The sequence below is a fragment of the Equus przewalskii genome, chromosome 16 (assembly GCF_037783145.1).
Source record: "Equus przewalskii isolate Varuska chromosome 16, EquPr2, whole genome shotgun sequence".
Classification (NCBI taxonomy): Eukaryota; Metazoa; Chordata; class Mammalia; order Perissodactyla; family Equidae; genus Equus; species Equus przewalskii.
Window position 1 is genome coordinate 2,354,369 of NC_091846.1, and position 72,089 is coordinate 2,426,457.

Sequence of the window (72,089 nt, forward strand, 5' to 3'; positions counted from 1 at the left end):
CCCTGGACTAGAGTCTGGGTGCTGCCCTGCCCTCCTCGTGGAGCTCTGGGCGAGACTGTTTCCTAGCCTCTCCCAGTTCCAGAGACGCCTGCGCTCCGTGGTTCGCGGCCTCCGTCCACCTCAGACGCCAGCGATGGCCAGAAGAGTCTTTTTCGTATAGCATTACTCTGATTCTGACTCTTCTGTCTTCCTCTTCCTTTTTTTTATTGAGGGGAAAAACAATATAAAATGTACCATCTGAAGCATTTTTAAGTATACACTTGAGTACTGTTAAGTATATTCATGTTGTTGTGAAACAGATCTCCAGAACTTTTTCGTCTTGTAAAACTGAAACTCTATATCCGTTAAACAGCTCCCTTCCCCCACTTCCTCCAGCCCCTGATAATCACTATTCTACTTTCTATTTCTATGAATTTGGCTACTTTAAATACCTCATATAAGTGGAATTACACAGTGTCTTTTTGTGACTGGCTTATTTCACCTAGCACAATGTCCTCAAAGTTCATCCATGTTGTAGCATGTGCCAGGATTTGCTTCCTTTTTAAGGTGGAATAATACTTCATCGTATGTATACACCACATTTTGTTTACCCATTCATCTGTTGGACATTTGGGTTGTTTCCACTCCTTGGCTCTTGTGAATAGTGCTGCTGTGAACATGGGTGGGCAAATATCTCTTTGGGTCCTGCTTTCAATTCTTTTGGATATATACCCAGAAGTAGGATTGCTGGATCATAAGGTTGTCCTATTTTAAATTTTTTGAGGAACTTCCATACTGTATTCCATAGTGGTTGCACCATTTTACAATCCCAGCAACAGTGCACAAGGGTTCCAGTTTCTCCACATCCTCACCAACAGTTATTATTTTCTAGTTTTTTTTGATAGTAACCATCCTAATGGGTGTGAAGTGGTATCTCATTGTGGTTTTGATTTGCATTTCTCCAATGATGTTGAATGTATTTTCATATACTTGTTGGCCATTTGTATATCATCTTTGGAGTAATGTCTGTTCAAGTCCTTTTCTCACTTTTTAATCAGGTTATTTGATTTTTTGTCATTGAGTTATAGGTGTTCTTTATATATGCTGGATATTAACCCCTGTTGTATATATGATTTGCAAATATATTCTCACATTCTGTTGGTTGCCTTTTCACTCTGTTGATTGGATCCTTTGAAACACAAAAGTTTTTAAGTTTGATGTAGTCCCATTTGTCTATTTTTGCTTTTGTTGCCTGTGCTTTTGGTGTCATATCCAAGAAATTATTGCCAATATGATTTCCCTTTTGACTTGTTTTTTGACCTATGGGTTGTTTAGAAATGTGTTCTTTGTTTCCAAAACTTGGGAATTTTTCAGCTATTCTTCTGTTATTGATTTCTAGTTTAATTCAATATTATATAGAGAACATACTTTGCATGACTTGCATCCTTTAATTTGAAAGGATTTAAACATCTGAACACACTTTCATGTACACTTGAAAAGAATGTGTATTCTGATACATTGATACATTGTAGCTTGTTCAAATCTATATCTATATCCATATTGATTTTCTGTTCATTTGTTCCATCAGTTATTGAGATAGGATGTTGAATCTGCAAATGTAATTGTGGATTTGACTATTTCTCTTTTGCAGTTCTATCACTTTTAATTCATGTGTTTTGAAGCTTTGTTTCCTAGGTACATACAAATTTTGGATTTTTATGCTCTCTTCATGAACTGAACCTTTTATTACTATGAAATGACCCTCTTGATTCTTGGTAATATTCTTTGCCTGAAATCTACTTTGTCTGATATTAATATAGTCAATCTGTCTTTTTGATTAGTAGAACCTTGGTAAATCTTTTTCTTCCTTTTATTTTTAACAAACCTGTGTCTTTACATTTAAAATGTGTTTCCTGTAGGCAGTGTATAGTTGGGTCTTTCTTTCTTTCTTTTTTTCTTTTAATCCAATCTCTGCCTTTTAATTAGGGCACTTAAAACACTTATATTTAATGTGACTATTGATATGGCAATATTTAGGTCTACAATCTAGCTATTTGTTTTTGTATTTGTTCCATCTGTTTTTTTGTTCCTTTTTCCCTCTTTTTTGGTCTTCTTTTGGATTGACTTTCTTTTATGATTCCACTTATCATCTTTGTTGGCTTAATAGCTATATTTTTAATTTATTATTTTGTGATTGTTTTAGTGTATACAATATACTTTAGCTTATCATAGTCAACTTTTAAGTAATATACCATTTCATGTGTAGTAGAAGAACTTTACAACAGTGTATGTTCATTCCTCCCTTTCTGGTCTTTGCGCTATTGTCATACATTTTACTTATGTTATAAACTCCAGGGCTGGCCCAGTGGCACAGTGGTTAAGTTTGCATGCTCCACTTCGTTGGCCCTGGGATTGTGGGTTTGGATCCTGGGTATGAACCTACACACTGCTCATCAAGCCATGCTGTGGTGGTGTCTTGTATACAAAATAGAGGAAGATTGGCACAGATGTTAGCACAGGGACAATCTTTCTCAAGCAAGAAGAGGAAGATTGACAACAGATGCTAGCTCAGGCACAATCTTCCTCACCGAAAGAACACCCACTAAACTCCATAATGCATTATTATTATTTTTGTTTTAAACAGTTAATTATTTTTAAAAGAGATGTTAAAAATGAGAAAAATGTCTTTTATGTTTACTTGCATGTCATTTTTGGTGTTCTTTATTTCTTTGTTTAGATTCAGATTTCCATCTTGTATCATTTTCTTTCTGCTTGAAGGACTTCCTTTAATATTGCTTATAGTGCAGGTCTGCCGGTGATGAATTAGTTCAGCTTTTGTATGTCTGAAGAAGTCTTTATTTCTCCTAATTTTTGAAGCTTATTTTTGTTTGGTACGGGATTCTGGTTTGGCAGTTTTCTTTTTTCTAAAGATGTTGGTCCACTGTCTCCTGGTTTGCATTGTTTCCAATGAGAAGTCCACTGACATTCTTATCTTTGTTTTTCTATATATAATATATATTTTTTTCTGATTTTTTAAAATGTTTTTCTTCTCATCATTGATTTTGAGCATTTTGGTTGCTCAGATTGACTGCTTTGTTATAGTTTTCCTTTTATTTCTCATGTTTGGGGTTTGTCATGTATCTTGGGTCTGTTTATGGCTTTGGCCATTATTTATTCAAATATTTTTTCTATCCCCCTTTCTCTCTCTGCTATTTTGGAGATTCCAATAAACATATTAGGCCACCATCTGAAGTCATCCTGCAGCTCACTGATGATCTGTTGTCCTTATTGTTTTTAGTCTTTTTTCTCTTTGTGCTTCATGTTGCATAATTTCTATTGCTATGTTTTCCAGTTCATTAGTCTTTTTTTCCTGCAGTGACCATCTGCTGTTAATCCAACCCAGTGTGTTTTTCATTTCACACATTGTATTTTCACCTCTAGAGGTTTGATTAGGATCTTCCTAAAAATCTCCCATTTTGCTGTTTAACATGCTTAATCTTTCTTATCTCTTCTTGAATGTATAGAATACAGTTGTCACTGTTTTAATGTCTTTATTAATTTTATCATTTCTAAGTTTGTTTCTGTTGATTGTTTTCTCTTCTAATTATGAGTTCTTTGCATGCCTGGTAATTTTTGATTAGATGTCAGGCATTGTAAATATTTTCCGTTTGGATGATTAATATATTTGTATTCCCATAAATATTCTTGAGATTTGTTCTGGGATGCAGAACAATTATGTGTAAATGTTTTGATGCTTTTAAGGCTTACTTTAAAGCTTTTTAAGGTGTGACTGGAGCAGCCTTCAATCTAGGGTTAACTTTTCTCCACTGCTGAGGCAATATGCCACTGAGTACACTACCTGATGCCCCATGAATTATAAGGTTTTCCACTCTGGCTAATGGGAACAAGAACTATTTATGATTCCGTGTAAGCTCCAGGAATTGTTCCCTCTGCTCCTTCTGGGTCATTCTTTTCTTAGCCTTAGGTAGTTTCCTAATATGCATGTTCTTATCAGAGCTTAGTTGAATGAAGAAGTCTTCAGATATCTCTCTCTGTTCAGCCCTCTCCTCTCTGGTACTTTGCTTTGCAAACTCTACCTGCCTTGGTTCCCCCAGACTTACAGCTCCATTTCCTTAGCTCAGGGAGACTGCTGGTGCCGCCTGCATTGTCACTGCACAGTGGCCTGGAAACTCTCTAGGCAATAAGCTAGAGCAATCCATAAAACTCACTTCACTTTTTTGTCTCTCTTGAGAATCACTGCCTCGTGTTGCCTGATGTTTAATTTGTGAAAAGTCTTTTTCATTTATTTTGAATAGTTTTTAGTAGTTTCTGGTGGGAGGGTTAACTTGGTACCTGTTAGTACATCTTAGCCAGTAATGGGGGATGTCATTAGCATATATTATTATTTTTTTAAAATTTCAGTTTTATTGAGGTTTAATCGACACATAAGATTGTGTATTTAAAGTGTACATTGTGGTGGTTTGATATATGTATACATTGTGAAAGGATTCCTCCATCTAGTTAATTAACACATCCATCACCTCATGTATTTATCTTTTTTTTGTGAGTACATTTAAGTTCTACTGTCTTAGCATGTTTCAATTATATAATACAGTGTTATCAACTATAGTCACCATGTTTTACATGAAATCCTCAGATCTTATTCATCTCATAGCTGAAAATTACATAGCTCTTTTACCAATCTCTCCCTATTTCTCCTACTCCCTGGCAACCACTTCTCTACTCTCTGTTTCTATGAGTTTGATTTTGTTTTTTAGATTCCACGTATAAGTGATACCATGTAGTATTTGTCTTTCTCTGACTGGCTCATTTTACTTAGCATAATGCCCTCAAGGTACATCCAAGTTGTAGTAAATGGAAGGATTTCATTCTTTCCCATGGATGAATAATATTCCATTGTGTGAATATACTACATCATCTTTATCTATGCATCCATCAGTGCATGCTTAGGTTGTTTCCATATATTGGCTGTTGTGAATAATGCTACAATGAACATGGGAGTGCAGAGATCTCTTTGATATCTTGTTTTCATTTCCTTTGGATATATACCCACGAGTGGGATTGCTGGATTATATGGTAGTTCTATTTTTAGTTTTTTGAGGAAGTTCCATATTGTTTTCCATAGTAGCTACACCAATTTACATTCCCACTGATAGTGTACAAGGGTTCACTTTTCTCCACATTTCTCCAACATTTATCTCTTGTCTTTGTGATGATAGCCGTTCTGACAGATGTGAGGTGCTACCTCAGTGTAGATTTGATTTGGATTTCCCTGATGATTACTAATATTGAACACCTTTTCCTGTACTTCTTGGCCATTTGTAAGTCTTCTTTGGAAAAATGTCTATTCAGTTCCTTTGCCCATTTTTCAATTGGATTTTTTCCTATTGAATTCTATGAATACTTTATATATTTTGGATATTAACTCCATATCAGATATATGATTTGTAAATATTTTTACTCATTTTCTTTTTCATCTTGTTGATCATTTCCTTTGCTGCACAGAAGCATTTTAGTTTGACATAGTCACACTTATTTACTTTTGCTTTTGTTGCCTTTGCTTTCAAAAAATTATTGCCAAGGCTGATGTCAAGGCACTTACCCTCTATATTTTCTTCTAGAAGTTTTATGGTTTTATGTCTTAATTTCAAGTCTTTAATTCATTTGGAGTTAATTTTTGTGTATGGTGTAAGACAGCGGTCCAGTTTCATTCTTTTGCATGTGTCTGTCCAGTTTTCCCAACACCGTTTATTGAAGAGACTATCTTTTCCCCATTAAGGATAAGAAACATTGATAAGTTTCATTTGTTGAATGCTCATGCTGTGTCAGACTCCATATTAAGTGTTTTACATGCATTTTTTCCTTTGATCTTCATAGCAACTCTTTTTGAAGCTTAATTATTTTTAGTCCCATTTTATGGCTGAAGAAATTGAAGCTCAGAGATTTAAGCAATATGCTTAGCTAAGAAGTGACACAGCTGGGATCAAAACTCAGGTTTATCCGTTAAGTTATATGATTAGGTCACCTCTAAGTTTCTTTCTATTTGTAATATTCCATGAATATACTAGATTGTAGAAATCTATAGCAACCTCTCAGCTCTTGTGGTTAAGAGAGCTTGAGCTTCAGAGTTATGTAAACATAAGAACTAAAAACAAAAGCATGCTGTTTGTTGGGGGCCTAAAATGTGTTAGGCACCTTTGCTACCTCATTTTCAGACAGTGTCATTTTTAAGACCAGTCTCCATTTCTTCTGGAATTCCAGTTGTATAGTTGTTGGACATTTTCATTTTATCCTCCTTGTATTTTAATCTCTTTTTCTCTTCCTGTGCTGCATTCTGTGTAATATCCTCAGATTTATCTTCAGTTTACTAATTCTTTCTTCAGCTTTGTCTAATAGTCTGTTAAACTCATCCACTGAGATGTTTTAAATTTATTGATTACACTTTTTATTACTATAAGCTCTATCTGTTTTTTAAGTCTGTCAGTTCTTTTTTATTTATTTATTTTTCTAAAAGTTTTTGGTGAGGAAGATTAGTCCCGAGCTAACATTGACTGCCAATCCTCCTCTTTTTGCTGAGGAAGACTGGCCCTGGGCTAACATCTGTGCCCATCTTCCTCTGCTTTACATGTGGGACACCTAGCACAGCATGGCTTGATAAGTGGTGCGTGGGTCTGTACCTGGGATCCAAACCTGTGATCCCCGGGCTGCTGAAGCAGAGTGTGTGAACCTAACCACCATGCCACTGGGCTGGCCTCTGTCAATTCCTTTTTTAAATACCATCTTATTTGTTTCTTATATATTTTTTATTATTTTTGTCTTAAATCATTTAAAATTTTATTTTTCAGTCTGTATACAATAGTTCTATTATCAGAAATTCTTAAGAATTGGATCCTGCTGTTTATTCCGTCTGCCAGCTCTCATTGATGGTGGTTTCTTTCTTAATATGCTATGTGTGAACTTGGGTTTGAGAAGAATCACGTTGCTCCAGAGAGGTCTGCACTGGTTTTGTAAGCGATCCAAGACTTCATCTTGGGTAGCATGATCTCTCCAAACTTCTCTGAGATCTGGCCTGGGGTTTTGAATTCCAAGAGGGGACTTTTTAAAAATCCAGTCAGAGATAGAAAGTCTTTCTCTTTCTCTATCTGTGCAGGGGGTGAATTTTTCCCTAGTTGTTTCTTCCCCTGCGTTGTCTTTGACAGCTGTGTCTTTATAGGGGGGTTTGTGTCACCCCCGGCTCCTCTGGGAGCTTGCTGAGATCGATCCTCCCTCCCCCCCTCCCCTGTGTTGTCACAGTGTGGGCTCACACGTTCTCACTCTGGTTTTAGGTTTCCTCTTCATTTCTGGCCTTTGGGATGTTCCCTTTTTTTGAGATCCCAGCTGGGAATTTAAAAGGAATCTCATATTATATTTAGTATTTTAAGTTGTATTATAGTGGGAAAGTTTCCAGGTTATTAAGTCCTTAATATGGTTGGAAATGGAAGTTCTGTCTTTATTAACGATACAAATCATGGTAGTTCTTCAGGGCAAGCATGGTTATCTCCAGTTTGCAAATAATTAAGTGCTTAGGAGAGGTTTAATACCTCGCTTAGCATCACACCCCTGGTAAATGAAGGAGGCCAGACTTGTCTTACTCAAGCCAGTGCTCTTCCCAGAACACGGGCCGGGAGCTTGGGGCAAGGAGTGAGCCCTGAGTGGGAAGAAAACGTCCCAAAAGAAGAATGGCCTCTTGCCTATGGCCTACTCTCCCTTCTTCACAAATTTCCTAGGACCATATCTGAAGACCTAATCATTTCAGAGCCATAGGGTTGGGGCACCAAAAATGTGTCATCAAGTGATAGACACAGATGTGCCTGGGAAGAGAAGTTGGATCATAGAGGCACAGACAGATGGTTCTGCATCAGCTTTTAATTAGTTAAACCCCTTGTCTCTAGAGAAAGAAGACACAGGGCGATGTAGCGGTATCCTGAAGAATGACACAGCACAGGGAAGTCTGACTGAAGGTCACCTCAGAGGACAAGTGGTGGCCAAGCGCAAAGCTGCAGAGTCTGTGCTGCGGGAGGCGGATGCTCGTGTCTCCTGCGGGCGTGGCTTGCTTCCTCAGGCGAGGCTCACTCACACAAGACCCTCCAGATCAATCCATCGCTCAGGTCAGGAAATTTAAAACCATGGGTGTTGAAAATGAATCTCTCATTTCTATTTTCAGCAACATCTCCTCCTCCTTGCATTTCAGTTTCCCAAGGGCTTCAACCCCGATGAAGCTGTCAGTGGGTAAAGATATTAGGTTTAAGCAGCATTAACTAATTCTGGACTTCTAGGCAGGGATGGCAGAGTGCACCCCACTTTCGGCTCTCCTCCCTCTTGTAGCACTGCTAAATGGGCAATAAAACTGTGATGGTAAAAAGGTGTGTACCTACCAGGTCAACAAAAACAAAAAGGAGGGAAGTGAGCCTGTGTCTGTATTTGAACGCATTCTGAGGAGGGTCACAGAACTGGAGGAGGATTTAGAATTGAATTAATAAGAACATAGAAATGTAAGTAAAGGAAGAACAGGTAAGTACTGACTTCAGGGAAAGCAAATTATTGTGTCAGCAACGAAAAGTAACTACTGTATAACATAATAACCCGTGGACAGCACTTACGCAGATATAATAATGCAACCCCTGAAGTTGGTCAAATGTAAAATACAATATAACTAAGTCAGAAAGATGATGGAAGGGAAAAGTGCGTGTGTGTATGTGTGTATGTGCGGTTGGGATGAGAGTCAACAGATAGTCCTTAACATGGAAACATTCAGAAGCAGCAGTATGTGTAAGTTATTTAGAGACATAGATACAAATATGAAAGTAATTAGCTAAAAGGTTTGAGAGCTTGTTTGCAGATTCCAGCAGCGGAGCTCAGTAACGCACACACCCTTGACCCAAGACGCTCCTCCTCTGTTGGGGAAGGTCGTGCTCTTCCAGTGAGCCTGCAGCTCTGGGAGGGATCCACACAGGACCACGAGGGAGGAAGGGAACACCCACCTAGCCAGCCAGATCGGCTGAATCAGCCCTGGAGATCAACGGAGTGGCAGATGTCACGGACAGATCACTCTCACATCCTAAAAAATTTAAAAGTGGTTGGATTTGGGGAACGAAAAATGGGGCAGGAGCTGTTACTCTTGTTTTCCTTGAAAAGTCTTGCAGAACGATTTGACTTTGAACTAACCATGTGTAATTTTAATAAAAATCAAACAAAATAAAAATCAATATGCAATTTCATAATAGAAAGTATTTTATTTTAAAAAGAGATTAAAAAAAATTAAGTGACTTGAGTCTTACCTGAAATCAGAGTGTCTAGTTGAAATCCCAGTGGATAGCCCCACGGGAGTGTGGGCACAGGCTGCTCATCTCAGCCCGTCCCCCCCAGCCCGCCTGCTGGCCACCCGCCTGTTGGTGCCTGTGCCCCGCAGGCTGCCTCTGTCCTGACATTGCTTTCTGACCAGGCCTGGTTTGTGCTCCTTGAGCTGCTTTGTTTTCTCTGTCCTGCCCCTTGCTTCTGGGGTCCTCCAAGGTTCTGGACCAGCTGCCTGGTCTTTTCACTCTGGGCTTTTTCTTGCTTTTCAGCAATCGGGTCCTTTTGTTGTATACTTGTCTGCTTTGTTCTTAATCCAGCTCTCGCTGACCATCTAAACTGGAGGTGACAGAGGGCTGCCAGAGGGTCACATTCTGCCTAGAGACGTTTTGTGGGCCAGCAGAGTGTTTTTAAAACTCTGAATGCGCTGGGCCAGGCCTGTGCTGCCCAGCTTCCTCCCAAGTGTCCTCTCTGGCATCTCTCTTCCCTGACAAACTGCACACCTGGCCCTTCTGGCCCGCAAAGGCCTTAGAGCAGGTGATCTCACTTCTGGATCCTTATGCACGAGCTGCTGCAGACTGACTTTGGCTCATCTCTGCCTTTCCTGGGGCTGGCTTCCCATCCTGTTTGTTTTATTCCATTGTCGATGGCTACAGTTAAGACGCAAATGCAAATGATTTCCTCATTTTCTGTTATTTTTCATGGCCCATCGAAAAATATATATACCAATTCTCCAAAATCTGAACGTCAGCTAGTATTTTCATCAGGTAAATCACAAAGAAGGTGAGAGTTAGACTTACTCCTACTAAGAACTCATCCCAGCGGTGTGGTCTGGTGGAAACGCTCCTGCCTTCTCTTGTGTGCGGTCCCGGCTAGCCGAGTCTCCTCCCGGTTTACAGCGCTGTGGTGTTTATTACACTTCCTTGCTTGACCGTTAGCGTAACTTCAAAGGCGTTTTGCGTCTGCCTGTTTCACGGAGATCTCCTGGGAAATTCACCTCCTCGAGACTCAGCGAAAACCTCTTCTCCGTAGGGAAGGGCCCCCGTACAGGTACTTCCTTACATACTATCCTAATATTACTCTCTGGTTGGGTCAAACATATCAGCATGTTTTGTTTTTCCAGTGTGATGGCAAAATCTCTAGAACAGACATTTTTTTCTCCATTGAGTTTTTCTTTCTTCTTCGTGGAATATAGCCCTGTTTAGGTGCATGGTGGGCTCTGGGGAAAAATGGACACTTTACAATAGATTTTCATTTTTACTAAAAACTCAAGAAAATAACGATGATAAGAACTTTTAGCACGATGAATTTCCAATCTGGACGCTTACTTAAAGGTGCAAAATGAGAGAATTGTTATATGTCAACCCTCATCACCATTTAGCATTCAGTGATGTTGTAATGTAAGCTGGAATTTGTTTTTTGCAGGCCAGAGACCCTGAGAGAATCTCATTTATTCTTAACTCCATCTGGTGAAAAAATGAAACAGTAAGAAGAATAACCCAGATTTGGAATCCAGAACTGGAAGCTCGAAGACGATGAATTATTTTCCCTCTTTATGATAGTTTTAAACTTAACCATCATCGTGGAAAAAAAAAGACTTTGTCTTTATGACTTACAGTATAAGTATTGGATGGCCTTGCCAATTCAAAAGACTTCATGCCTATTGTCTGTTTTTAGGCAAATATTCCAGTTATATTCATTTATAGCTACTATCAAAAGTCAATACTTATTTAATAATTGTTTTATGTTTCTTTGTATGGATTTTTACCATGTTTTGTGTTCCTAACTAGTTGCTGATTTCCTTAATGGCTGGAGATGGTGTGTGACCAGTGGTGGCACTTGGTTTTTTCTTTTTCTTTTCTCTCTTTATTTATCAAACACTTCTCTGGATCCCCTTTAAAAGCTTTACAAATGATCATTTATTTACTCTTCATAGCTTCTATGAGGTAGGTATCCTGTAATGTCCCCATTTTACAGATGAGGAAACTGAGGCACAGAGCTATTAAGTAATTTGCACAAGGTCACACAATTATTAAGTGATATGGCCAGGGTTCTGAACCAGGAGGTCTGGTCTCAGAATCTGTACTCTTAATCAATATATTACATTGCATCTCAAAAAATCTTTTCTGTTGATGATTTAAATTGAACAGAATTTTAACATGTTGAGGGGAAGGGGGAAGAAGAAAGTGTTCTTTTCTTTCGCACTCTCAAATCAGGGCTGGAATATATGTAGTACATTACACGATGTATAATTAGGACACTCGTGGAAGTTAGCTTGCAGTAAACACGTATTTGATTTCCAGCTTTTCGTGAAATGCAAACAAGCTTTGTACTTGTTTGTCTTAGGGTTATGTCTTGGCATACTCTCCCAGATGGGCAGATGAAAACTTAGAAGTTGCAGAAGTAATAGTTTAATTGAATGGCTATAAAATGAATAGAGTCTTTCTTCAGTGCCTTCTATCTTTCTTTCCATCTTTCTGTGGTTGAGTGGGGATTAGAAATTGGACTAATATGAGAAAAACAGGAGTCTGTGAAGAGTCATATCTGATGCTGGCAGCATCCTGCTCTGAATGGGGTCGCACAGATCGCATAACCAACAGAGACAGGGCTCAGCATAGGAAAAGGTGGATTAAAAAGAAATGCTAAGTCGAGTTTTTATGTGGAGGGTAGGGTTCTAAATTTAGAAATATTCACGGAGATCTGTAAATATTATTCTCCTCTAGCACCTAAGAACCAGAATTACAGTATCAAAACTTAAGTGAAAAAACTGTGATGTTTTTAGTAAAATGGACCCTGAGAATATATGTAATTTTTCTTGCTTTTGTCTGAATGTTTAGTTGTAGAGATAGTAAACGTGCTAAAATACTAAATAAAAGGGGACACTTTGAAATAACTAATTGTTAACATGTTGTTTAATTATGAGGATTACATCCTTGAAAGTAGAAAAAAACACATTTTCTAACTTCAGATATTCCTCTTTATTATAGTCATATAAGCAATTGTTTACAATTTTCTTTGGTTAAGGCATTAGAACTGGAGAACTGCCAGACAACTTTAGGATGGAACTAATGAACTCTTTGTGAAAAACCTAAATGTATTTTAGTTTAGACTGTCTGATATGGGGCCAGAGGCTAAAGAGTCAGATTCTAATAACCTGCAGTGGGACGTGGCCCAAGCGTCTGGCCCAAGTATCCACGCCAAAGAGAGAAGGGCCCAGAGCAGCGAGATCTTCATTTAGATCTCATCAAAGAGAAGAGTTTTTAAAATTAACTTGCAGTTCCCTTTCTGGTTGGGCAGCAGGGAGATGCCACTGACATGAGTCACAGAGTCTCACTCCACATATTATATGAATTTGTGGAGGACTTTGGAGCTATTCAACATGTCACTCGATCCTAGGCGATCCAGAGATTTAGCGATGTGACCAGGTGCCAAGGACTTGAAATAGAAAAGCCATAGACTGTCTTGGGAGGTGCTTTAACTATGACGAGCAATAGGGACATACCGTCCTTATAGATCCAGCAAGAGGCAAACAGTCTAGTCTCAGGAAAGCTACAGCGCCATAATGGGGCAGTCATCATTAAGCTAATATTCTTTCTGATCCCTGAGGTTTTCCTGGATCACTTCCGTCCTCCTAGGCCACGTCTTGGTCTTGAGGAAAGCTTCAGTGAGATGAAAGAGCATGAAGTTTGGAGTCAAGCAGATCTGAATCCAAAGCTTGTCACCATCACCATTAGCTGTGTGATTTGGGGCAAATTTTTCTTTCTGGGCATTGATATCTTCCTCTGTAAAATACACTCAGAAAACTAACACACAGGGTTAAGGAGAAGCTGAGTTAGCCAACATGTGCCTGAAGCCTGGTGCTTCATGGTACTCAGGAGCTCCTTCCCTGCTCACCCATTGGCGTCCCACTGCTCTCCTGTGGCTGTGAGTGCCCTAGCATTCAACTCCAAGGGCGAGCCAGAAATGGAGGAACTGGCTTTCCTCCTTTGGGGTGGGTCTCATCTCACAGAGATGAAGAATGGCTGATCAGAGGTATCAAGGGACCACTCCAGGATTGGTGCAAGAGCATTTCTCTCCTTTTCAAATTGTTGTCTCTTTCTCCTCATTCGTTTCACTTAGCTTTTAAATATAATCTCTTTATCCTTCTAAAATCATTGTGTTAAAGACTGGGAACATATTTTAAGATATAACGGAGATAAAGACATGGGAAGAACCAGACCTTTCTCGTGTCTCCAAGCCAGGACCTTCCTGGCACTGTATTTGATGCGAAGCAAGGACTGCAGTTGGCGTGTGGGCTATAGTTCACCCCAGGATTTAGATGTGACAGGGGTTGCCTGGAAGGCTGGTGTGGTGAGTCTGTTGGGGGCTCTTCTCAGGAAGGACCAAGAATTCATCTGGAAAGCGTGCATGGCCAGGGTGGAGTGGGGCTAACTTCAAACCATGTAAGGGTCTCTTATACACGATGTGCACTAGCCTGTCCCCAGATCTGTGTCTGAGTCCTAGAGCAATAGGACAGGGCTGAACACAGGAGGAGCTGCCTTGCTAAAGTCTCTACAACCCTGGGCTGCAACGGGCACTCAGTGAGGAGCTCCACAACAAACATAGTGCAGGATGAAGGAGGGGGAGAGGGATGGTCCTCTCTTGGCACGGACAGAAGCCGGGAGGTCCAGCAGCTATTTTTTTTTTTTTTTTTAAGGAAGATTAGCCCTGAGCTAACATCTGCTGCCAATCTTCCTCTTTTTGCTGAGGAAGACTGGCCCTGAGCTAGCATCTCTGCTCATCTTCCTCTCCTTTATATGTGGGATGCCTGCCACAGCATGGCTTGCCAAGCGGTGCCATGCTTGCACCCCGGGATCTGAACTGGCGAACCCTGGGCCACCTAAGCAGAGCATGTGCACTTAACAGCTGCACCACTGGCCGGCCCCTCAGCAGCTTTTATTGCCACAGGAAAGGATGCCTATAGTTTGGTAGCCATTGGGGTGGGGGGGGGGGGGCCTTGGCACTGACTTCTCTGCTGTCCACAGGGACAACTTTTGTCCAGACAACTGGGAACATCTCCCTAGTGGCACAGTCTGCAGTGGCCCGGGCAGGGGCAGTGTCCCTGTGAGCTCGCACAGCACTGGCTCCTTCCTGAGCTTCAGAGCTCTCAGTAGCAGCTCTCAGTAGGGCTAAGAGCAGAGGAAGGGAAAGGAAGGGACAAGCCTCGTGGAGTCACTGAGGAGGACTATGGTCCTGAACACTCCTTGGGACTTTTTGAAAGGGGACAAGTTTGAAGAGAAATTGGGATTCTGAGATGGTGGGTGTAGGCAAAGCTTAAGAACTGTTGTGTGTGAATATTTTTGAGACCTCAGACCTACCTGTTGGCTGGGATGACCTAGGAAACCCAGGTTACATTTATAAATTATTGTGCATTAATTTATATTGAAGAAACCACTGACAAAAGGAGACTGACAGGCAGTTGACTAAAACGGTGGATGTGAATATATAACTGAAGAACTCAGAAAACTGAAAAAAAAAAAAACGAAGACGGGAATGATGTATTTAGTAGAAAAATGCCAGCCAGGCTTCAGAGCTGCAAATCAACTTAGACCTGTGTCTTGAGGCAGAGGGCATCTCTGGAGACAAGGTGGGGTGCAGTTGGGAATAACTGAGTAGATTGGGACCTGTGAAAGTTGCAGAAATAAGTGCCAACTGGGTGTACTGTTTTATGTCACTGGCCAGAGAAACTTAGGGAAGCTCTGGGAATGCTGGGCCTGGAAGTTGAAGCGTGTGTCCGGGTATGTGTGCGTGTGCTTGCACACACGTGCACTTTTGGGCATATCCGTGGTGGAGGATATGGTACTAAAACTGGAAGATAAGATCATTTTCTTATGAAACCAGGGAAAGGAGGATCTGGATCGACAATTCACTTGATGTGCTTGCTTGTATAGAAGCATTCAGAGCTAAAGGTTTCAAAATAAGATAGCTTTTAGTTGGATAAAAATCAGATTTTTGGGGACCTCCTGCCCCGTCTGTGCTTGTCCGTGGACACATAATTGATCCTAGGACAACTGCTTATCCCTCACATCAGGGAGGAAGAGGGGGCCTTACACATTCAACCTTTTGCAGCTTGTTCTGTGGATAGAATGTCTTGAGTTCAATGAAAAGAGGTGACCCCAGCTGCATTTGCATGACTTCAAATATCTAGTCCATTGATTTAGTTAAAATTGAAATAAACTATTAGAATGTTTGACTTTATCCTGATATTCTAAATATTTGACTGATTTGGCAAGATGGCTTGGAGGTATGCAGACAGACATGACCCTTCTAAGATGGGCTATGTGTGCTTCCCTGCGTGGGATATTAGCAGGCAAAGTGAAGAGCCTTGAAACTTAGCCAGAAAAAATGTATGCAGCTAGCTAATCCTAAACAATGGCTGTCCTTCTTATAGATGGTTGGTTGATTGCTTTTTCAAGATAAACCACAAACATGTATCCTTCATATTCCCAAATATCTTAATGTCTCCTCAAAGCATACTGGAGGGAAGCAGAGTGAGGAGAGGGAGTAAGGGAGGGAGAGAAAAGGGAAGGTGAGAGTGTGCATGGAGAAAGGGTCTCGGAAATGGAGTCTGAGCAACCTCAGCCATCAGATAAGCAGTGTTGGGTTATAAATTTCAATTTTACTTATCCCTTCATCTGGATTTTTATTTGCTGCTGAATTTTTATCCACAGCATATTGATAACATTCTCGGTTAGACTGTGGGGCTTTCCCGGACTTCACACCAAGCTCGTAAACTCCCTCTTAAAATGTCTTTCTTTCTTTCTTTTTTTAAATAAATGTGGAAACAAAGCAACACACCTAGATAAACAGAGAAGTACAAATGCCGCAACAGAACAGCCCACAAGCAGGCTGATGAAGCAGTTTTCTCAATGAATACGTTATGTATTAAAACCCAGTACTTAAAGTGAAGAAAATAGATCGAAAGATGATGGTGACACTTTAAGAGTTCACAACCCCCTCTGATAACATAGCAGAATTTAAAAAGCAATTTTAAACATAGGAGGAAAGAAAAATATGCAAGGGATATTTGAAACAGAGTCAAACTTGCAGTTTCTCATGCCAAGAATAATTCGTCGCCCCCCCAAGGCATGTACCCTAAAGCATGCCAATTGAGTGCCGGCAAATGCCAGGGAAGACTTTTGCAAAACTGGCCATTAGTTGGTTCTGAAAGTGTATTCTTGGCATTTCCCTAGGATGCACTTTGAAGTGGGTGGGTACACAGAGCTTTGAGAGGTATGGTTATGGCCGTCTCTCTCACTGTCTGTTGTTCTGCTGTATGTTATGCTACCTAACATCAGCAGAGTGCCTAAAGTTCAAGCCTCCAGAATAGCTTGAAAGAAAACCGTACTAGAAAAATGTTTCCCAATTTACTTCCCAAACAGTAAACTTTAAAGAGAACATCCTTGTACTGAGTTCTCTGATCTCTCATATGATGAGTGAGTAAAGATTTGAACCTCCAGAAGATGTCTTCCTTCCTCCCGCCTTGCTTTTGTCGCTGGTCTCAGCTCACGTTGATCCTGTTTCTCCAGACCTACACGTGGCAGCAGGGAGCGGGTGTCTGGTTGCCAGTGCAGGACCGAAAGGCGGCCCTCGGGGCTGTCGAGCACGGTGAGGGACCCCTGCCAGCTTCCTCTGGGCTTTCACACGTGTCTTTCATTCCAGCAACGAAACTGTTTTTTACTCCAATTGATCTGCAACCCATCCGAAATTATGTCAGTAAGGGTTCCTTGGTCTTTTTATTTGAAACATTTTGAGTTTCTGACATGGGGTGAGAGGAAGGTAAATGCCACCTTCTAGAACCTTTGTCAAATCAGTCCAGCACATCTCTATGCTTTTCATAAGTTAATTGCTAACTTCCAAGGAAAAAATACCATTTCTTACTTTCTGGTCTCTTATCAAACATGCTAAGCACGGCTTGGTTAAGCAGTAACTCTCGCTATGCGAGTAAACAGAATTCTCCCCCCACCTCCTCTTTGCCATACTAATCTAAATGAGTGACACGTGAGGACTGGGAGAAAATAATCAGCAGCTATAATAGCACGCTGGACTGAAAGTGATTCGGTTTCTTTAATACACCTTGAGAGTATTTACATCCACGGAGGACAGAGTGTTTACAAGGGCCCAGCGCTTATTTATCTGAGAACACTTTTATGGAAGTGCAGCTTTATGGGCTCTGGGGACATTCTCCCGCCAGCACATCGACCTTCAGCAGCAGCCGGGTATTACTTGAGTAAAAACTTTAAGGTTGCCCTGAAGTTGGCCCTTCTTTGGACTTTGCAGTGGTTTATAGATGGCTAGCGCCTCAAGAGCCAGAAGTGGTTCTGCGACTCAGTATCGGGGTGAGGTTTGAATGCCGTCCAGGCCTCGGACGCCGAGAGAGTTGAGAAGTCATGGCCACTCCATATCTTTGTCCACACAAGCAGGCGAGGAACCGGGCCACCTAGGTAGCATGACTTGGAAGTTGCCAGAAAAGCAGCCCCCTGACTAAGAAGTAGGCCTCTCTTCTCAAAGACCTACCTCAGAGTCTGAAATTTAGACCAGGAGATTTCTGCATTTTGGTTTGGGCATGGTTTCCAAAGCAGATCCTTTAAAATGCAAAAATTCTACTTAAAAGAGGAACCTATAAACATATCAGCACCCAGACCACATACTATGAATTCAAGAGTCAACTGAACAGACGTCACCTGCAGGGTCCCTAAACTGTGAGGACGTCAGGAAGTGCCACCATCACTCACCCGGCTTCTGATCGGGGCCTCAGTCCTCCTCGCCTCCTCAGACTCCCCTTCCCTGCAGGTCCCCACGAGCGTCCGTGGGGAGAGCCACCACTTCTGTTTTCTGGAGCTCGTATTTCTCATGGTGGCTTTGAGATCACTGTGGCAGTGTGTACGTGCAGGGCTGGATTAAGATCTTTGGGGGCCCTCAAAACTGACAACATTATGGTGGTCTTCCCCTTCCTGACCTGAGAAATTCAAATTCGAATTCCTTCTAAATTGCAAAATAGAGATAAAGAAGGCTTAGCTAAGGCTGATTTTCTCCATGAGGACTAGTGTCTTGCATTTTTTGAAATAGAAAATGTGAAATCCTTTCAGTATCTTTTCTTTTTTTGTTTCTGTTTTGCTAATATCTTTAGGGCGCGTTTACTCTGCCGACTGGGAAACCTGGCCCCTTCTTCACTCCCAGGTTCCAACTGCCATCTGTGAGCCAACAAAACCAGATGTATTTCTTTCCCAGACCTTGTCTCTAGGTGCCACCATATGTCCCATGGGAACCTCCATATTACCAGGTCCAAAACAGAACTCATCATCTTTTCCTTCAAATTTGCTCCTTTTCTGGTTTTCCCTATCTCAAAAAATTCACCCAGTTGTTCAAGTCAGAAATCTGAGAGTCATCCTTAACATTTCTTCTTCGTCATGCCTGTATCCAAAACCTCCCTAATTTTCCTCTGAGTATCTCTCAATTTCATCTGTGGTGACTTTTACCTGCACAGCCACCACCCTGTTGAAGCCAGTCCGCCTGCCTCTACTCTGTTCCTTTTACAGACCCATTCTCCTTGTGGCCTGAGTGATTGTTCTAATCTGGTCGCATCCTCGTCCCTCTGCTTGAACAGCCCAAAGGATATCCCAAGGCTCCTTTATGAGATCTACCAGGCCCCTCAGGATCTGGCTGTGCTTCTGTTCCAGCCCACCTCTGGTCACTTTCCACCTACTGTTCTACACTCCTGTGATAGTAGCGTCTATAAATTCCCATAAACACAGCAATCTGCTACACTTTGGGACTTTGCACGTTCTGTTCCATCTATCCTTTCCACTTTGCATTTGCCTGACCAATTCCTACACATCCTTCAGCCTGTTGGTGGGTGTGTGTTTGGTGTCCTTTGCCAGGTAGAGAAAACAAGGGAGTGGGACCTCAGTGGGTGGCTAATGGAGAAAGTGGTTTGCTATTTTGAATTACTTGGCCTCTTTTTCTAAAGGATTACCTCAGAAAAAATCAATGACAGTTCATTTCTTCACCAGATGTTTATTAAATAGGATGCAAGATGTTGTTCCATACTCTGGGTGAAAGAAGAAGAAAAGTATCAGTTGGCCTCAATCTAGCAGGGAGAGAGGAGACAAGCCACCCTTCACCAACACAAAGCAGGACAAGCTGGTGCCACATCCATGGGACTGGAAAGTGCGAGGTGTCCCGAGTGGAACGCCATTTCCTGCTGTGGTGACTGGAGAAGGCAGCATGTGGCCTGGCTGCTGGCAGTGGTGTCATACAAGCGTTATTCGACACTAACACATCAATGCGCCTGTCGTCTTCTACGGGGCTTAGAAAGCTAAGGACGGCAGGTGCTCCATTGGTGTTTGCTGGTCTGGTTTTGCATGTCCGTCTCAGGTACAGCATGCGGTCATCACACCTGAATAGGGGCATTGTGTTCATTGCCTAGCCTACTACCGGGTATCTGGTTAGTACAATCATGATTAAAAACAACTTATACATTATTTGCTTCACTTCTAAAATGCTTAGTAATCTTCATTATAAGTCCAGGGTTCTTAACCTGGCGCTCCCAGACGTACCTAATCTTTGGACCCAGATATTGGATGCAAAAATTTGCATGTATGTGTAAATATTTATTTTTCTGCCTACAACTTCCATGAGATTCTTCAGGGGAAATGTGGCAATTTTATTGTTGGAAGACATATATTTTATAAAAAGATAAAGCTGACCTTGTTCATTTCTTACATAAAATCAACATATTCTTCTTTTTTAATAATAAGTATTAACAGTGCAATGATTTACATGTTGTAGCTTTTTTAGTGTTGTAATTTGTAATAGCCAATGGGTCGAGAATATACTATCATGGCTCATAATATGAGGAAAGTTCAAGCGTTTAAGAAAAAATTTGAAAGTAAGTTAGGTACCATCTAAAGTGAATGATCAAGGCACACCAAACGCCTTAACTCGAAACCCTTCCTGTGCCAGACACAGAAAATCAACGATGGGCCGACCAGACTCTAGTCATTGGATTCTAGTGACTGAACAAATACTTGGGGCAAGGTTTGAGATCCTGTGAGTGGCCGTGCAGCTGGCAGTGGCGTGTGTCTTATTTAGGAAAGATGGCAGAATGAGGTAATTAATCCGGCAGCCAGTTTGAATGGGAAGTTGTGTAGGGTTGGGTGCTGTTTTAGTTTGGTTCCTCCCGAAGCAGATTCTGAGGAAAGGATTCCAGTGTAAGTAATTTATTTGGGAGGTGATCCTGGGAAATCCAGGAGGGGGAGTGAGACAGGGAAGTAAAGAGAGTCAATAAACAGAGCGTCCTCAAGCAAGCCTGGGCATCTGGGTCTTATCCCTGACGGGGACTCTGGGGGCCACTGTGGATCGTGTGCCTCCAGGTGACACAGCCCTGGGGGCAGGAAAGCAGGGCGTGTCCCCCCCACCTCCTCTCTGTCCCTGGCTGAGAACAGCTTCAGGGAGAAAAGGCTAATCCCCCAGCACACTCGCCAGCCTGACGAGGGAGAGGAGCGGATCTGGGTGGGAGGACGCCCCCAGGGAAAGAGTTGCAGGGGTTGGTAGTTGGGAGGTTGGGCCAGCCTGTAGGAAAATGGTAAGTGCTGAGGATACAGCGCAGGGGCACCCGTAGTTTCTGCTACAGACACCTTCCACTATGCTGGCCAGGCTACGGGACAGTGCTCAGGGCCGGCAGACCCCCTGACGGTCTCCACTGTCGACCCCCTTCGCACACTGTAAGAGGTGTGGGTTATCACCCAAAGAGACATAAACAGATGCCACCCCGCCTTCTGGAGCAGTCATTTCCTGAAGTTGTAGGAAGTGCTTCCCGTGGGTGTGGTACCTGAAGAGGTTACGATGTTAATACTGGTTTGATATTAGAAATGATTAAGGAAAGAAGTGTACTTTTTCCTCTGCTTTGAAGTGCTTTAGACTAGCAGTTGGCTTATCAAAGTGTTAGGAGCTATGGTAATATATCACACAGATAGACATTTCCCTCCCTGCCTCCCTCTCTTCCTTCTTTCTGTCATTCGTTCTTTTTCTTTACAAGAATTTTCACTCAGAAGACCCTCTCTTCGTTAAATGTACTATTTTCCTCATCCTGTCCTTTATGTTCTGAACCTTTGAGGACAGGAACTTTATTTTATTGATCTTTGTATTACTGACGCTAAGCAGAGTGCCTGGCATATGACAGGTCCTCAGTAAATGTTTGTTGAATGAATCTTTGATGTACTGAAATAAAGTGGTGCAGGGGACTGTCTGGGGTTCTTGGTGGTGGCCAGAGCAACTCCCTCTGTGAGGCAGCCTCCTCCTGCACCTTGTGGCTACTCGACTGTGAATGCCACATGTGTGGGACCCTCCTCTCTGCTGCAAAGGGGGACAGATTTCCAGAGTACAGAGGAAGCTGATGTTTCTTGGGGTCCAACAGGTAAAACAGTCTTTCAAATTGAAAACTTTTCTTCTGAGAATTGGCAGAAAACACTGGTAAGTACAAAACTGGTAAGTTATTCTATAGTTGCTGTTGTTTTTTTCTTTTGTATCTTATTTTATTTTTTTAATTGCTGTAACATTGGATTATAACATTATATAGCTTTTGGATGTACATCGTAATGTATTTCGAATTCTGTGTGGATTACATCGTGTTCACCATCCAAAAACTGATTATAGTTCATCCCCTCACATGTGAGCCTAATACCCCCTTTTGCCCTCCCCCCTCCCCCCTTCCCCTATGGTAACCACCAATCCAATCTCCATTGCTATGTGTTTGTTTGTCATTGCTTTTATCTTCTACTTATGAGTGAGATCATACGGTATTTGACTTTCTCCCTCTGACTAATTTCACTCAGCATAATACCCTCAAGGTCCATCCATGTTGTCACAAATGGCCAGATTTCATCATTTCATATGGCTGAGTAGTATCCCATTGTGTATAAATACCACATCTTCTTTACCCATTTGTCCCTTGATGGGCACCTAGGTTGCCTCCAAGTCTTGGCTCTTGTGTATAACGCTGCAATGAACATAGGGGTGCAGGCATCTTTATGCCTTTGCATTTTCAAGTTCTTTGGGTAAATACCCAGCAGTGGGATAGCTGGATCATACGGCAGTTCTATTCTTAATTTTCTGAGGATACTCCATCCTGCTTTCCATAGTGGCTGCACCAGTTTGCACTCCCACCAGCAGTGTACAAGTGTTCCCTTCTCTCCACATCCTCTCCAACACCTGTTGTTTCCTGTCTTGTTAATTATAGCCATTCTGACCGGAGTGAGGTGATACCTCATTGTAGTTTTGATTTGCATTTCCCTGACAGCTAATGATGTTGAGCAGAAATAGAACAAAGAATCCTAAAATTTATATGGAAAAACAAAAGACCCCTAATAACCAAAGGATTCCTGAGAAAAAAGAACAAAGCTGGAGGTATAACACTCCCTGATTTCAAAATATACTACAAAGCTATAGTAACCAAAACAGCATGATATTGGCACAAAAACAGACACAGAGATCAACGGAACAGAATTGAGAGCCCAGAAATAAACCCACACATTTTTGGACAGCTAATATTCGACAAGGGAGCCAAGAGTATACGATGGAGAAAGGAGAGTCTCTTTAATAAATGGTGTTGGTAAAACTGGACAGCCACATGCAAAAGAATGAAAGTAGACCATTCCCTTACACCATGGACAAAAATCAACTCAAAATGGATTAAAGACTTGAATGTAAGACCTGAAACCATGAAACTTCTAGAAGAAAACATAGGCAGTACGCTCTTTGACATCGGTCTGAGCAGCATATTTTCAAGTACCATGTCTGACTGGGCAAGGGAAACAAAAGAAAAAATGAACAAATGAGACTACATCAAACTAAAAAGCCTCTGCACAGCAAAGGAAGCCATTGACAAAACGAAAAGACAACCTAACAATTGGGAGAAGATATTTGCAAACCATATAACAGATAAGGGGTTAATATCCAAAATATACAAAGAACTCATACAGCTCAACAACAAAGAAACCAACAACCCAATTAAAAAATGGGCAAAAGATCTGAACAGAGATTTCTCCAAACAAGATATATGGTTGGCCAACAGGCATATAGTTGCTGTTTAAAGAAATTTCATCTCTTTCCAATTGTTTAAGTTCAGCTGCGGAACATCTTACTGACTTTGTAATTAGACGCCATTTTCCTACTACCATCCTGGAACCCCCAGCAGGGTCGCCTGGTAGGCTCCCAGCTGCTGTGAACAGGACCAGTACTTTTCTCTTCCCATTGTCTGTCAACTCATGATTATTATTATCTTCTGAGTCTCTGACAAAAATAATATATGTACCTTGTAGAGAATTTAGGACCAAAAGATATGAGAATAGGAAAATAACGTCATCATTCAGTGAAAAAGTTTATTAACATATTGGTAGAAAATCTTTTACGGGTCTAAAACAGATACCATTTGATCTTATAACAACTGAGAATGCTTATTTCGGTTTCCGTTTCCTTCCCGGGCAGCATGTCTGAGAGGGGCTCTGTCTAGAGCCACTGCCCGCCAAAGCCTCTCTCCAGTTTCATTTACTGTCCTAAATGGGGAGAAGATTTCAGAAATTAAAGTGGCAGGAGATACAATTAGTTAAGCAAAATTTATACAATACTTAAAAAATTCACTGTGTAGAATAAATATTTTCTTTCTTTTCTGCCACCTAGCTGCTCAGAGGTGGACTGACGGCACCTCTTCAGCGGCAGAGCAGGCACGCAACAGGAGTGTGCTCCCCCCGGGAGCTTGTGCTGATTTCGTTTACTTCCCCCGAATTATTTTTACCGGAGTATGCTAAAATAACATGTCAGTGAGCATTTAGGTTTCTGCGGTGAGCTGCAGCCAATGAAAGCACGAGCCAGAATGCAGCTGCATTTGCAGGCTGACATAGAAAGGATTGGAAAGAATCTGTGAGTGGTTTGAAAGAGGGAACATGCACTCAAACAGCAGGCTTAGTCCATCTGCAGGGGACAGTGCTTTGAGCCACCTGAGCCACACGGCTGTCTGGTGGATTCCGTGATTACACGAACACTTACTACATGAAAGCTGCAACTGCCCTTGTTGGGTTACGGTGTCCTTGCCAAAAAGTGGAAGGACAGGAAGAAACAATTTGGGTTCGTTTACTTTTGTTGACAAATGTAGAGGCTAAATGAACTGTCAGAGAGGTGGCCAATTGCAGCTCGACTGCAGGCATTTATGCCAGGGACACGGGGCAGTTCAGAACAACGTGGGTTTCAGAACAGCAGCGACCACCACGACCTCAACCACAACCATCAGAACAACTTCTATTTGAAAATAAAAATAGGGAAAGTATCAATAACATTTCCCTGGACTTGCTAAAACATAACTTAGATATCATTTGAACAGTTAGAAACTCCTTCCGCAAAGCTCCCTCCTGGAGGAAGGAATGAGTGCGTCGCCGCAAGAAGCTGCTGATGTTTGCGCACACCGTATGTTTAGATCTTCGTTTCTAAATATTATGCCCCACTAAAACAAAACAACACTCCTTAGAGAATCAGCTGATCTCAGAGCTGGGAGGAGAAAGTACAAGAGAGTCCGGGACATCTCATTATGTCAGAAAGTAAGGAAGTGCTCACAAAATGATAGGGACACCTCAAAAGGGCCCAGGGGCAGGGCTGAGGAGCCCCCACTGGCTAAAGGAGGGACAATGTGAGCATTGAAATGAATGACGACAGTAATGGGTTGTGATTCTTTGAACTGTATAAGAATCCCAAAGTCCATAGTGATAATAAATAGAGCAAAAAGGAAAGTTCTTCCTTAAAATAGAATGCCATTGAGGCTGGCCCCCTTGGCCGAGTTGTTAAGTCTGTAATCTGCTTTAGCCCAGAGTTTCGCCAATTTGAATCCTGGGTGTGGACCTAACACCTCTCATCAGGCCATGCCGAGGCGCTGTCCCACAGAACACAACTAGAATGACCTGCAACTAGAATGTACAACCATGTACTGGGGGGCTTTGGGGAGAAGAAGGAAAAAAAAAAGATTGGCAACAGATGTTAGCTCAGATGCCAATCAAAAAAAAAAAAACGAAAATAGAATGCCATCTGATAAATGTGGAAAGAATAGAGTTAGAAAATCACCATTTTGTAACCATCAGAGTAAAGATTGATTCAGGCCAGAATTGTCAATAGATGCTAAAACTGTTGGATGAAAGTTTGGAGAGGAACAGGATGTTTACATTGTCTCAAAGTCTTCCCCACAGGCTACTTACCAATTACGAAGGTAAAAACGGTAAAAACTTTATGGTAAAGAAACCTGGGGGACCCCATATTAACCACGCAATCAAAGTTTACGTCATCCATTGTGGGACAAACCACGTCATGCAGCTCCTGCTGTGATACACTTAAAGCATCTTTTACCTAGCATTTTTGCCCCAAATGTGCAACATGAATCTAATTCTAATTGAGGGACAACTGGCCTGAAATCTTCAAAAGTGCAATGTCAGGAAAGGCCGGGAAAGGTGGAGGAACTGTTCCAGATTAAGGGAGATTAAAGAGACGTGACAACTGAATGCAATGCATGATCCTGGATTGAATTCTGGATCAGGGGAAAATCGATGTAAAACACATTATTGGGACTACTGGTGAAATCTGAATATGGACAGTAGATTAGACAATCCTATCAACTCAAAGTTAATTTTTCTGAATCTTTTGTTTATTGTAATGGAAGAGAATGTTCTCTTCCTTGGAAAATGCACAATGAAGGATTTTGGGGTGAAGAGGCAGGAGATTGTCAGACAAGTCTCAATAAGCTCAGAAAAAATATAACCATATATTGTATTGTATATAATATATAAAATATATTAAAATGTGATATATATAGAGAGAATGACAAAGCAAATGTGGCAAAGTGTTAAAATTGTGAATCTGAATAAAGGGTGTATGGGAGTTCTTTTGCACTATTTTTGCAAGTCTTGTGAGATTAATTCAAAATGAAAAGTGAAAAGAAGAAGTCACTACTGTTGCCACAGTCAGGGGTGGACGTAAGTGAGAAAGTCAGATTCACGCCTCCATCCACTTCCTCTGTTCTGTGGGGCCGCACGTGTTGTCCCTAGCCTGCCCGCTGCTGCCGGGCTCCACTTTCCTCCTGTGGCCAGGCTCAGACTCCTGGCAGGTGGTGGCAGCCACCACGCCCTGCTGCCTGGGCAGACCAGCCATCTATTGTCCCCTTGTCCTGGCATGTCTCCCTTTATTTTGGTTCTTTCTACTGCAGTTGCTTTGGTGGCCCCTTCCTCCTACCTAGCCAGTGACCCTGCTTCTTCGGACGCCAGGTGAGAACCTCAGGGCCTGCTGGCCCTCCTGCCCCACTTGCTTTTGGCCCTGTTGTTTCCCACCAGTGGCTTGTCACCTTTGTCCCTGTGCTGGGGCGTCTGGGATTGGCTGTGCCGTATTGCGTAGCTGGTCCAGCTCTCAGGCTGTGCGCCATCTCTTCCTGATCCCTGCTTGAGGGGCCAGGAAAATACACGTATTTCCCCGGGGAAAGACTGCCATTTAGGTGGGACAGGGTGGGCTTCTTCAGGAATCACTGGACCATCTTAGTGTGATTTTCCTCTTCCTCAAACTTAGGTCCTCAAAAAATGTCCTTTACGTTGAGCTACATGGCAGGGCTTAAGAACTGCAAAGGCCCCGGGGTCCGGCAGAGAGTTTGCTTTGCTTTCTTGCTTTCACCTCCTCCCTTCGTCCCTTCCATAGGCCCGATTGTAGACCTTGACAGTGATGTATCGCTCTATCCTTAGCTGGATAGGAGACCAAGGAGGTTGACGAAACATCGAAAGATTACCATGTGTTGGTAATGATACCTCTTTCACATTAAGGGAGTTTGATCATCTTGGCATTAAGACAACTTATGAAAATACTATAACTAAGCAAGACCTGGAAAATGCCGTTTTGGTTTATGCATCTAATGGGCTATGGCTCGGGCTAGGATTTCCTTGTCCTTTTGTTTTTTTAAAAAAACTTGTGCTGGGAAGGGGAATTTGTGGGAGCTTGTAGAGCTTTTAAGACTTGGTTCAACTGTGTAAGTATTGTCTCAGTTACTCTTTCCTCTAAGGCCAAAGAGTCCAGACTGGATGGTTGTGCAGTGCCCCCTACGATTTCCGTTCACGCCACGGGCTGCGAGCAGCATTACCAGATCCTCCTGCTTCCAGATGCCTGGGTTTGCTATTTTGGAGCTACATCAGCAAACTGGCAGTAGTGACCCACTTGTGGAAGAGGCTTCCCCCGGTCCTGCTGGAAATGAAGCCCTGTTGTGCTCCGTCAGGCCATGGGGAGCCGCGGAGGCATCAGAGTCCTCTCTGGGTTCCTCACACCTCCCACTGCCCCCTTTTTATTTGGAAAACTAGCAAGTAAGTAGTCGTTTTTCAGGAGATAAGAGTTCTACTTCTTTTGTCCTTAACCAAAATAGGGATCGGTTCCTGAAAATTACATTGGTATTTGCAAATGCCTAGCTCATGAAAACAATGTTTTGGTTAAGAAAATGGGACAAACAGCTCTTTAAAGCAAACTCAACCACTGTAAACTACTCAGCTTTGATGATTTCTTCCTTCTCCATGTAGCCTTGATCCTGGTCAGTTGAGACACGGGATTTAGAGCAGGAATGAGTGTTCAGAGGGCAGACACTACGTCATACGTGTTCCGAGCTTGCCGCTTTCTGTTTTAAGATATAAATCATATAAGATTTGTATTAAATAAATTCAAAAGTTTATGTATATGATTAGTTTCTTTATGGAATTGTTTTATAGAATATGTTTGTAGAATATATTTTTGCTATATTTTGATTTTTTAATTATCTTTTAAAAGTTAATTTAAACAGGAAAATAATGCATGTACCGGTTTAAAAAATTAAAACAAAGCATGTTAGGACCTATAGTGAGAAGCAGTGGTCCCTGGGCCCAGACTTCCTCATCCCTAGTCCCTTTTCTCGGGGAAAACTACTTTCATTTCTTAGTTGTTTCTTCTGCTAGTTACTGCCAATCCCTAAATATTGTCTTTATATTCTTATTTCTTTGTTCTGGTGGGACAGATGAGGATTTCCTCGATCCACACATCCTTATCACCTGCCCTCCCAATATCTCGATATAGTCAGACCACATTTTGAGTACCTTCAATTGCTGGATTACTTCGTAACTTTAAGAAGTGTAAGTAGACCTTGATTTCTTGTTGTCTTATAAGTATCAAGAGTATGTCAGCTTCCAATTTTGCACTCAGCCTAGTGGAAAATGAAAATGCAGGGCCTCTTATTTAAATGTTATTATGAGGGGCTGGTGCAGTGGTTAGTTCACGTGCCCTGTTTTAGTGGCCTGGGATTCGCAGGATTGGATCCCGGGTGTGGATCTAGACACTGCTCATCACGCCATGCTGTGGCAGCATCCCACATACAAAAAATAGAGGAAGACTGGCACAGATGTTAGCTCAGGGACAATCTTCCTCAAGCAAAAAGAGGAAGATTGGCAAAAGATGTTAGCTCGGGGCCAAACTTCCTCATCGAAAAAAAAGTTATTATGAATATCAAGATGATGACAAAAGAACATTAAACCAAGCCTGTGACCCTTCTCGGTGTGGGCTCTGTGGGACTGCGCAGGGTGCACATCCTGGAGCTGCCCCTCTTTGCACCCATCTCATCCTTCGGCTCTCTTTCTTCTCTTTCGTCTCTTAGCTTCTGTCATTTCTTTCTTACTTTTAAAATATCAAGATTAATGATTTAAATTTTGTTCTGTAACCATAAATGTCTCATTCATTCATTTTCTATAAGTTAAGTATCTAAGTTGAAAATGAATATATAGTTCATCATTATGAGTATACAAATATTGTTCACTGCAGAAGCAAGTGAAGCCCTACATTTTCTTCTTTGTACATCTTTTTGATTTTCCTGGAGTTTCTTATTGCTTTTACTTTCATCTTGTCCTTTTGTTTTTATCACATTTTCAGTTACAACCAACTCTACCCAATCTATCTAATCATCTGCTCAATCTAATTTTCCCCAGAGGCCTCCCCCAACCCCAGTGAAGGGTCCTTCCTCCTCCTCTCCCAGCCTGGACTTGATTCTCCCCAGGCCTGCTGCCTGCTTGCTAACCTTGGACTTTTCTTTATTGCTTCCCCGGTTTGGTGTCACTGCTTCCTTGATCCTGAGATTTTATTCGTCTTGGTTTATCCTTTGTATGCATCTTCTTAAATAACTTTTTGATATAGTGAATCTGGGAAGAAATTTCTGAGTCTTTCCATTTCTGAAGATATCTATATTTTATTCTCACTCTTGATTTGTAGTTATGAATAGAATTCTAGGTTGAAGGCAATTTTCTCTCAGAATTTTGAGAATATTGCTCATTGTCCCTGGCACCCACTGTTATTAATGAGAAGGCCACCTTGGTGCCTTTTATTTTACACTATGCCTGATTTTTCTCCCTGAAGACAGTTTCATTCTTCATTCTTGATGCTCTGAATTTCACAATGTTGCACCCAGGTGTGGGTCCTTGCTCACTTATTATTCTAGGTATGTGGGAGCATTTTAAATCTAGAGGCTGCTATCTTTTAATCTTTCAAAAATTGTTTTGAATATATTGTTTGATAATTTTCCTCCCTTGGATTTTCCCTGTTCTCTTTTTGAAACTCTTATTAATTGGATCCTGGACTAACTCTATATGCCTATTATCTATTACCTCAACTTCATCTCTCTTTTAGTTCTTGTTTTTGGGAGGTTTTCTCAATTTATCTTCCACTGTTTCTATTACTTTGCCATGCTTTTTAATCTCTAAAAATTTCATTTTTCTCTAATTTTTCTACTCACAGTATTCTGTTCTTGCTTAATGAATACAATAACCTCTCTAAAAGTACACAAATTGGAGTATTCAAATTATTCCTGAATACTCTGTAGCATTTTTAAAAAATTTATTTACCCTGGTCTTTTTCTTTCCCCCATAGTGGAGGCTTATATGTTGGTGATCCTTGACTGACCTTTTAATTTTAAGGCAAGGCACTAAAGCCTGATGGTAAGGTCTACAGACGTGAATGGGCTTTGTGAATTGGTAGAGTTTGCTTTACGGTGAGAGATGCTGACAGGATGTTTTTGCTGGGGGCCTTCTATGTACGAGAATGTGTAGTTTTTTCTTCATAGTGGTCAGATGATTTAGCGTGAAGTTCTAGATTTTTTTGTCTGGAGGTATTTTCCAGGTTGGAAATTAAAGTATGTGGAATTGATTCCTTCGCTTTTTTTTTTTCTCCCCTTGCTGATGAAGATTTGCCCTGAGCTAACATCTGTTGTCAATCTTCCTCTATTTTGTATGTGAGCTGCTGGCACAGCATGGCCACTGATAGATGAGTGGTATAGGTCCATGCCTGGGAACTGAACCTGGGCTGCTGAAGCAGAGCGCACCAAACTTAACCACTAGGCCACCGGGGGTGGCCTGCTTTCAATTATTCCCTCATTTTCTTCTGCTGCTTCCCTGGCTTGGTTGTACTGTTTCCTGGGCATGTCCTTCCTGGTCCTGATCTTTCCAGGTGCTGAGCCTCTGGAGTCCTCCCTGGAGCACTGCACCCCCGAGCGTGATCGCTCCACGTGCTCACTCTAATTTGTGATCCCTCTTTGCTGTTCCATTAGCCCCATCATCTCTGCAGCTTCTCACTCCTGGAAGTTTGCTGAACTCTCTTCTCCCTCCCTCTCCTTTTCTGCATCATCTTTGGTTTATAATTCCTTCATTTCTTTACCGTCATTTAGGTGAAGTCTTGAAGGAGGAGGCAGCCAACTATTATGTTTTTGAGGACGTCCTTAATCTTTCTTTAAACTGCTCCTGGCATCTGAATGTGTGAAGATGGTGTTGTCTAATATGTACCAACTGCTTTCATGCAAGTACTATTTCTTTCTCATCACACTCTTGCTCAGTATAATTGGAAAAAATCAATATAAAATTATACAGGAAAAACATAGTTTATATCATATCTATCCATGTATCTATCTATCTGTCTATTGTTATATAAGAAAACCACTTCGGCTGGATGTGGAGAGGGGAAATGGTTTAAATGGACCATTTAACCATTTTGTATGTGAGCTGCTGGCACAGCATGGCCACTGATAGATGAGTGGTATAGGTCCATAATGGTTTTAATGGACCATAACAGAGCCTGTTAATGGAGTTTCAGAGAAAAGGTGAATTCCACTGTTGGAATGGATAGGAGGAGTTTTTCTTCTTCTTCTTTATCAGCAGAGACTTAAAAATTTTTTAAAATTTAAAAAAGTAGCTTTAGGCTAGTAGATATTCTCCAAGTCACGAGGCCTCCTATCATTTTATTTTAAAACCTATTTATGAGCTAATTGAGATATACGTTCATTCAAGCATATAAGTAGATTACTTAGTAAAGTACATATTTTTTCCATCCACAGTTTGGGGTGAATACTGCAAAAGTAAAGTGAAATAAGGGACTGAGCTGAACTGCCAGCACGTGCTTACCGTGTTCCTTCCTTTATGACTGGCTGCTGTTCACTGCTGACCGACACCTGCCGAACCACAGCGCCTTCTTCTCACGGGAGAGTCTTCTGATGTGTGAGTTCAGACATCAGCCCAGAAGGCATCTCTGAACTCTCAGAGACTGTTAACACCTCGCATACATTTCATTTTTTTTTTTTTTAAGATTGGCACCTGAGCTAAACATCTGTTGCCAATCTTCTTCTTTTTTTTCCTCTCCCCAAAGCCCCCCAGTGCACAGTTGTAGATTCTAGCTGTGAGTGCCTCTGGCTGTGCTATGTGGGACGTCACCTCAGCATGGCCTGACGAGTGGTGCCACGTCCACGCCCAGGATCCGACCCAGCAAAACGCTGGGCCACTGAAACCGAGCGTGCGAACTTAACCACTGGGCCACAGGGCCGGCCCCTACATTTCCGTCTGTTGTGTCTCAGTAATCTTCACGCAGAGATTTTTACTTCCAAGGAGAGCAAAGTGCCCTGCAGCTCTTAAAGACCTCTCTCTGCCTCTCTTCTGATTGCCCAGCAGATAGTGGAGATTGGCAAATATCTTTTAGCATTTAGTACATGTGTTGGGACATTAGCACACTAGCCTCATTGTGAGACTTTGAGGGAAATGGCTGTGAAATTTGGAAAAGTGCGAATCATAATAATGTTTGTGGGCACTTGATCTGAATATTGCAGATGGAGAATAAATAAGTCTATTGAATACTGAATGGGAGAAAATGAAATTGTCAGAGGAATTTAATTTGGCTAATTAAGAAAGCTGTTGAATAGTACTGTGGTTTATTTATTTATTTTTAGTAACTTTTAAACCAGACATAGAGCACTCACCAGGTGTCAGGCAGTATACAAACATCTCATTGAACCCTCATCATTTGACACAGGTATTATCATCTACATTTTACAAATAGGGAAACTGAGGCTCAGAGAGCTATAGAACGAACTTTCTGTGATTAACACAAGGCAGAGCTGCCATCTGAGTCTGTGGCACTTGAAAGCCCAGGGTCTTTTCACGACATCTTGCCTGCCTCACTCTCTGTCTCCTTCTCCAAGCTTCGCGTGATTTGCTCTTTTGCCTGGGATGCCCTCTTTACTCCCTGAAATTCAAATTCTCTTTTAAGTGCTAACATAGGTACTGGCCAGCACAATGTCTGTGTCCATAGTGGAATCTTGATTAATGTTAGTTTCCTACCCTTTATTTTCCATGAGAACTTCCTGGCTCCCAACTTGGCATTAACCTTTCTCTTTTTTCTTTTTGCAGGGGAAGATTTTGCCCTAAGCTGGCATCTGTTGCCAATCTTCCTCCCCCTTCTTTTCTTCTTTTTCCCCCCAAAGGCCCAGTACATCGTTGTGTATAGTTGGAAGTTCTTCTGTGTGAGCTGCTGCCACAGCATGGCTACTGACAGACGGGTGGTGTGGGTCTGCGCCCGGGAACTGAACTCTGGCCACCAAAGTGGAGTGCGCTGAACTTTCACTGCTAGGCCATCGGGGCTGGCCCAACCTTTCTCTTTAGAGTTTCTGTTCTACTTTGTTTATATCTGCTCGTCGTTCACCACCGTTCACATGCAGGTCTGCGTCCTCCACTAGAGTGCAAGCTGTCTGAGGTTGGCAGACGTGGCTGCCTCTGTCTCCGTTTACTCCCCACGGGCTGACGTAGTGTCTTCTACATATTTGATTTGACCGTGTGATTTTGAGGTGACTCAAAGGAGCAGGGCTGGACCATCCTAAGTGTGGGGTTGATTTTCATGACAATGTAGGATCACTTCTGCTTGTTTTTTAAAAAAATCACTCAGTTTTCTGGGAAAGATAGAAAACTCCATAAAAGCTGCAAGATTGCTCAGAGAAAGAAAATGATGTTTCTAGATTATAAGTATTTGAAGGCAGGCACCGTGTGCTGTTCACCTTAAGCGTCCCACTCAGCAGCTGCAGCGCCTGTGCGTGCAGTTTGGATGGTTTGAGAGCGTGTTGACAGTAAGGCAAGGGCGAAGTTGTGCTCCAGAGCAGGGCTGAGCGGCGTGGTGGGGACCCACCTGGAAGGAGTTCGTGCTGCTGACCCCACCACAGGCTGCCTTCCTGATAGGCTGGGCTCCCTCAGAGACCTGAACTACGGGTCTTTTTCTTTTTTTAATCATGTTTGAGTGAATTCTCTCCAGTCTTTCATTTTTGCTTCCTGCAGTGATTTGCATCCTTCCCTTTTGTTATAATTGCCAAGGAGTCAAAGACTGTGTGAATGTGTATGAAACAAAATTGTATTGTATGAATATTCCTATCTGAGGGTTTTTTTTTCTGTGATGCTGTGAGAAACCTCTTTTTGTTTTACGTTTCAAGTCTTTAAAGGGATTTTTTTCAACTAATTTGAGATAATAAAGGCATTCTTAGAGTAATGCACTTATTCTTTTTAGGAATATATATATTTCAGTAGCTTCTATTTAAATTTGCCTAAACTGAATGAAATTTCCCACACAATGGTTTTTAAAGACTTAATGCATTTGCATGCCTCTTCACAGTTCGGTTCCCTACCCACTCATTTTCTAAAATACCCTACGACTCAGCCTTGACCTCAATCACAAAACGGTTCCTCAAGCACCCTCTGGTTTTATGCATTATGATAAAAATTAAAGAGACTGAAAAATTAGAGGTCAAAACATCGTCATGGAAAATATAAAGTTGCTTGGCTTGAAGGTCATCTTCTTTTTGACTGAAAGTGAAACAGGCAATGGAAAATGGAAGGTTAAAATCCATGTTTCCCTTTGATAATGCTTTGCTTGGCCAATTGAAATAAATACCCATTAAATGTAGGCAATACGTCTTGTTGACCTCCTAGACTCTAAGAAATTTATTGACACCATCGACTTCCCATCGTTGCTTCCTTTATAAAGGAAGCACATGCACTTACTATGAAATATCTTCTCCCTTCCGCTCTTCACCTGCATTTGCTTCTTTCTCTGTCTCCAGGTACACTCCCACTCCCAGGGATCTCCCTTCCTTCTTAGGTCATTTTCTTTTTAAAGAAAATGGCTCTTTCCTAATGTGATGGTTAATTCTTTGTGTCAACTTGCTTAGACTTTGGTGCCCAGTTGCTTGGCCAAAAAACTAGTCCAGATATTGCTGTGAAGGTATTTTGTAGATGAGATTAACATCTACAATTAGTTGACTTTAAGTAAAGGAAATTATCCTTGATAATGTGGGTGGGCTTTATCCAATTGGTTGAAAGCCTTAAGAGCAAAATCTGTGGTTTGCTGCAGAAGAAGGAATGCTGCCTCAAGACTGCAGCACTGACTCTTGCCTGAGTTTCTGGCTGCTGGGCTGCCCTATGAATCTCCAACTTGCCCCATAATCGAGTTTTGGCAGAGCCAGTTCTTTAAACGAAATCTCTCTCTTCCTCTCTCCCTGTCTCTATCTCTATCTATATCCATATCTATAATCTCCTATATGTTCTGTTTCTCTAGAGAACCCTAACTGATACACCATATTTCCAATGCCTTTACACGGAGCCACGCATTTTGATAATGTAGCAAGAAAGTGTTCCTCATTAGTTTTGGTTATACTGATTATTGAAGAATAATTTTTAAAACTTTTAGTCACCAGTGTATCCACTGCCCAAGCTGATCAGATAACTTCTCCCACCGGTTGCTTCCCTGTTCACGTCGCCATGCCCGGCTCTCTTATTCCTCAGTGATGGTTCTGAGGCCTACCACGTGCGTGATACTCTCAATTTACTGTTCACTTTTTCTTGGCTCTGTTACGGAGACGAGAAAACAGGTGATCCTACAATTAGGGGATGAGGAAGGGGACTCATAAGAACCATTGCTACTTTCTTGTTGCTTCTACTTTTTGCCTGAAGGTTGTTTGTTGAACTAAATGATTTTGCAGAGCGATGATTTGAAAAGCATGGGGACATGCTCTCCAGGAGTCCTTCCTTTTGAATGAATATGTTTTAATAAAATAGGAACCTTGCAGAATTTATAAGGCAGAACATATATTATTATTCATCAGATTGGCAGTCATGAGTGGAATATATCATGAGAGGTAGTTTTTGCTCATTATCAAGGGCTATGATGCAGCTAAACTTGATGAGGGGCACTCTGTACAAACATACAAAAGGGATCAGAAGAGAACCAAGTGACTAGAACTGTGAGTGTGACGTTGGGGTTCAGAGGTGACGTGAAGGATGGTCAAATGGAGACTCCAGATTCAAAAGGGGCTTCCTGGGAGGAGCCTGCCTCTCAGGGCCTGGCTACTCTCCCTGGGAGAGATGAAGGCAGAGCCTGAGAGTTCTTCCCATCTGAGCAACCTCTCTCCCGATGGGAACACAGGCTCATCAGTGTTTCCACTGAACATCAAAGGAGATTTGTGGGAAAATAGCTATACTTTTAAAGTAAAGTTAATGAAAAATAGGATTTTATTTCAAGAAACTTTCTTGTCAGCTTCTCTGGCATACACCTAGTCTATAAAGTAAGAGATGCTTTTAGCACAGGCCAAGAATTCTAGGCTTATTGTTTATACTTTACTGTCATGTCACCTTTTAGTTATCTTCTTGGCCTGCTGTGTATACTTTTGAGCTCTGAACTTCACCATTTTTTTCTCTAAACTCTTTCACTTGCTTACATTTCCTGGCAATTGTGTGACTGAGTCGTTTGGAATTCCTGTCTGGAGAATGGGAGGTGAGTTCATGTCTTCACTTCATTTGGTCCTGAAGCTCTTCCAACTTCTGTTAGGTTGAACGAGCGTGGACTTGGCTGATACCGTTTAGTAAACGGAATACCTCTCTGGCCCAGTAGGAGTTTCGGAGTCAGATGGCCTTGTCTTTGAATCCCAGCCCCACCTCTTACTAGCTTTGTGACCTTAGACAAACCAATTGCTCAGCTCCTCAGTTTTCTTACTTGTGAAACAGGACAAGTAATGTCTATAGCAAAGATTGAAGAGGAGAACAGCCCTAAAAGAGTAGATGTTTAATTATTGGGCATTGTTATTATCAAAAACCATTTGTTCTCCAGTCAAGAAAAACAAATCCATACTATATCTGTTCGAAAGAATTTTTACCTTTTCCTCCTTTCCTTTCCCTTTGATTTCATAAGAACGAAAGGTGATAGAAAGCTAATATTGTTATAATGTTGTTATATTATTTAGTCTAAGGAGAAAAAAATCTTTTGAAACTTTAAATAAAATTAAATTTAAGGGTCTTTACCATTTGTGAGTGTCACCATGGAGACAACAAGGCGTGGTCACCATGGCGACCTGTATCGACTCTCTCCATCAGAAATTATTACCATATAAAATTAGATACGGCTGTTGCCATGAAAAGACAGCATATAAATAAGTTGGACTACCTTGATGACAATGCCTGCTGAATTTGGTATCGTGGTGTAGTTCTAAAAGCATTGTTAGAAGGTAAGTTGACACCCTGCTAAATTCTCGCGTAACCAACTTTTGGCTTTGCCCTGTTATTTCTGAACTGGCAGATCATTCTTAGATGGGGTTGTTCCTTGTTTCCTCTTTTATCTCCTGCTTCATTCAAGGCAATTTTACTGTGTCTTTGCTCTTTATGTCTGCCTTTGGTGCTACCTATTTTCTTCCCTGAAGATAACTTTACAACTTCTGATGCATTTGTAGAAAAAATAAATCAAATGACTTTATAAAATTCCCATATATAGTTAATAGTAGTAATTTTATTTTAGATAGTTGTTTTTGAAAAGAGATAATCATTCTTCTATAATGTGCTAAGATTCATCTCATAATCCACCGCAAATTTTGGATCTAAAATGAACCTACATTTAGAAATAAAGGATTCCCAAATGTGTGATAGGCCATTAGTTCATTCAGATTGTATAAATGATATCCACAGTGTGTATTAAAGTGGAAGCACCCAAATTCATCAACTGTTGGATTCCCTGGTGCAGGGCAGTCTCTTGGGGGTGGCGATGCCTTCAGGCTCAGGGAGAACTAGCTGTGTTGATGGGAGTGGGCCAGGGCGGAAGAGCGAGTGATAGCTGGAGTTAAAAGATACAGGGAGGGCAGAGACAGCAAGGGCTATGCAGGGACACTGAACGCTTTTGGAAAGCTCTGAGAAATATAACTTGTTTTCAGATTTTCCCTGGTTTCAGAATAATACCCAAATTTTGAGTTAGAAAGGAACTTCAGAACACTCTTAAGTAAAAACATTTTGTAATCGGGTTTAAAATTTCAAAACAGGATGGGCATTTCTTCAAGTACATCTTTTCATACATTATCTGGCAATACTCTGAAGATGCTGTGTTTGAATGGAAGAATGAACTCTAGGTTATTGGTCTTGTGAGCAAAATGACTTCCAAAACCCAGTACTCCGCAAAGGAATGAATGTGAACTCTGTGTGGCGCCCCTAAAGGCGATGGCACACTCCCCCTCCTGGCGTGCTGATTGGATTTCTGGGATTCTTCTGGTGGATGTGACATCTAGTTTGCTGAGTGGAATGCCTTCTGCAAATTCAAGGACTTGAGATCTTGAGCCAAACCTGGTCCTTAGGGTCCGGGGGTTGTTTTCCCTGGGTAAAATGTTGACCTCTATTTCTAAGAAAAAAGTCTTTTGAAAAACTCTTTGGACGTTGAAATAGCTCTACAAAATAACATTTTGTTTCTTTAAAGTATAAACTAACCAGAAACACATGATTTTAGTTTCCCATAAATCACAGAGGGTTTTGCCTAAGAGAAAAATGCACAAGAAAACACATCATGGATAAACAGTTTAAGGCAGTAATCTGGTTGCACAAATAGGTCAATGGTTGGGGAAGGTGACGTGCAAATTTGCCTTCAGGTGGAGCATGTAGCGGCATACTAGCGTCAGCCCACAGCTGGTGAGAGATGGGACGCCAGCAATGTCATTGTGTTAAGGTGAGAGAGTGGTCCTCGGTTTCTTTCTCCTTTAGCTGAAGCCCGAGCTATCTAATATGAACTTTATTTGGAATACTTGTACAGAAAATAAGACGAAGTTATTAAAAATTCCAATTATAGGATTTGTTATGGAAATGAATTTTTACTGCTCTTCAAATAATCTGGCTTGCTCGTTAACCCATTGCTCCCTTGTCATCATCTGCATTAATGGATTGATAAGAGAGATTTACAATCAGCATAGGAGAGCAGAGCTTCTGGACTACGTAAAGATATTGGAGAACACTGCCAGGATTTTAAAATATCCTATATTTGATACTCTTGGCAGTGTAATTTGTATTATTTGTGAAGCAAGTTTCTTCTAAGGAAGGTCCTTTGATGACACCATCACAGCGTGTGAATTAATAGCATCAAATCAATTTGGCTTTACTCTAGGTATGAAAACACTCTCTTGACTTGCATTTACGTTGTGAGATTTGTTGGGAATTTTTTGGAATCTTCTTGGCTGCTAGGTAAAGCTCTTTTGAGAAGCTGGCAGTGGTGGGGTAAAGGAGTGAGGGGAAAATATTGAGTATCTGCTTTGTGTCACACTGTGTGCTTTTAAATATGTCCTCTTTTAAAATTAAAAGGACTTAAAGGACTTACAGAAGTCCTTTAAGAACGCTTATTATCTTGATTTTACGGGCAAGGAAACTGAGCCTGGAGAGATTAAGGTTATTTAACCAAGATCAACAGTCATTGTCATTTCCCCATTCGGTATCGAGCAGTATCGTCCGGGACTGGAAAATGCTTTGGCTGGATCAATTTGAGCTTTATCAGATTGCAAGATTCCCTTACTCTGTTCTCCCAGGCTGACAGCTGGGACAGGAACTGAAGATGCATAAATTAGAAACCCAAAGACCAGTCCTCTTTTTTAATTAAAAAACAAATCAGAGAAACCCAGAGACTTTAAAAAAAAAATTCCCTTCACCATGCGAGCCCGGGTGGTGGCGAACAGCGTGAAGAGCGTCAGGAAGGCTGACCGCTGATCGGCGCCCGCTGCGCCGCAGCACAGACGCGGAAGGGTTGCTCGTTTGTGGGATTAGGAATCCAGATAAGGTCCGTTGCAGTGACAACAGAATAAGTAACATCCTAACAAATAATAACAGAACAGGGAACAATAAAATAAATAAATTAATAAAAGTAAATTGAAACTTCAACAAAGGACAGAAGTTTCTGTACATTTTGACACTAGGGATAAATATTTATGAGGATAATCTATTACTGGGTAATTAGTTTCTGTTGGTAATCAGCAAATGGTATCCTAAGTTCACAAAACTTTTTAAATGTCCTAACACTCAGGGGAAGCTGGTCCGGTTGTCCTTCTGGCGCCCTGGTGGTGAGCCTGGTGAGTGCGTCGTCAGAATCTGGCAGGAATGGCAGTGCAATCTGTGCTCAGTGATGGAAATTTCTCCAGTGCAGTTTCTAAGAGTCGCGGTGAATTCATCCATTTGGTATGTGGCTATTTGGGCAACAAGTAATGTCTCTTCTCGCGTGATGAAAGCTACAGCACTAGTTGGCTAATATTAACGACCCTCTCTAACCAAATGGGATTTGATAGCTGGGGTTTAGAAACTCGTGCAAAATTTCTAGTCAAAAGCGTGGCCTTCATACACGTTAGGAATCACTGACAACCAGTCCTCTCCTTGATGTGGCAACAAGAGAGAGGAGGAGATGAAAGTTCTGCGGCATCGCCAGCTGCTTTCATGCTCTGTTATAATATGTGCTGCATCATATGCTGAGAATGATGCTTCAGGGTATCACCTCTTTTAACTTTGAAATATTTGAGTACTAATATTTTTTTAGGTGCATAGCTTAGGTTCTTAAGGCTAATTCTGTTGATTTTTTTCAGAGGAAACAATGCTGTTAAATTATGTGCGAGACCAAAATAATTTGGGAAGAACGTTTTTCACTATTCAGACTGCTTTTCAGAGCCTAAATTCAAACCTGGGCCTTCTGTACTGGTTCCAATAGGCAGTGGTACAGGGAGCAAAACATAATGGTTTCTGGACAGTGATGGCATCTTTGGTTCATTTGGCAACATTGTTCTTACAGTCTGTTAGACTGTGACAAATCTTTTTTGACCTAATATTTAAGAGTACTTTGGTGGCCTGAAGGGGAGCAAAATTGTGGAGAGGACTTTACTTGAAAATGTATCCTTCCAAGATGTATATTTAAGAAGTCCTGTCATAATGTCATAAACGTCATAGCTCATATGTATTTAGTTTATTCTCTCAGAGATGGGGCTTTTTAGTTTCTCTCTCTGCCCCTCCCTGCGTCCCTCTCTTCCTCTCTCTCCCCCTGCTCCCCCTCCTCCACAGCAGGGTACCTTCACAGTGGTTTGAATCCTATCAGGCGGCAGAGTTCAGGGAGACCTTTCCAACGCCTCTCATCTGAAATGATCCCTCTGCCATTTTCATTGTCAATTCTGACCGCTCGTTTGCATGTGGGGTATCCTGTCTTGAGAGAGTGTGAATTATTTCACTCGACAGTTGTTAACTGAACATCTGCTATGTGCCGCGCCTGGTACAAGGCACCTTTGGTCCTGAGGTTAGAGGGCTGGACGAAGCCGAGTTACCCTCCATGGCGAAAGGCAGACATTGAACATACAGTGAAAACTGTGCTGACTGTTGGGATGGGGAGGGCAGGGTGCTAAAGGAGCCGTCACAGGCCTAGCCAGAGGGTTTCTGAGGAAGAGATGATTATCTGAGGCCCAGGAAGCTATTGGGTGAGGGGCGGGGTGGGGCCCAGGAGCAGTGCGGAGGCTCTGGGACCGGAGAGAGAGAATTTGCTGTCTAACTGGGGAAAATCAGAGCCAGGTGGAGCAGAGAGAGGGGTAGGGAGAGGGTTCCAGGCGAGGCTGTGGAGCCGGGCAGGCAGCAGGCGCGTCGGGGGACACGCGCTCACCGACCTCTCTCTTTAGAGGGTCCGTTTCTAAGAGCAGAGGGGCACTGTGTCTGCTTTGATGCGGATGAGTTCCGTAGTTCATGGAACAACCACCTTCCAAAGACAATTCCAATCCAGGCACCAGAAAATTGGATCCGAATTCTGTGTCATGATAAATCCCTGCCATGGCAGCCCTTCGAATCAGACAATCCCTGGTTTTGGGAAGGACAGTTGAATGTCTAGACTCAAAGTCTCAAGCTTTGAAAAGAGAACCTCAAAAGTCACTTTAGCCCTCTCTCCATCTGATAGCAGATTATAATTTAGCACTTTTTGGGGACATAGCATTTATGAGAAATTGCAAATGAGGGCAAATACTTAGGGAAAATTGTCGATCGGATGGCAAGTCGTGGGAAAATTCCTGACTCTCTTGCCTTCTTTCTCCAATCTCTTTCATATCACAAACCCTCCATCAAACTCCGTATCTTATAAATTGTTAGGAGAGAAAGCCACACATCAGAGTGAACCTCATGGAACAGAGAGTTCCTTCTATCATCTATCTATCATCATCTACTATCTATCTATCTATCTATCTATCTATCTATCTATCTATCTTTCTATCTATCAATCATCATCATCATTGATATCATCTATCAATATATGAAACTGGAATATAAAAACAGTACGGGACAGCTAATAAGTCTCTAAGAAAATTGTCTTCTGAAAAGAAAATCTCTAAGAGGCAAAGCAGCCCAAGAGTCTTTCAAGTTAATCTGCAAAAGTTCTTAAAGATTTCTCTTTAAATTTAATCTTTTTGTGGATCTCAACAGGAAATGGGGAAAGAATCATATAAGGAGAGATTTCCCCACAATCACCCACATATTGTGTAGATTCGCATTCTGTATTAGGTTTTTAATACTTATACATATATATGACAAATTATATTAAACAAAACAATAAGAATTTCTCTTTTCAATTGAATTTGACTATAAAATATTGAAAGCATACAGAGAAGTGCAGGAGTGCAGGCAGAAACATAGCATTTTGCCATATCTGTTTTTAAAGGAAATGAAAATAGAAGTATAGTTGAATGCCCACCACAGTCCTGGCCCACCTCTCTGGCAGCCTAATTTCTCATCCTCCTTACAGGCGTTATCATTAGCCTGAAGCAGGTATGTATTATTTACGTCTGTGTTTTGATACCTTCACTACAAACCACATTTTTCTATGTATCTCTACTATATAAGTATGTATAATATTAAAATAGTATACGTGGTCTGATTTTGAGTATTTAAAAAATTACACAAATAGTATCCTACTGTACAGTCTATATGTTTTCATACTATTTTTGTCTCTCATCATTATATTTTTGGGATCTAACCATGTAAGTACCTGTAGATCTAGTTAATTCATTTTCAATGTTCTTCATTATGTCAGTGTATGAATGTGACAGAATTTGTCCATTCACAATTGATTTTCAAATGTATCAAGACGTATTTAAGCTGTTTCCAACACTTTCCCTATTAAAACACCCATCAACCTATAAACAACATGTAGAGTTCTCACTGCCCCACACTCCAGCTCTCACTTGGTATTTCCAGACTTTAGATGTTTGCTTATCTTATGAGTGTGAAATTGTGTTTTGCTTTATTTTTCGTTTTCCTGGTTGCTTGTGTGGTGGACTCTTTTTTCATATATGTTTCAATGATTTAGATTTCCTGTTCTGTGCATTGCCTGTTGCCTTTCTTTGCCTATTTTTATTTTCTCTTTTGACTTTTTTTCTTATTTTCTCCTGGGGGATACTTCCATGTTCTGGATACTAAGCGGTTCTTGGCAATTTGTATTGTAAGTATCGTCTCTCAGCGTGATTTTCTAATAGAGGACAAATACAGCAGAGGCTGTGGAAAGCAGATGCTTGGGCTCAGCAGGAGACCTGAGCTTTGTTCTAGGTTTGCTACTAGCTTTCTACGTGACCTTGGACAGATCATTTAATTTTCCCGGACCTTGGCTTCCTTAGCTTTAAAGGGGCATGATTTGATCCCAGAATCTCACATAATTTGACCCTAGTCTCTTGTAGGTATACAATTCTGTCAGAGTCAAACAAAATTAATTGGAGAGAAAGTTCTATCCAAATTAGGGGGAAAGTCTGATTGCTAGAATATTTGAAAGCAGACTAGACTTTTGCTGCTTTAGGAAACTAGGTAACTCGGAATATATGAATAAAGTTGGCTAACATTTGAATAACATTTTACGGTTTTCCAAAATACTTCCATACACATGATTTATTTCATAAATTTGACTTGTAGGCTCTTGTTTTAGTAGTCAAATCTGATTTCTTGTTTTAGCATCAAATATGTTATCACATTTCCAATTCCTAGAGGTGGGGCTGGCCCTATGGCTGTGCGATTCAGTGCCTTGAACCCTGGCTGCACATGGAACACTTTCAAGATGAGTGATTAACTGAATGACTGAAAGATCAGTCATCAGCTTATTAGTCACATGATCAATAACTTGGCACTTACCTATCTGGGGTAGTACTTAGGAATGTTTTATATTTCCCATCTTAGGTGTTTTAACATTCTCCCCCAATCTTGTTGATTAATAAAAGAATAATGTTGATGTTCTTTAAGTGGTTATAAGCTTTGGACTAGTAGAGTCTGAATTAATGAATTTTTATTGTGATTCAAAGTGAGACCTATTTTAATTTGTTGGTAGTTTTATATTTTCCAGAGGGCATGAAAATGACCATAATAATTAAAACTATTGATCATTTTTCTTCCAGTTGACCCAAAAAAGCAACTATGGACACACGCACTCTAACTTTTTAATGACAATATCTATCTTGTATCATGGCTGTGACGATCAGGATCAGTTTAGGAAAATGCATTTGAGTTTATCTCCTACGGCTACTCTGGCTTTTGAATTGGAATAAAGGTGGCTGCACTCGCTGTGACTCACAGAGCACTCTGTGCCGTGTCAACTTCTTTGGTTCTTTAGGGAGTGCCGAGTTATGATTTCTTAGCACTGGCCAACTCTGCCTACATGTGGCTGAGAACACGTCTTTCGGACCAGCTCCTTTTCTTCCCTCTCCTTTCCACACTCCATTCCTGGCCATCCAGTCGTGGTAGGGAGAGCCGGGAGAGAGAACAGTTTATAAATTGTTAAAGAAAACATATTACTTTGGGCTTAAGTGCATTTAAAAAATCCTACTCTCTAGTCTGGCTACGTTATCACAATTCCGAGCACATTTCAGAAAGCCCTCTGTATAGAAAATATTTTCTTATAAATGTGACAATCGCTAAGGGAATATTTGACATTGGATGGAAATATCAGGAGCTCCAGCTTTAAAGGGTGATTTCTAAGGTTTATGAGAAGGTAAACTGAATGGGGGAAATGACCATGGGTTTTCAGGCAGATCATTGGCTTCATGTAATTCCGTGACTTTTCTCTTGTTTTATATTCACGCTAGTTTTAGAAATGGGCTGGCTGAGATCAAGGTACTTGGAGGGGTAAACCGAGCCCTTTCCTCCCTTACATTATTAGCAGTTAGCTAACTTCTTTTGCTGCAGGGAGGATCAAGGACTAGAGAGAAGTACCTGTAAGTGTCCTTATACAAAGCTGGCCAAGGTCCAGAGGAGGGACTTTGACTTTAAGAGACAACGGTTCAGGGCAAGTTGGTTCTATCCAAGGCCGGGCAGAGGACCAAGTTGGATGAGCGTGACTCACAGCGTTCCTCTTGGTTCCCTTTTCCTCTTTGCCCTACCTCTGCCTTTATCCTCCATGACTTCACGTCCACCCTGATAACTCTCCCAATTCTTGGCTTCCCAGGCCGCTCCTGTTTCTCTCCACTCCACTCCATACCATGTAGTCAGCAGCAGCTCCTTCAGAGATCTCAAATGCAGAGTAGCTAAAGCAGAATTCACAATTTCCTTGTCAAGCCAGCTTCTTCTCATTTCATAGTCTGTCGCTTCGCAACTTCAGGCTCATCTGACTTCTTCCTCTCTCACACCCCTCACATCTGAGCAGTCACTGAATCCTGTAAATGTTTCGTTGATGACGTCACTGGAGCTCCTCCCTCCGTCCCATCTCCTCTGTCCGGGGTTGGGTCAACTCCTTTAGGGACCCTCACATGGATCACAGCAGTGCTTTCTTTACCAATCTGTCATCTGGCCTTCCCCTCTCTTTATCCTGTGCACGGCTGTCTGCCTTTGATCACAGAATTCCTCTGATCAAAAACGTCTTCGTTGGCTTTCTCTTGCTCAGTGAATAAAGTCCACTCTTCTTAACGTGCCCACTCATAGAGTTCTGTGATTGGGCCCAAATGACTCTTCCAGCCTTAACCTCTAGCCAACTGTGCTGTTCCAGGTCCTTCCCATCTCTCGATTTTGGTCCATGCTGTTCCCTTCCTTGGATGGCCCTTTCTCCTTGACTTGATTTGTCTGTTGAAATTCTATTCTTCCTCTAGGGCTTAGACACCTACGTGCCCTGTATATGAGCAATCAATCATGTTTTTAAAAGACAGAAGGCCTGGGATCAGCCCAGTGGGGCAGCGGTTAAGTTCATGCATTCTGCTTCTGTGGCCTGGGATTTGCTGATTGGGATCCTGGGCGCGCACCTAGACACTGCTTATCAAGCCAGGCTAAGGCAGCAGCCCACATAAAATAGAGGAAGATGGGCACGGATGTTAGCTCAGGCGAAGCTTCCTCAAAAAAAAAAAAGATTGAAGCCCTGACTGAATGAATTAATGAAGTTAACTTCCACCTTGTACCTTTTAAAAAAGTAATTTTTGTAAACATTACCATATAGGTATATTCTATTTAAATATAACAGGTATGTTAGTATTAGTTAACACTATGTTCAGCCATTTAAAAAGTTTCATTTACAGGAAAAAAATAGAGAAAAGCTATTGTTTTTCACTTATTGCTAGCTACACCTCAGAGACACGAGGCAGTTGGATCATGAGACTGCTATTATTCAAAACATTTTGTTTTACATTTATACATTTTATTTCCATTTTTTTAAATTCTTTTTTTTAAATTTTTTATTGTGGTAACATTGGTTTATAACATTATATAAACTTCAGGTGTACATCATTATATTTTGATTTCTGTGTAGATTACATCATGTTCACCACCCAAAAGCTAATTACAATCCATCCACACACCTGTGCCTAATCCCCCCTTTCACTCCCCTCCCTCCCCCTTCCCCTCTGGTAACCACCAATCCAATCTCTGTCTCTATGTGTTTGTTGTTGTCAAAACATTTGTATAAACACCTCCAGCGCCAGATTATGAATCACATAAGAGAGGCTAATTACTTTTTAACTAAATCTCATTTTTAACAAAAAAATGAAGTTCTTCATTTTCATTATACATCTTGTTACTCATAGCTGCATTTGAATGACTTTTGCTGCTGCTGAAGATACAAAATTCTGTGCTGTACATTACTCGTGAAGTGTGAAGTGTGAGGTGTGAAGTGTGAGGCTCGAGCGAGCAATGGCAGCCCCATTGGAGTAAACGTTCAGTGTCCCAAGGGAGCGGCTCCGAGGGCGAGGGCTCCCTCAGCGTGGAAGCTCTGGCACGTGTCTGAAGATGAGTCACCGCAGCTCGTCCCCACACTGCTCCGTGGAATAGCCAGCATGCTGCAGGTGAGTCAGGATCCAGGGGTCTGGTGTTCTATTTCCCAGCAAGGATGATTCTGAAACTCAGAAGCCAACACGTGATTCCTGTGTTTGTGCTTAATAAAACTCTTGTCATGATGAAAATAAGCAGGTCAGGAGAGGCCAGGTTATTCTGCAGGAATAAACAATGCCAAATCTCAGTGGCCCTCCACAAGAAGGTTTATTTCCACTCCGTGTCTGTGGAGGTTGAGGCCACTCTCCAGAGCAGCTGTCCCGTGCGTGGGACAGTGGGATAGGCTGATCTGATGTTGTGGCTCCATTATGTCAACATTTCAACAGAAGCCCTCACGGTCCTGCACCAGGGATGAGGAAGCGTGAGCCTGGCCTGGAAGTGATGTCTGTGTGGCTAGGACTGACCCCATGGCGGCCCTGCCTAACTCCAAAGGGCTGGAAGTAGAGTCCTCTGTGTGCCTGAAAGAGGAGAATGGAACATCGGTGGGCACTGACGATTCACCACACGCCATGAATTGGGTACCGGCAGTCACTCACACTGTCCAGTTCAGTGAATACTTACTGAGTCAATAATGTATGTTTAGCACTTTTTTGGGCATTTGGGGGAATATAAAACAGAGCCTCATTCTCAAAAAATTTAGTGCTTTCTGCAAAGGCAAGACACCTGAAAGAATTTGATAGCAGCATGAGGCCTTATATGAGAACTTCTAAGTTGATTTTTCAGACAGTGTTTTCAGAAAGAGAGAGAGGTGGGCATTCCAGGTGGGAGAACAGGATGAGCAAAAGTAGAAGCAAGCATGGTGGTCAGCACCGAGAGAACGGGTGACAGAGGGGGAGGTGGAGGGAGAGAGCGGGAATGGGGACAAAGGGAGGGGGAGAGAGAAACAGACAGAGAGAGAGAGATGTAGCTTTCTAGAGAAGTTACAGCCTTAGGAGGAAGGGCTTTGGAGTTAAAAGGCACGCATTTGAATCCTTGCTCTGGTCTGTGATGTTGGGCAAATCAACTCACCCCTTTGGGACTGGTCCGCTTCTCTGTGAAATGGGTGGTAGCATTGTACTCACCCCAAGGGTCGTTCTGAGGATTAAATGTGATAATACACTGAAAGCACTTAGAAAGTCCCTGATGTTGTACACCAAGCTTGATAAGTGTGAGCTCTGCCCCTCTGGGAAGGATGGGTTAGAATGGGCGGGTGAGCCAACTGCACACTGCGGGAGCGTGTGGACGTCACTCCATGCGGAAGGGAAACCCTGGCCTCAAGGATATCACCTAGAATCTGCTTGCAATTTGCATTGTAAGGTCAACCTCCACCTTCTCTTCTGCTTGCTAACTTTAAAGACAGTTCATTTCCATCAGCCTCATCCCAGGCACCAAGTGTGAGTTATGCAGACAGAAATCGCATCCCTCTCATGAGCAATGTACGCCCACCTGTCCACGTCAGGTTTTTGCTTCTCAGCTGCCAGGGCCTCGTTGCTCTTCGCTGCTCTCTGTCCTGTTTCCTAACATGGTACTTTGCTCATGTCACTCTGTGGTAGACAACAAAGGACAGTAACGCACGGCTCCTGCTCTCAAGGAATGCACTAAATGGTTGTATCAAAACTTGGCTTTTCCAAGTCCATTTTTAGAACCTTTTGTTTCAGTGGAATGAGAAAAAGTAATAATAGCCCACGCAGGCATTTTAAAGGTGTCTTAAATCATTCTTCACTCATTTTCCTGCTTATATTGTGAATATCTTTAGTCTCTATAGAGGGACAAAGAAAAGAAAATTCCTGGCAGCCGTGAATTCTATTTATACTCAGCGGTACATTATTTTTCTATAGAAATAGCTCAGGAGGCTAGATGAGCCTGTTTTCATGGAAATCCAACTCTTTTTTGTGGTTATTGACTGTCTTTCTCCACATTCCAGCGTCAGCTACAGGAGTGTGTAAGAAGGGCCGTGCACACTCCAAGTGCATCCTCTAGAAGCTGGTGCTCGGCCCCTACTTCAAATACGAGATCCAAACCCTGTCGACTCGGCTCCCTCTCCCGCTAGTTTTCTCAGAAAAATGCCAGATCTTAGCCCTTTGACAGATGACTTGCCCGGGAAGCCCAGCCACCCAGAGACGCAGTGTATTTCTTGATATCATTTTGAGAAATGGGAATTTTGAGAATTGAAAATTTTCTCTGTAACCCTGAATAGTGTGAGTCTGCCAGAACAAATGGGATGTATGTTCTCCCCTCAGAGCCCACATCCCATGGGCCACATGAGCTTGACAGATTTCCAAATCACTGCTCTGCTTTCCCAAAAAACACATTTTTTCCTGCTGTTTATTCAATGCTCTTGCTTTGGGACGACAAAATATAAAATACCGACTCACCGTATTGAATAAACACTTTTCTAATTAAAATGGTAGTGAGTGTTTATGTTAGATGGAGGCGGGGAATCAGGGCTATAAGACCCACCTGTGATTGTTTCGACCACACTTTGAGGGAGTCAGAAAGCACAGGCTGTGCAGACAGAAACTCCATGCGGCCACTCCCCCTGTGGGCAGTTGGGTTCTGTGTCCGAGCTGCGTACCTTCAGGGTGCGTGTGGGGAGCACAGGGCGGTTGAGCTGCAGCATCTCTTCTCTACTGTATACTGAAACAGGAGACACTGGGATGGTCGAGTGCATCCCTCTTGGCTCACACTTCTAGTTCTTGCTAGTTAGAGTTGCCATCCCGGGACTTTCATTCCAAATGCCTCCCTCTGTGGACTAGGAGGTGGTGTCCCACGGAGCTGGAGGGCATCTTAAGATCCTTCTCATCCTGTGCCTCTGTATTTATAACCACCTCTTCCTTACAATGGCTACTGTTTATTGGATGCCTACCATGTGCCAGGGGCTTGACATTTCTCGTTGAATTCCCATCACGGTCCTTAGAGATAGGAATGAGAGCCAACACTGAGTGAGTACCGGGCGTGGTGAGTGCTCTGTATTATCTCACTTGACGTTTGCAATAACCACAAGAGGCAAGTAGAGTGCTATTATTATACCATCTTACAGTTGAAGAAACTGAGACTCAGCAAGATAAAGCAACTTGACCCAAGTCACACAGCTGGTATATTTGAAAACTGGGATTTGAATCCAAACTCAGGGGACCTCAAGCCCCAGGCTCCTCCCACTGCTCCCCGTGCGCAGGGAGAACAGTAAGTTCACCCTGACTCAGTCGGTTGTTTCCTAATTCTCTCCTTGAGTGCAGACACGCTACCATAAGTGTTTTAGAAAAAACAATAAAAGATGTAAGTTTTAGGGATTTTTCTACACCGTTATTTACCTTGCTTAATATACTTTAATTAATAATTTTATGCCAATTGATCAGTTGCTTTTCATAATTTTGTAACAGAATTATCCTTTATTTTCAATACATACTATAATTTCTTCAAAAGGTAATTATCCCAATTAAGCCAAGAAATACATACGTTTAAAATATATGAGATATTATCAAAGATTTTGCAGTTCTTATCCAAAGTGTTTGTAATCTAGATGATAAAAATTTCTATTTTTTTACTGATAAAAATATTCAGGCAAAGTATCACATTTACTTATACTTAACATGTAAAAACAACTGGAAGCCTCAACATACGTAGTGGACATCGTTTCCTTCTTTTACTCAATGACGATAGGTTTAATCACTGTTAAAATTAATTTGGTAGCCATCTCCCTGTCTTGAGCTCACCATATCTCTTGTTTTGTTGCCTGTCCTAACACCGTTGGTCTTGGGCGGTTGAGGTGAGAGTGCAGAGCTGGGGAGAGATGGGGAGAGTTTGCACCTATCTCTGGAGCATCTCTCGCTTCCTGAATTGCTCCCTTACTGTCCAACCTAAAGGGGAGTGTCCCCTCCTTTAGAGGCCGCGTCCCTGATCCCGTACTCTCTTGCCTGCTGTCTCTTTTGTTTCTCTGTTATCCCGTCCTTCCACTCTCCTCCACGGGGGCAGCTCCTGTGCAGGGTGCACACACGTCCGTGTATGGGGCCTCCATGTGTACGCGTGTGCGAAGAATGGGTCCTTACGGAGAAGCATGGTGAGGGGCCCGGGGGCGAAGCTGTGGCCCTGTGTGAGTGGCTGCCTTTCTTGTTGCCCTAACACACACCTCAGCTCCATCAGGGAGGAGAGCCCAGAAAGAGATGATTTATGGGGAAGAACTAGCGGTCCAACTCAGTATCTCAGTTTCGGATTTCTGTGAGTGAGCCGACTCCCTTCAGTGGCTGGTGTCTACTGTGGAGTGCCAGTTCCCTGTCGTGGCGGCTGCCGGCTCTGGGCTAAGGGTCCCTTCACCCCTTTGGCCTGGCCCAGTGTGTGGGATGCCCCTGCCCTCGTCCTTGGCTTCTGCCTTGCCAGTGACTGAGGCCTCCTGTCTCCTTTCCCTCCAAGTCCTAGAAAGTTAGGTCCACCTCTCATATATCTCCACGCCTCTTTCTCAGTATTCATGCTTGCAGTATTCATGCAGTTTCCGACCCCCCAGGAGCTGATGCATCACCTTCTGGCCTCCATTTTCTTTCTTTTCGGGAACAGTGCAGCTCCTACTTGTTCTACATCTTTCTGCTGCAGGACCTCTCATGAGCAACTTCTTTACTGACTGCCTATGACCCTGGATTTTCATAATGACCCTTGCAAATATTGATTTTTCCTTAAAAACTACTAGAATTTATGGTCTGGTGGAAAGGTTGACAGGGACTTGGTTTAAATAAGAAAAATATTACATTAGTTTGGCAATTGGAAACTTTACCAGTTACTTCACTGAGAGCCCATAGGGTAACTTCTGCCCTTAACTGGGAAATAGAAAATAAAAATCAGTCCGAGGGCTTAGATTATAGAATGTCAGGCTGGAAGGATGTCAGAGAGATGATCCAGATCAAGGGAAGCAAACTTTTTCTGTAAAAGGCCAGATAGTAAATATTTTAGGCTTTGCAACTAGGCGCCTCTGCCCGTGTAGGCTGAAAGTATGCTAAGGCAATATGTAAATAAGTGGGCATGGCTGTGTTCCAATAAAACTTTATTTACAAAAACAGAGGATGGGCTATATTTGACCCTGGGTGGTAGCCTCCAGACTCTTGATCTAGACTAAGGCCTTGTTCTTACCCAGAGGAACTGAGGTCCAGAGAGGGGAAATTAAATGTTTAGAGTCAGATAGCTTATCTTTGGAAGAGGTAAAGACAAGTCTTCATGGAGCAGTAATGGCTGTCAGCGCTCATGCCTAGGGCAAGAGGGAACGGGAAAACACTACAGCCAACAATGCTGCCAAAGGCTGCGCTTCCACTCTATGGGGGACTCGTCTAACTTTGTGGAGTTTGAGAGCATTTATGAAGAGCAAACACTGGCTCTTTGGAATCAGAGTGTAGGTCTCATCAAAAACCGAACAAGGATGTTTCACTGAGTTGCTGTTTTCAGTGGAACACAAAGAATAGGCTTGTAATTTTGCAGCTTGAGCTAGGACTCAGTTTCAGGCTCTCAGCTGTCTGTTGGTGCCGTAAAACGCACGACATTTCCAAAAAGGAAAGAAAAAGATGTATTGCTTTTGTTGAAGGATTTATGGGTCCCAAACTAATAGTGAGGTTAGCATGGAGCTTCACACATAGCACAGAAATGAGCAGAAAGAAAACAGGTCGATGTCTCTGGAAAGAGAAGATCTGTCCCCTCCTCTGTACCCATTAAATTATTCAACAAAATACTTATTGAGAGACTATCATGGTCAGACACTGTTCTACGTCCTGGACACACGGCAGTGCCCAAGACAAAAAGACCATCCTGCCACAACGTTAGGGTAGATACAACCTAGGTCACTGAGAATGTGCATGGGTGAGGGCCTGCCGAACATCTACAGAGTGAGATCATCTGTGGTTGGATGGTTGTGTCCTCCTGCACAGTAATTTGTTCTCCCCATATTTGAGTCAGAATAGGGCCAGGAAATCTAGCCTATGCCTGGTAAGAGATCCTGCAGGGATTTCTAGCTTGGTGAGTGAAGAGTGGAGATGCATGGTGGCGGGATATTTTGTGGGTTAGACTGGACTTTGTGGATGAGGAAACAGTGGGAGATGAACTCAGTGAAAAAGTTTTTTTCCAGATAAGAGTGGAGGCCCAGCCTCAGAATTGCAGCTCAGTTTGAGTGAAGACTTGGCATTAAGAGCAGGTGCTCACAGCTAGAAGATTGTTCTAGGTCCTGCAGTTAAGATGGTGCAGAGCCTGGGCGGGGAATGAATAAGACTGGATTGTTGCATTGAGAAAGGGACTCTTCAATTACTCATTTAGAAAATTTGGGAGGAGGGGAACATGTGGTGGGAGTGGCTAGGGACAGAGGAAGAGGAGATTTACAGGTGGGTTTGAGAATGGCTGAAATGCAATGAGAAAGGAGATATATAGTAAAAGGCGTGGTCAGAGGCACAGGCAGGGGCCAGCGGCCTTGTGGACGGTGGTGAGGGCTATCTGTTATACCTGCTTGTAAGTTTAAATTGAGCAACTAGAACAACTGATTGGTTAAAAAGTGTCTGCTCCCAAGAGAATTCAAAAACATCTGATCACAAAAAAACTTACACATGAATGTTCATTGCAGCGTTATTATTCATAACAGCCCAGTGTGGAAATAATCAAGTGTCCATCAAGTAGCCCGTGGATAAACAAAATGTGGCATAGCTATACAATGAAATCTTATTAAGCCATAAAAAGGAATGAAATTCTGACACATGCTACAACATGGAGGAACCTTGAAAGCATTATGGTAAGTGAAGTAAGCCAGACACCAGGGCTACATATTGCGTGATTCCGCTCATATGAGATATCTAGAACAGGCAAATCCAAAGACACAGAAAGTAGATGTGTGGTTGCCAGGGGCTGAAGGGGCAGGGAAGGAGAGTGACTGCTCATGGGGACAGAGTTTCTTTTTGGGCTGATGCAAGTGTTCTGGTTGTACAATCTTGAGACTGTGTTAAAAATCACTGAGCTATACACTTTAAAACGGTGAATTCTCTGGTCTGTGAATTGTATCTCAATAAAATGGTGTCTACTTAAAAAGTAAAAAAGCTCTAGTAAATATTCCACTTTTTCAAACCACTCATGCTGTCAGATAATGTATAAAAACGCTTGCAATTAACTGTGTCACAGGATGATTCCGGGGACTGGCCAGAAGCTTGGAAAAGCAGGAAGGTCAGTTTATGTCCTGTGTGGTCCAGCGTGTGTTTGTTTTTCATATTCAGACTTGTGGCCCAGGGGCCAGCCCAGTGGCATAGTGATCAAGTTTGCATGCTCCACTTCAGTGGCCCTAAGTTCACTGGTTAGGATGCTGGGTGAGGACCTACACACTGCTTATCAAGCCATGCTGTGGTGGCATCCCACATACAAGAACTAGAAGGGCTTACAACTAGGATATACAGCTATGTACTGAGGCTTTGGGGAGGAAAAAAAAAAGAGGAAAATGGCAACAGATGTTAGCTCAGGGCCAATCTTCCTCTCCAAAAAGCATACAAGAAAAAAAGACTTGTGGCCCAAACTGATAACAGAGCATTATGTTAGAAATTGTCCTATTTGGCTTTTAGATTTTTAAAGCAGAGCTTTGGCAAGTTGTTTTGGCCTATTTTTTTTTTTTTTTGAGGAAGATTAGCTCTCAGCTAACTACTGCCAGTCCTCCTCTTTTTGCTGAGGAAGCCTGGCTCTGAGCTAACATCTGTGCCCATCTTCCTCTAGTTTATACTTGGGTCGCCTACCACAGCATGGCTGCCAAGCAGTGCCATGTCCGGGTGCTTTTTTTTTTAAGAGAAAAAAGGTACTAATTCCTAAAAAGCAGTACAGGTAATATTTGGGAGCATTAAAAAAAATTAGAATGAGCCTCCAAAAAAGTAAAGAGAAGGAAAGGGAAAAACCATTAAAAATGTAGTTTGGGCCCTTCCCTTGGATCTGATTTTTGACAAAGGCCCAAAATGAATTCTTAATTTCTAGGTTGTCCTAAATGATTTTTGAATGTGTTCAGAAACTGGCTATGCAAAAGAAGAAAGAACCAAATTTAGGAAAAATAATTATGGTGGTGCTGACATCATCAGACACTCACATCTGTTCTCCCGTTTGTGCCTCTGACCACACTAAAATATTTAATATCCCTTTAAAAAAAGGACTGTTCTTTGGGTTTGTTGAAGATGTTAATGACAGACACGTTTCAGCAGTGACCTTGAAGTAAACGTCTTGCTGTCCCTTACTTGCAGGTGTTCAGTGTTCTCCACAGCGGGCCGAAGAGGCCGGAGTTGTCAGGCAAGAGACTGACTTGTCTGCTTGTACTTGAAATGGATTCGAAGAAACACATGCATTTGTCGAGGGGAAAACGCTTTCAAGGAGAGACCATTTGATGCTAAAAGGACCATTTGATGCTCTTTTAACCCTCTTGGTTTTATTCAACTCCTTTCATTACTTTCTGTTCCTGGCACCTTACCGAAGGAAGAATATGCCAAGAGTTTGAATGATGAAAGAGTATTCTATATTTTTAGCTATATTTGCATTTTACAAGTTTATTTGAAAGATAGTTTTGTGCAGTTAATCTTTTTTTCTGTTTAAATTATTTTGAAAATCTTAAAAATATCATTTTTAGCCTTTTAAATAAATATCAAAATGCCCATTACAAAAGGCTTCTTCAATTCCATGTAAGAATTTAACTGTAATATGAACCAGGCTTAGATGACGTCTATAAATTAGCCCAAGAAAATTCCTGTAATTCCTGGCTATGAGGTTGTTTCTGAGGGGTGGTGGATTTCTGGTCATCCCATATTTCCTCAATGCCTCCTACTTCAAGAGTAGAAAATATCGATAGCGTCGCTGCTCATGGGCAAAGGCCCAGTTGTCCTTCAGGATGATCTCAGTTCTGATGAATATTTGGGTCTATGAAAAGAAAATTATAGAATATTAAAATTGTGCCTACAAGTTAGCCTCCATGATATGGAGTTGGTTTGGTTGCATTCATGACATGCACTCCAAAACATAACTTATATTTGGTTTTTGTTCTTGCATGACTAGTGGCACAACAGAACTGAGTCCATGATTGCCTGTGTTCCGGGAGCAGGGGTAATGGGGGCTCACCCAACTGAAGCTTGCTTGGAGGACTCAGCTTTTCCATTCCTACCACGTGGAGAGCTACTTGTTTCCATTTTATGGTTTTACCTTTTTCCTCCTCTCAGCTGGATCGTCCCTGGAGTGGGAGTGGAAGTTGGAGGGATAAAAATGGCACTGGAAACTTCTGTGTTTTTAACACAGCTTCTGTGTTGTTAAATAAATAGTAGGAACCTTACAGTGCCATTCAGTTTATTTCTAGTGCGGATTTTTTTTTTTCCTTGAGGAAGATTGTCCCTGAGCTAATGTCTGTGCCAATCTTCCTCTATTTTATGTGGGATGATGCCACAGCGTGGCTTGATGAGTGATGCTAGGCCCACATCCAGGATCTGAACCTGCAAACCCTGGGCCTCTGAAGCATAGCGTGCTGAAATTAACTGCTACAGCCCCATTCTAGTGCAGAATTTAATGATAGATTCTGTAAAGTATAAAAAATGAGCAAGGCAGTCTACAATTTCCAGTAGGACAGATTCCTCTAATGAGGGGAAAGTTATGCTCGTGTCTCAAGAGAAGTCTCGAAAAGTGTTCTAGGAGTTGAGAAGGAGGAGAGAACAGTCAGCTATAGGAGAGGACTGAGTGGGCTTCCTGGAGGAGCGGTGCCTGAGGTGAGCCCCAAATGGTGGTGGTGAAAGGGCAGAGGGAGGCCAGGGAGGACATATCGCATGGAAAAGAAGTGAAAGGAGCAAAGCGCGGAGACAGCAGGGGTGACTGTGCAGCAAATGGATTGGTGTAACATTGGTGTTCCAGGCCAGGGTGCTGGCTGCAGGGCCGCGTTACATAACCGGTAGATGAGAGATGTCGACTCCACCCTTGAACACCTTACAGAAGTGTAACCTTGCAACCTTACTGAAGCCAATTCTCCCGCTTCAGTTCCCTCCCTTGTCTGTAAACAGAAGGGGGAGGTAAGATGCTTTCTCAAGTCCAATTCTGCTCTGGTAAAAAGACAGGGGTCTAGTAAAAATTAGGGGTCTGTCCAGTAGGAAGCGATATAAGAGTGTGTTTGGAATGGTGCAGTGGGAATAAAAGGAGGGAAGAGATATGCCGTGAAGAATGCACATTGCTTGGAATCTATTGGGTGAGGGAATTGAGAGAGACAAGGTGACCAGGTTGTTGGATTTTTTCTTTCTGCTTTTTTTCTCCCCAAATCCTCCCAGTACATAGTTGTATATTTTAGTTGTGAGTCCTTCTAGTTGTGGCATGTGGGACGCCGCCTCAGCATAGCCTGATGAGTGGTGCTATGTCCACGCCCAGGATCCCAACTGGCGAAACCCTGTGCCGCCGAAGCTGAGTGCACGAACTTAACCACTCGGCCAAAGGGCCGGCCCCCAGGTTGCTGCATTTTAAGCTCATCTTCCTGGGAAAATGGAGATGCCGTCAAGAGAAGGGAGGAAAGTAGAAGGAGTTGGTTTGCGGGAAGGATGAAGTGTCTCAGACATGCTGACTGTGAGGTGCTGGCTTCAAGTCCAGGTGGACACGTCTCACAAGCTGTGAAAAGATGCTTCAGGAGGGGTTCAGGCTGGAGAAGAAGATTTGGCGGTCATCTATAAAAAAGGCAATGTTGATGCTTTGGGATGGATGAGGACGAAGAGGGAGGAAGCAGAAAGAAAAATGCTATGGGGGGGAGCAGAAAGAGAATCAGCAAGAGAGAGGAATTTGGGGAAGTAGAAAAGTTAGGGCATAAGGGAGGAGGAACATTCAGCAGTGGCAGAGGCGAAGATGAGGGGAGCATTGAGAATTCGGAGGAGAGGAGGCAGAAAACCCCTGCAGAGTGACCGGGGGTTCACAGATGATTCCCTTCCTATCAGATCTGGGTTCGTTGAAATTCAGGGAAAGCCAAGAGAGAGAAAGAGAAGAGAAATCAATGTTGTGAGATGTAGGAAAAGACAAGTTTTAGAAACCTTCAAGAGAATCACTTGCTCTTATTTTATCGTTTTCTCAGCATCTTCCCCCTTTTTTTCTTGATGCAAAGCTCGGGGGCTCTCCTGGTCCCCCCCAGTGCTGATGAGTGCTCTCCTGAGGTCTACTACACTGAGATCAGACTAGAGGAGATTGAAAGTACCATAAATTTGCTTTCCCCAAAACAGACAGAATGAGAGCTCAATCTACCTGGAGAAGGGGGTCAGGTTCTTGGAACAATTGTCAATGGGAGGAAAAAAGCCCCAAACTCAGCAAACCCCAAAGCAAACTTTGCCTGTTTGACAACATAGCCAAACTTCTGATAAAAGTGTCCCAGCAGTGTTTTATTTTCTTTTCAGGGCTAGGACTCAGGAAACCACAGAAGTAAGTCAAAAGGTGAAGGCAGCAGAGCCACCTGGCAGGGGCACCTGGGCAGGCTCGGGTAGCCCCGCCACTTGGTGCAATTCAAGATGCCGCCCCTTTGAATTCTAAGCCTCTTCGCTCTGCCTCCGGTCCGGTAACCTGAGCGATGTCTGTCCCTGTGCACTGTGGTGCCAGCGCGTGATCAGGCAGGGCTCCTGGGCTAATGGTCCCCAGGTTTGGGTTTCAGGGGGTGGGGACTTTCAGGCGGGGCGACTTTGGCAGGCAGCCCAGATTTCTGGAATGTGTGTGCTCTGCCTGGTGGGCTAGCAGTTTGGCATCAGGTTCCTGCCCTGAATGCGGGAGAACAATAGGCATGTGACTCCAGGGCTAATTAGCTGTGTGAAAGCCTTGGGGCCTGAGCTCTTCTCCCCGGCTGTGCTCTTGGCTGGGCGCCCCCATCTCTCCGCCACTGCCTCTGGGGAGCCTGCTTGAACACTTGCTGGCTTTGGGAGCCCCGGAGGCAGAACGATGCATCAGGGAACTGGAGTCAGAGGGTAGGCACCAGACTTGTGACTTGTGTCACATGGGTGGCCCACTGTGGCCTTAGATCAGGAAACGGCCCTGTGCAAAGCCATCGTGTTGCTTTTGGCACACGTCTGTGCTTGCTCATAAATAGGTTTGGGTGAGGAACACACTTCCTGCCCCAGCTCCGTCTGGATATGACTACCTCTGAGCGCTGGGATGATTTCGTCTTCTTACAGAGGGGGAAATGCTCTTTCCGCACCATTTGCCTTCAGCGTGTCTAAATATTTTCATGGGGGGTAAGGCTGAAATGAAGGCCAGGCTGTGGAAGGCTTCAGGGTTCATGGAACATCAGCCAAGTTCTTGGGGGACTGTGACGTGTAGATGAGGTCGAATCTTAGGTTTGAAGGAGTCAAAAGGTCTTGGATATTTGACAGGAAAATAAAAGTGGTTTTTCATTCAGGATCATCTAACTCAACTCAGGACAATTCAGATTTATATAGTTAAATTAAGAATGTTATTTACCTAACAAAAATATTTACATGAGGAATCTTCAATGAAAAGGCCTTCCCAGAGGCTGGGAAGCATCAGGAGAGGTTTGACCTGCATCCTTTGAGGTATCCATCTGGTTTAGAAAATGAGGGTCGTCTTTATTCTCACCTTCAACACCTCTTCAGTTTGGATGGAGAACAGTGGGAAAGGCTTAGCAGGTGTGAATGAAAGGGAAAATGTTTCTTAATTGGGTTTTAACACAAAACCTAACTTCTTTCCTTAGGCAGCACTCTTGCACCTGTTCCTGAATCAGTTTTTTTCTCTCTCATTATGTGGCTCCCTCAAGATTTAAGACTGAGACCCTACTTTAGACGGCCTCCATGGGGCTATAGTTGAGGAAAGAGATGTTTAAAATATTTTCCCCCAAACTTCTTCAAAACCAAAAAAAAAAAAAAGAAAAAACTGGTTGAAGTTGGTTCTTACTTTTTAAAAGGATGAAAGAATTGATGCTTATTAATGCCTCTGGAAAGTTTTGCATGTTGCGGAACCTCGCTATGCAAAGTGTATCCATCCAATCTACAGCTTCGCTTCTCCTGGGACGTGTTCGAAATGCAGATCTCAGGGCCCAGCCAGGCCTGCTGCATCAGACTCTGCCTTCTGACGAGAGCCCCAGGGGATTGGTAAGAAACCGAGCATGGAAATAAACAAGTACTACTGTCGTGAATTTTAAGTCCTCTCTTCTTTGTTCTCTCAGCAACGCTTGCCCCCCCCCCCCCCAACCCGCCCTGTCTATTAATCCATGGAGAGGTGCTGGACCACCCTTGGGACACCCAGATTTTTCTGTATTTGAAGCATGTGAGGTGATTTGACAGCTGGAGACCTTCCTGTTAACAGCCATTATAATAAAACATTCCCCCAAACCAAATTCGACAATTATTAACATGTTTAAACAGAAAACGATGTTTACTAAGGCATTCTTCCTGAGGCTTAACATATCCTGTGAAGAGGGTGGGGTGGGGGTGAGGGGGATAAATGGAAACCTTAGCTGTACCTGTAGTTCAAGGTAATGTTAGAACCAGGGGTTTAAGTAAGAAAAAAAGCCCCTTCCTTAGAAGCTGGAAATAGAGCTCCTTTTACACACACAATTGGTCAGTGATAACCTTGTCACTGAAGTGACTTCATTGAAGTAGCTCGAAGACGTGTCGGGAGCCGAAGCTCCCCCTCCGCCTCGCTCTGCGCCGAGCATCCACGTGCGGAGCGCCCTTTGGCCGGGACTGTGAAATTGCTGGTACGAATACGGCCTCAGCTGCATTTCAGCTCCGTGGGGCCCTAGGAGGACATCAAGCAGACGCTTAATCAGCATTTCCTCCATGAGTTGTGGCAGTAATTTCAACTGGTGTCTGGGGCTATAAGGACCTGAAAAGATATGACTCTTGGTTGGTAGTGGACCAGGGGCTGCTCTGGGGGGAGGTCAGCCCGGCCCTCGGAATGGTCGTGACGCAAAGGTGCAAAGACGAACGGTGTGCACATACTGAGTGTGGATTGTGGAAATCTTGCACTCCTAGCCTTGGAGTCTGCGAACCTCAGGGGGGCATCTATTTCAGCCCCGCACTGCCCGCGGGAATTCTCTCTACAATGTGGGCTCATTTATTCAACAAACTTCCGCCAACTGTTTGCTAGGTGTACGCCTGCCCGGGGCTGCACATGGCACTTGGGAAGGAGGTGAAATACAGTTTCTGGCCCCCAGGAGTTCTCAGTTCAATGGTGGTGGTGGTGGGAGGGGGAGGGCGGGTTAGACGTTTAAGCAAGTAATGACACTATTTCTTAAAAAAAAATAGAAGTTTATGAAAGGCACCATATAGGAGTATGGAAGAAGGAGTGTCCAGCTCTCTCTGAGGTGAGTGGGAGGACATGGATGGCCTCACAGATGTAACCCCACCAGAGACATTGCTTCTCAAGAACCAGAAGACATTCTCAGGGCGACATAACAGTTTGTGAAATGTTTACTGTGTTCCAGGCACGATCCCAAGAGTTTCACATGTGCTAATTCATTTAATCTTACAATCACTGCCGGTTTGCTATCCCCACTTTCCAGATTAGGGAACCGAGGAGGGAGAGGTAAGGTGGCCTGTGCAGCTGGTAGGTGGCGGAGCAGGTAGCTGAGCATAGGTTATGCAATTCCAGAGCCCTTTTCTTAAGCACAAGGCTAGTCTCTTTCCCAGAAGGAAAGATACCCTCCAGGCAGAAGGAAGAGGCCTGTGTGCTCTTATGGTGGAATGAGGGAGCATGGCATATTCTGGAAACTGCAAGTAATTTAGTGTGGCTTCTGATCAGAGCTTGCAAGGATAGGTAGGGTCTGGGTCCTGACTTTAGATTTTAAGGAATTTAGTATTCCTCTCTAGGTGATAGTTTTTGAGGGATTCTTTTTTTTTTTTTTGTGAAGAAGATCATCACTGAGCTAACATCTGTGCCAGTCTTCTTCTATTTTGTATGTGGGTCAGTGCCACAGCATGGCTGACAGGTGGTGTATGTCTGTGCCCAGGATCTGAACCCATGAACCCCGGGCTACCCATGTGGAGTGCATGAACTTAACCACTATGCCACTGGGCTGGCCCTGGCATTTTTTTTTATTGCCGTAAAATATAAAATAATTATAATAGTTTTAACCATTTTTGAGTGTACAATTCAGTGGCATTAAGTGCATTCACATTGTTGTGCTGCCCTCACCACCATCCATCTCCAGGACGTTTCCGTCTTCCCAAGCAGAAACTCCATACCTGTTAATATTTCCCATTTGTTCCTCCCCCAGCCCCTGGCAACCACCATTCTGGTTTCTGTCTCTATGAATTTGACTGCTCTAGGGACCTCAGATAAGTGGACTCATACAGTATTTGTCCTTTTGTGACTGGCTTATTTTATTTACCATAATGTCCTTAAGGTTTACCATGTTGTCGCATGTGTCAGAACTTCCTTATGTTTTAAGGAGTGACGTTCCATTGTACGTGTATACCACAGTTTGTTTATCCATTTGTCGTCGATGGACACTTGGGTTGCCGCCGCCTTTTGGCTACTGTGAATTGAGGGATTTTAATCTGGGGAATGGTCTAGTCAGATTTACATTTTAGAGCTACGGAGGAGAAAACCCTCTCTTGCCAGTGTACTTACTGGTTGGGATGAGTGAAAGGAGACTAGAAACAAGTTTTCGCTGCTACGACAGTTGAGGTGACAGATCGTGAAGCTTGCACTAAGGTAGTGTTGTGGGGTGGATGAGAGGACGGACGGATTTCAAGACACACTTAGAAAGTAAAAGCCAGAGGAATTGGCGACCATTTGGAAAGGGCTGGAGTACATGAGGGGGAGTCATTTAAGACTTGGGTGTGTGACCTGGTAATTGGGTAAATAGTAGTGAAATAGGACCTACCAGAAGGAAAAGAAGATTTCAACAGGTAAATGCTTCAGAGGCTCCTTCACTTACCTCTGAAAGGCTATGCAACTGGGTATGTCACATGCGTTTTCCTGGCGAGAGGGTCTGCAGCATTCCTTAGATCGTTGTAACATCTGTGTTCAGCAAAAACAAAGGAGCAGTGATGGAAGCAGTAGCGACTGGACCGGATTCCGTCCAGAAGGGTGGAAGGCGCTGAAGAGCGTGGGTGGGGAAATTGACCTTGGAAGCAGGAGAGAAACAACTTTTCTCTGAGATCAGAGCAGAGATGTGGAAGGTGTAGCTGCTGCTTGTGCCTGGGCAGGGTGGCGTTGGGCAGGTAAGTGGAGGCAGTTCTCTTCTAATGTTCCTTTGCTGGTCTTTGTGAAGAAGGAGACAAAGCGCTCCTGTTCCCACTGAGTGGGCTGGTGGTTGCAGAAGAGATGGAGAATGGTGGAGGTGTAGAATCACCAGTTGTGGAAATCCAGGAAAAGGTTCAGCAAGCTAAAGGGTGAACGAGTCAGGGGAATTGTCTGTGAGTGACGGGGCAGTTCTAAATGATGTGTCTGCTGTCCACAGCATGGGCAGCCCTGCCCTTATTGGACGGCACTCATTGTTGGAAAGGTCTCTTTTATTTTGAGTCAAAATCGATTTTTCTCTTGTATCTTGTCCTTCCTTTTTCAAGCTAAACCTTCTCATTTTCTTTCATCAACTCAATGGGATGTAGTTTTCAGAGCCAATCTGGACATACAATCTCTTCTCCAAATGTGGGGCTCATTACTGAACGTAAGGCTCTAAATATGCTCTCACTGGTGAGATCCGCCTTCCTTTTTCCAAGGCTGAATCTTTATTAATCCAATCTGGAAGGTTCTAAGTTGACAAAACTAAAGGCCATTTCTCTCTTGCATTTCCAGCTCCAAGCATGGTACCTGGCAGGTAAATACTTGTTGAATGAACAAGTGACTCTATTTGCAGAAATATCCATAAAAGGTAATTTTGTAAAATTTTATAAAAGTAATCTTTACGCCTTAGAACTGAAGTAAAGAAGATTAAATGGAGATGAAATAAAATGGTGTGCCTGAAAAGACGTATAAGCCATAAAGCACTATACAGATGCTGGTTATTATCTTCATTATTTTCTCTATATTTCTGATAACCTGGACACACTGTTTCTGAATTCAGAATCCAGCCTTTGCCAGTATCTACACAGCTTAATTACACCGCTGTTGTTCTCTCTTCTTAACTCCTGCCAGCCAGACGTCCCTACAGCCGTCTCGGTTGTTCACGTGCGTTTGTATGAGACATCTGGAAGTTCAATTTGCAGAGAGGATGCCTTTCCCTCCAGCTTAAAAAGTGTCTGTGTGTCTCAGGTGGGTCTGTGGCCTAGTTTGCCTTAGTATGTCACTTGATTGTAGAAAGACTAGAATCCTCATTACATTAAAATATTTTATTGCAAAAAATTTCAAACATACGAAAGGAGAGGGAAGAAAGAGTGAGCACTTGTATAGCCATCACCCAGATTTGACAGTTAGTGTTATTTTGCTGCATCACTTAAACCATCCACTTATAAGACTTTTGCTGAAGGCATTTAAAAAATATCTTGTGCCATCATTTCATCGTACGCCTACACACTTTAGACTGCATCTCTAAAAAGTATGGACGTTTTCTTTTATAATCACAATGTCATTTGCATACCTAAAAATTAATATCCCTTGCATAACTTTCTCTGATTGGCTCAAAAATGTTTTCTTACACTTGGTTTGCTTGGTTGAGGCTCCGTGACTCAGTCAGTTTGGGCTGCTGTAACGAAACACCACAGACAGGGCGGCTTAAAGAACCAACATTTATTTCTCAGTTCTGCAGCCTGGGGTGGCCAAGATCAAGGTGCCGACAGATTCAGTGTCTAGTAAGGCCCTCTTGCTGGCTTGCAGACAGCCGCCTGCCTTCTTGCTGTGTGCTCTCACGGCAGAGGGCTCTGGGCTCTTCCTCTTATAAGGGCACTAATCCCATCATGGGGGCCCCACCCTCACATCCTTATCTAAACCTAAGTATCTCCCTATGACCCCACCTCTGAACGCCATCACGTTGGAGATCAAGGGCTTCAGCGTATGAATTTTGGGGTCGACACAAACAGTCTGTAACACTCTATAAATGTATCACACGTCGCATTTATTTATGTCTCTTGAGTCTTTAAATACAGAGTAGAACACTCTTCTTGTCACTGTTGTGGAAACTAGATCAGTAGTTATGTGGAATTTCCCACATTCTGGATTCGTCCATTAATTTCCTTATTTGGTCATTGAACTTCTTCTCTACCTGCCATATTTCCTGTCGTCTGTGTTGGGAGGCCCGCAACATCTGGTCATCCCACTCCAGTGCTGCTAAGAGTCATCACGGATTCCGGGGCACCACTGGCACAGAGTAATCTTTAAAAATATATAGTAAAAGATTATTTTTCTTCTCAGTCCAAAAGTAAGACATATTAATTGTAAAAGATTTACAACATATAGATAAGCAAAAGAAATAAAACTGTCTTAAGATCCTAATCTTAGATAACTGCAGTTAAAATTTTGGTGTAGATCTTTCTAGAATTCCTTTATAATACATATTATATCATAATCATCTCTTTCCCCTTACTGTGAGTATCTTTTAATGTCTTGAAATATTCTTTTACAATGTCATTAGCTGTCTAGTCCTTGTGTGCTAGTATCAGAATGTATTTAATGTATTACTTTTGTACAAGTTGTGAAAATCGCAAATCCACTGTCCAAAATGCTCATTCGGATTTGGCCTCAAACCACTCTGAGAGCAAATGACCCCTGCATGTCTCTCTGCTTGCTGGGGCTGCTGCTCTGCTCTCCTTGGGGGTGAGACAGGGGTCCGGGGGGAGGGAAGGGGAGAGTTTGGGGGCGAGAGTAGGGTGAGGTGATGGGAGAGGGCTGGGTGCCATTTGAGAGTTTCCCTGAAGTGTTGAAATGTGTGTTCTGTGTCTCACCAAAGACTCCACCTTGTTCTGGTGTTTTGGATCCCATCCACATCTAGAAGCTGATCTCATGTGCTCCTCTAACCTTTGCTCCTCCAAGTGTGGTCACAGACCAGCGGCATCAGCGTCTCCTGGGAGCCTGTTGGAAATGCAGAATCTCAGGCCCGTCCGAGACGTGCTGAGTCAGTACCTGCATTTTAACCAGATCCCCAGGAGCGAAGTGTGAGTATCACTGTTCTAAGGCACTTTTACTTAATTAACATCTGGAAAAGCTGGTCCATCATGAGATTCACGTGGGATGAACATGCTAAATTCAGCTGTGGAGAAAATCTTACTAATGGGCCAACTGGGCGTGCTTTCTTTCTAGGGATGGAGGAGAAAGCCAGTGCTGCATCTGGGAGAGGCGAATCCGCAGTGGCGAGGGGCCTGCGATTTGCAGTTCAGACTCAGTCTTAACAATCATGTGACATAAGTGGTCCAATCTTTGCTTTCCTCCTCGGCGTAATGGAGACCATATTCCTTATTTCAGAGGGATGGGCTAAGGTTTAAATAAGATCATATACATAAAGTACTTAGCTCAGCGCCTGGCACATTGTAAGTGCTCAGTGAATGTCAGTCACTGTTATTAATTATCACAAAATTCTGTTTTATGAAGCAATGTTGAGAGCAAAGGTTAATTCGTAGCTATTCCTTTGGGGAATACCAGGACGTTGAACTTTTTCCTCCTAACGTCAGCTGCAAAAGAAGTTGCCAATCAATTTTAGCTGCTGGTTCCATGTACAGAAGGTGATAAAACACTTCAGGTCGAACACATCCGTGTTATGTTTAGAACAACCACCCACTACGTACCATATGCTGTCTTATTCTTTTACCCACATGAGAAAAAAAATAACCAACCTAACTTCCCCTCACTCTTTTTAAAAAGGTCTTTCTTTTCTCTACAGGCTGAGGCTTAAATATGCTTTGATTCCAAAGAGATTGTCTTTACAAAGAATCTTCATCTTTAAAAAGATCTGTCTAGCTCAATTCTATAGTGCTCTAAGAGAGCAACACAACAAAGAAAGTCTTGATGAGTTGCACAGTCGACTATACTTTTTGAAGTAAATGAAATACAACTACTCCCAAATGCGGTGTGGCCTTTTTCCAACCCCTAAGATAAATATTTGTAGAGCCAGCCTTGGTGGCATGAAGACCGCTCTGAGGTGATGGAGGATTACAGTGGTCACATGCTTCTTAAAGATGGGCCTCCTGACAGTTAGAGGTCGAATTCTTATCCTGGAACTGAGCCAGAAGGAGTAAAATACTTTCAGGAGTTAAGTACTCCCCTACGTGAGGGAAACACACTCTCTTGGGGGCATTATTTGGCTCCACTGGAAGGAATCAACCCTGTTGCCATCTGTAAAAATAAGTTTATCTTATACGAATAACCCCTGAATTCTTAGAATTCTCTTAAGTAGGCAAAGTATCATCCTAAATTATTTTAGCCTCAGAAAGCACAAGCACCCCTCCTGACACCTGTGACTATTCTCCTCCTAAGATATTTTCCTGCTTCAAGTTGCTCATGAGAATCTGGCATTTTCATTGTCAATCTGATCCCAGGTTAGTATTGAGTAGATTTGCTAAATGTGGTATGATGAATACTGTTCAGAGTCCACTCTTTTTGCCTCTCTTGTGGTTGGCAAGCAAAGGACAGTCTATGTCACCATGAAGATGGAATTCAGAACCTGTATTCCAGGTGAATGAGCCTCATCCTGTAATTCACCTGCTTGGAACATGTGGCAGAATCAATAAATATATACATTTCTAGAACATATAGGTATGGTTTATTTGTATAGAATCTGTTGCAGAACTTATGTCAGTTAGTCAAAAAGCTTATTAGTAAACTAATAATAATAAGATAATTATACTTGTGTCCTAATCAATCTGTACTTTTAAAATATTTATTAGGGTCACACAAATCCACAAAATAGACATTTTCCCAATCTTAATTTACCATTATCACTGCTTCCTGATTATTTTGCACCTTTTTAGAGTTTCCTGTGCTTCCAGGCTAATAGTTCAAACTAATCTGCTTATAGCAACATTGCAATTCCTTGACATCCGATGAATTCTCCCCCTCCCCCAAAAGACAGCACACATCCAATTTCCTTTAAACCCATGACTTGATTTTCATTAATACTGTACAAATTTCTCTTACCTTTCAGACCCAGGAGCCAATGTTTATTTCCTAAAAAAGGCGTGTGTTACTCCTCTATTCCTCTTTTCTTTGAGTGACAATATTTTCAAAATCAATTTGTGATCTTCATAGTCACAAGCTTAGAAATATTTAGAAATAACTTTCAAAAGCATTTGCTTAAGCCTCAGGAAAATAGGTGAGGAAGGGATACACCGCGCAGGCTTTTCTCAGAGCCCAGTCTCACTTGAAACGTTGAGGGTTCTGAGTGTCTGCAGGGACTGCCCTGCTGGAAGGTCCGGATGCTTGTCTAACTGGCAACACAGTCTGAGGAACAGGAAGGATGAATGCTTTGTGAATATCACTCAGCCACAAAAACGTTTGCTTCGGCAATTTCTAATGAAAGCCCTGAGTTAGGGAAAGTCACTATTTTATTTTCAGACTCCGTAGTTAGAAAACAACAGCTTCAGCTATGCCGACTGCTCGGTTGCAGTGTTTAATAGTGACGCTGCACAAACACCGTTTGCTCAAAGGGCTCGGCACCACAGGCCCCTCGCTTCTTTGTTTATTGTGGTAAAATATACGTAACATAAAATTTACCATTTGAAACATTTTTAAGTATATAATTCAGTGGCATTAAGCACGTTCACATTGTGATGCGACCATCACCACCATCCATCTTCAGAACTTTTTCATCTTCTCAAACTGATACTCTGGACCCATTGAACAATAATTTGCCGTTCACTCCTCCCCCAGCCCCTGGCAACCACCATTCTGGTTTCTGTCTCTATGAATTTGACTGCTCTAGGGACCTGATGTCGTACAGTATTTGTCCTTTTGTGACTGGCTTATTTCATTTACCAGAATGTCCTTAAAGTTTACCATATTGTAGTATGCGTCAGAACTTCCTTAGGTTTTAAGGAACAACGTTCCATTGTATGTATAGACTACAGTTTGGTTATTCATTTGTGAGTAGATGGACACTTGGGTTGCTTCCATGGTTTGGCTTCTCTGACTAGTGCTCCTATGAACATGGTTGTACAAATATCTGTTCAAATCCTTGCTTTTACTTCTTTTGGGTATATACCCAGAAGTGGGATTGCTGGACCATATGGTAATTCCATTACCGTATTTTTGAGGGAACTCTGTGCTGTTTTCCACAGTGGCTGCACCATTTTGCATCCCCACCAACTGTGCACAAGAGTTTCAATTTCTTCACATCCTTACCCAAACTTGTTGTTTTCTGTATTTTTTTCTTTGATAATAGCCATCCTAGTGGGTGTGAGGTGATATCTCATCGTGGTTTGATTCTCATTTCTCTGATGACTGGTGACGTTGAGCATCTTTTCATGTGCTCATTGGCCATTGGGTATCTTTTTTGGAGCAATGTCCTTTGCCCATTTTTGAATCAGGTTGTGTGATATTTTTTGTTAGCTGTTAGGCCCTTTGCTTTTGCAGACCAGAGAGAGAGAAAACAATTCTATCAGTCAGTCAGTCAATCAACATCTCCTAACCTTTCTGAGTGCAGCATCGTCCTAAGCTGGTGCTCAATTCTGTTCAGATGGCCACACCGAAAGCAGCCTCAAGGTAACAGGACTTGGTGTTTTCTTGCAGGCTAGTTATCTGGAATTTACCAAGGGGTTTTACAGGGGCTGCAAACCAGATTGTGGGAAATAAGGGAGCACAGGAGTCCCCCCATAAATCAGTGAGGAAAGCTCTCTTGGAAAGGTCCTCACTGCCCTGGCCGCAGGAGCCCTCTGGGTCCTAACTTCAGCCTTCAGGTGGGATCTAACCACGGGGAGGAAAGCAGTGCCCCTGGAACAAAACACGCTTTGGCACTGATGCCTCTTCCAGATAAAAGCTTACATTCTTTTTTTTTTTTTTTTAACATTTCTTTGAAACTGGGGACTTCACATGATTTAGGCTCGTGGAAAGCCGTCGTTAACATGCACTCTTCTTCACCACTACATGGACCTTTACTCCACACGCTCTCTAAACACAGATAATTGCCATGGTAACCACAGTGCTTCATGACTCTCACACGTACACTTGCACCTTTCTTAAAGAAACACAGAGCACAACAATGTGGAATTAAAACAGTAAATCATTTGAATGTTTTTTATTTGTTGGTGCATAGTTGTCAGAATTTAGAGAAGAACTGGACATTGTCACCCACTATCAATTGTACTTGGAAAAAGTAGACGTTTGGCCGGGCCCTTTGACATCTCGCCAGAAAATAGGGTCTTGTTTGTAACATCGTGTAAGGAATGACCGATGAGTTTCTAAATTGTTGGGGTCAGAAGACTTCCAAAGCAGAAAATGTCATTAAGAACACCAAGTACTGAATAGTATAGATTTTTACATGACACGTTCACTGGGCCAGCTATCTTCAGTTACATTACAGTTATGATTACTCTAAAGTTGGTAAAATTTTGCGCAAACATGTTTTTTTGGTAGTGTCTAATTTTATCTTTGGTTGTTTTTGGAAACATGAACGACAGTTTTGCTGTGCCTTCAAAAGTCTCTCTTTTTTTTTGGCTAAGTAAACAAGTCTTTTCTCGCCCTATGAATACATGATGAGTGGTCAGCAGAATGAAACCCATATGAAACTTTCATCAAGAGGCATCTCCAAGCAGCTTCTAACTGACTGCAGCATCTGGGGCGTTGGAGACAGAGCAAAGCCAAGGACCCGCGAGCTGAAGAGAATTAGTTACAAATGCCTTCAGCAAGCCACTTTCCCTTGGTTTTGAGCGTTTCACACTATGTTGTCTATATATGAGAAAAACATCTTTCTGTAATTCTCCACGTGATGAGGACTAGCTTTCCTTGTGGCTAATGGAATGTAGCTCTGATTTCTCTATCATTAACTGCTCTGTCTCTGGAATACTAGTGTTTTGATGAGAGAGAAGAAAGGCCCCTCTTCTGTTTGATTGTTTTCTTTTAAATTAAAAGTAGTAATAAATCTAACTCAACCAAAATAACTGCTCAACATTTCATATTAACATAGCAGTGAAGATGAACTTGGGCAGTGTATGATAAATGTTTCTCTGTGCTTAGATTGGAATGCCTCCAAACCCTTAACTCCCACACCAATTTGGAAAGGCCTACCTGAGGTTTTTATATCCTTAGCCTGAAGATTCATTTTTCATTTACAAGATAGAGCCCCTAAGTTTCAAGGACAATCACGCTATACTTCTGTAGAAAGTACACAGAGATAATGTTGGAATGAGGAACTTTTTTTAACCTAATAAATATATTATTTGCCTTCCAAATCTACCATGTGTATGCTCTTCTATAATTTAATTATACTTTTATTACTCTAAATTCTATGAGGTAAGAAATAAATCAACCAGAAATCTCTTTATTAACCGTGTACCTACTATGTGGGGGATTAAGAACAGATGTGATGTAATTCTCACTCTTCCATTGCTGTCTTGCCAAAGAAGATGGTGCATGGAACGCCAATATAAGACAGCCTCTCTCTGAGCCTGACCAGCCAACTGAATGTTCTCTGCTTTCTTGTGCATGGGATGGAGTAGTCAGGGATGCTTTGGGGAGGAGGTGAGACCCAAACAGGTACATGAAAAATAGCTGGCATTTGAAGGAAGAATAAGTGATGACGTGAGAATTCAGTTGGTTGATGGACCTCTGTTTGAAATAATCATTACTTGTTTCATTTCTGTGTTTAAAAGACCCCCAGATGCTGGAAGATGTAGAGATCTTGTCTTCACAGAGTTTATTTTAGTTGGGAGTGAAGAGAGGGATGGTCAGTTCAGACCTGGGAGATGAGATCTTCTTCAAGTCTCATGTTTGCCATAAACTTGCCTGCCACAGGGAACGTGCCTGAGCTCGGCCTCCTGCCCGGAATGCCTGTCT

At 42.4% G+C, this 72,089-nt stretch overlaps 1 long non-coding RNA gene across 1 annotated transcript; it reads left to right on the plus strand.

Annotated features, from left to right (window-relative positions):
• Positions 1–26,164: 26,164 nt before the first annotated feature.
• Positions 26,165–55,883, plus strand: LOC139076309 (uncharacterized). Its single transcript, XR_011527742.1, has 6 exons — positions 26,165–27,740; positions 28,418–28,532; positions 31,769–31,928; positions 47,024–47,281; positions 53,830–53,994; positions 55,469–55,883. It is a non-coding gene; the product is annotated as an uncharacterized lncRNA (long non-coding RNA).
• The last annotated feature ends 16,206 nt before the right edge of the window (positions 55,884–72,089 follow it).